Source organism: Nicotiana tabacum, chromosome 4 (assembly GCF_000715075.1).
Source record: "Nicotiana tabacum cultivar K326 chromosome 4, ASM71507v2, whole genome shotgun sequence".
NCBI classification, from domain to species: domain Eukaryota; kingdom Viridiplantae; phylum Streptophyta; class Magnoliopsida; order Solanales; family Solanaceae; genus Nicotiana; species Nicotiana tabacum.
Window position 1 is genome coordinate 15178782 of NC_134083.1, and position 66080 is coordinate 15244861.

The window sequence follows — 66080 nt, forward strand, 5'->3', positions numbered from 1 at the left end:
CGATAATTTATAATTTTCCAAAACTCAAAACCAAAAATTTTATGGTTTTTTTGTACAATGCATATGAAATTTTCATTACAATTTAAAATAAAAAGATTTAAACTTAAAACAACCATAGAAAAACACAAATTATGATATGGTAAACAAAAGAAATTATAAAAAATGGATTTGATCTCAATCCAAAATTCTCATCAAGACCCAAGTTTTTCAGTTTTAAAATAAGAGATTAAGAGCAATACTTTTATTTACCCATACCGAGTGTTCGCACCAAATTGTACTAATTTACAATATTTACATCACCCCTTGAGTGTGGTCCTTCCCGGACCATGCGTCAACGAAGGATGCTTTGTGCACCCGCCTGCCCTTTTTTTACCATGGTTAAGTAATAAATTAGTGTGAGAATATATATTAATTAATTATAGTTTAGTTAATACTATATATTTAAATACATGTATCGTATATTTATTGGATTGATGTAAATACCCGGTACGAGTAAGTATTTACCTTGGAACATGAGCCCTACACACAATCAAACCTTGCAAAATGCCCTTACAACCACACATTTGTCTAGTTTGAGATCGTGGGTGGCAAGATTAACTATTTAACTTTGTTTAAGAAAATTTAGCATATGTATATAAAAAAATTGTCAACCTAGCGGGTGTCATGCCACCCTCACGTAGAAGGGTGGATCAGCCATTGATCACTCTCCACTCCGGCCTATGCGAATATTACTCTTTCATCATTTTTGTATTGCGTTTTCAAATCTAGTGGTGGATTAATATAAATACTATGGGTTCTAAGTTGAGAAAATGAGTTTTAAAATTTACTCTCTCCATTTCAATTTAATTGTGGTGTTCATATTTCAAGAGTTAAAAGAGTTTTTCTTTTAGTGCGATTTCCTTTAAATATTTTTAATTATTTATCATTGTGACTTATGGTAGTTTTACGTAATTTTCAAATATGTAAATTTTATTTTTAAAAACTTAAAGATTATATTTCCGATTTACGATCAAAACTAAAATGTCTGACTCTCGCAATTCAAATTATGACACATAAATTGGGACATATTTTTATATGTACTTATTTTTCTCACATATATCTAGGTTTCGACCATGAATTTGTTTTCAAAAATCATTCTAAAGAGACAATCATGATTTTGCCTCTAAGAAACCACGATGATTTAGTCGCTGAGATTAGTGGCGGAGCCACCTTATGCTAAGGGATGTTAATTGACACTCGTTTGTTGAAAAATTATATTGTTTAGCTTGATCAATATTTTATTTTGTACGTATATACATTATATGTTGATTTCATTTATTTTCTTTGTATATTTGTTCTTTTATATTTTGATATCGCATAATAAAATTTTTGGCTCCACACTGGTCGAGACAAATTGCCACTAAAATCATCTTTTTCTTTTTCTTAAAACTTATTAATGGTGTCATTTGGATCTCCATGCCAATGCCAATACAGAATGAATAGACTCCGTTGGTTTCCACGCGGACAGTACAAATTTCGCAAATCTTAAGGAAGCACAAAGCTAAACTTGTCATTGAAAATTGGATTGCTTTTACTATCCGCCACTACCCTCACTACTTCTCATGTATTCATTCTGAGAACCAGAAAAGAAAAGAAAAGAAAAGAAAAAAATCCAAAATAACATGTCATGTGCCAAATAGCCTGAATCTTGTCCTACCACACGTGGATTCCCCCAAGTCTCAGCTCCCCTTTTGTCTCTTCGATAAAACTCCCCATGTGATCCTCCCATTCTCAAACTCGAATCAAAAAAAAAAAAAAAAAAAAAAAGGAGAAAAAAATAGAAATCATTGCTGGCAAAAAAGAAAGAATTTTAAATATAAGTTTTTCGTCCTAAATAAGAATAATGAGTTTTTAAGTACAAAGATCACACTTTAACTTTTAGTGGATTCAAATATTGAATTTTTTGAATCTTTGAACGGAAATTACCTATTTAACGAACTACCTTAGATGTAATATTATAAATTACTTGTTATAGTAAAAAGTAGTTGGAAAGATTGTTGGGAAAAAAAAAGTGTTCGATTGCTTAGAACAAGAGTGTCAAATATTATATACTATTACTTTTCTACTTATCCAGGTTTTCAACTTTGAGTTATGAATTTAGAACTATAACTTTAATTACTAATAACTGGGGTTTTAACGTGATATTTGTATATTTTTGAGAAAATTTTTAGCATAAACACATAGTTTAAGCAAAAGCTATTGAGTTAGATCAAACCCGCATCCGGACTTGTAGCTCCGCACCTGCTACTTACCATGCACAACCAAATAAAGCTCAATAGATAAATGGATCCCCTCCATTCACTTCTTGATCAGTTAGCTGTTGCCAGTATGTTTTTGAACTCTGTTCCCCCATTCTGATCATATGCTAGCTGTAACCTTTGATGAAATATAATACTACTACTGGCCTACAAATATTTTAAAAACTACTAGTGTTGTACATTATTCTCCCAAAATAAGACTTCAGCAGTTGAGCTCTCATTAGGCCATTTTCATCTGAAATCAATGGATCCTCCACCTCTTCCATCCCAAATCAATGTCATTCCTACAACTAATGCCATCACTCAAATTGCCATTGCCCAACAAAACTATCCAGATTCCACCAGCTCCTCCCCGCGCTCACGCCAAAATGATACGTGGGATCAGGAGTCTCTGGCACAAGTCCCTGGTGCCAAACTCCGCCTCATATGCAGCTACGGGGGTCATATTATTCCCCGTCCCCACGATAAGTCCCTGTGCTATGTTGGTGGTGACACCCGCATTGTTGTAGTGGACCGTCAATCCTCCCTCTCCGATCTTCATATTCGCCTTTCCCACACGCTCCTCAATGGCCGTGGATTTTCCCTGAAGTATCAGCTCCCGAATGAAGAACTTGATTCCCTTGTATCTGTCACAACTAATGAGGACTTAGATAACATGATTGAAGAGTACGATCGTGCAATGTCTGCTTCGCCTTTGAAACCTTCTCGTCTTCGCTTGTTCCTTTTTCTTGCAAAACCTGAGACAGCAGCCTCTATGGGTTGCCTCCTTGCTGATTCTAAATCCGAAACGTGGTTTGTTGATGCTCTTAATAATGCTAGCTTGCTTTCTAGAGGGCTTTCTGATTCAGCTGCGGGGGATAATTTTCTGGAACTTGAAACCATTCCCAAAAGTGATTCTGGTATAAACCTAGAGGCTCAGAATGAGTCATTGGCTGCTAATAATAGGCAAATGGCAAAGAATGCAATCCAAGAAGTGCAATCCACTATGTCTGATTCACCAATGGTTGAAACAACCTCATCATTTGAGTCCACTGTTTCATCCCCATCTATGCCAAATTTGCCTCCAATTAGAGTTAGAGCTGAAGATACAGGTTACGCAAATGCAAGATTCCAGGATCAGATGCTTGGGATAGATGAACAGTTCTCACAGATGAATGTAGCTTCAAATGCACAAAAGGTGGAGGATGGTTATCTTCATTTGGCTGCAACAGCGGCAACACCACCTCTTCCTACTGTAATCGGTGGCGCAGCCGTTATGTCATCGGCTACATTGGTGAACACTGCACCGGCTACAGGGGAACATCAGGGTCGGGTTATCTCTGATGATGAAAGATCAGATCATGGTGCGCCTACTGGGCGCCGAAAACCCCCATTGCCGTTACAGCCAATTCAGAGAAAAGTTGGAGATGGCTATAGCTTGCCATCACCTGATTCAAAACATGCTGCTGGGGGTTACAACTTGCAATCACCTGATTCTGTAGCAAGGTACTATTATTTTTACTTCTGTTCATTTGGTTGATAACTAATGTCATATCACTATGTTCAAGATCAACTAGCAATAGCAGGCTATCTAAGTAAAAATCACTACAATAACCTTTTTTGTCGTTTCGAAAGTGAAACATCAGTAATTCCTTAATGCATCATACAACTCGTCAATCGTTCAAACTCAAAATTTTATTGTAGGACATATGTTCTTATTTAGAATCTTGGCAGGTAAATGAATAGCTAGCTTTAGATATAGCACATAAGTTTGAAGTTCGTCCACCAAGTCACTTAGAAAGTTAGATCTAAACAACAAAAAGAACTAGTAATAAATTTTGTGACAACAAGACTTGAAATATTTTTGTTGCTCTTTACTTTTGGCATGTTTTAGTGTAATTGGGATTAAAAAACATGAAAAGCTTTTACTTTCGTCAAATAATAAGACAGTTTTGGATCTTTTTCAGTGATAGCAGCATTGCATCAGCAACATCCTTCTCAAAACACACGATTTACCAAGATGCACCTCCAGCAGCGAGTCGTGAAACCAGAGTGCCTTATGCAGCAACTGACCACAAAAATAATATTGTGGACCAGAACTCTCAAATTCAGGTGCAGCAAGTTCAGGATTCTATGGTTATACAAGTTCCACAGCAAAGTCAGCAGCAGCAGCAGTTCATTCCTACCAGCACACATTACATCCAACATACTGCAACCGGTCCAGTGGCAATCCCATCTTACTATCAAATGTATGCACCCCCAACCCAGCAACCAATTCATCAACAAATGGATCAGCAATATCCCATGTATTACATGCCAGTACCTCAGACTCAGCCGTATAACATGGCAGTGCAATCTAATATAGCTGATGCTACTGCTGTAGCTTCAAGCCAGCAGCTAACACCACCAAATCAAACAATGGTTTCATCCTCAGCAGCCTTTAAAGAAGCTCTCCCGCCTATTTATCCGTCAAGGACTGTCCAGTCCTCTAACCCTGAAATGGCTGCGAATGTATATAGAACACCTACCCCAGCGACTCAAACAGTAGTTCAAATTCCTCAAAGTCAATATCATCAACAGTATTATGGTCTTTCCCAAGTTCCTCCTCCATCACAGCAAATGACTGCTGTTTCTAATGGCGCTGCTAATTTCGGCTATGAGTATTCTCATCCTGTGCATGAACAGGTGTACTACACTCAAAACACAGCTCCATCACATCCTTCTCAGTACCAAACTATGACTCCTACTACTGCAGTTTTACTATCACATGCTTCAGCACAGATAGCTGCAGAGAATACCACAGCTCAGAACAGAACTTCATAGCCTCTATAAATAGAACATCCGTTCAAGGAATTGATTTCATCTGTATTTTTCTTTTAAAGTAAGGAGTATATTATGGCAGAGAATAAGTCTGGTATCGTGTTATTCTTCATCCTACAGCATGCTGCTGTTTTGATGGGGTAAACAAGATAAATACTTACTTGTGGTGTCCTAAGGTGGAACTAAGAACAGTGTTGTAATTGCTTCCTATGTATTTATTGCTCCCTTTTTGCTCATATATTGTCTTAATAACTGGTACTGAATAATAAACAACCTATTAGACTTATTCTTTTGTCAACAATGTTCCTTCCATTTATGCTTCTCTGGCCTTAGCCTATGTCAAAAAAGAGAAGAACTGGTTTCCTCAGATTACTCATGCTTGATATTTGTCATGTTGTTAAGCTCAATAATTTGACGCCTACTCCCGTGGTCTGATAGTGCCTTGTTATTCAGCATTGTGGATTTGTTGGCTACGAAAATCAAGAAGCGCGCTGTAGTCCAGTAGGGAGGGCACAATGAACTCTAGTTCAATCAAGTTAAAGTTCAACTCTTCTGGATATATAATACAAGACAAACAAGAATTGCTCTAGGCACTTTGATTCAAAAATAATGTGCAGTGCAATTAACAAGACATAAGAAAAAAGGAATATGCTGATCTCAATAGGTTGCAGCACGAAATAATAAATCCTTAACATGGCAAAGATTAAAAAAGCAGTAAAGCCTAAAACAAGCTGAATTTCCTATTGCCTTTTACAAAACACTAATCATTCTTTCATGATTAATTTCTGACTTCATGCATCAAATGTGCCAAATCTAACATTACTGCCGCACCAACACTATCAGGTAAGTCAACAGCACATGTTCTGTGAATGCTCAATTAGTAAGAGGATTTTGAGTTATAATTGGACAATCAAGTTGAGAATTGTATAATATGTGGGTTGCTTACTGATGCCTGCTAGATATTGAAATTGAAATATAGGAGGGAGAAGGGATTAGCTTGTAAAAAATAGTCGTGTCTGAGAAAATGCAGCTGGCTTAATTATCTCATACTATAGTTTCTATTCGTTTGTAACATGACCTGTCTGACTCCTTCCTTAAAAAAGGGAAAACCCTCTGAAAAATTGTCAGAAATGGAACTCACATGAATATAGGAATTAGAGTTCTTATAATTGCTCATTGTTTTCATGCTGCATACTGCTTTCGTAGCACGTAGTTTTCTACTTGAAATCCACATACGGTCAAAACGAAGGACGAGTTGACTGACACATCAAATGTTGAAAATGCTGACACAGTGACATGTATGTCAATGGTATCGATTTAGGATTCTAAGTTCCTACATGCTACGTCCTAGTATACAATAATAACTCGATTCATGTCATCAAATATTTATATATATTTATGGAATTTCTTAATAGAGAGAGTCTAGGCAAAAGTTACTGGTTCCCAAAAACACATATATTATGCTCTAGATCCGCCACTCCACGAAGAGCATGTGCAAATTCATTTGCTAGAAAATAGACAGAATATGGTTTCGAACAAATCAGTGTAATTAGCGTCATAAACGGATGGTGAGGAAATTTTTTTATCAGTCAATACATGTGTTTACCCGAAAAACAGATAGAGTTGAATTTATACGTAGTTCTAAGTATACGTGATACAACTTGGCACAAATCGGAAAGTAAGTAGAAATATATTGGGTATTGACTGTATGAAGAATGAAATACCAACCAAATTGAAATAGAAAGTTATTTTATGAACAAGCAAGATGAATCAATGTATATAGCTAACAAGAGGATAATCTCAATATAAATATCAGTATGTTTTTCTCTATGAATATCAATAATGTGTGAATGTATCAATGCCTTAATGTTGGATGCCTTACAGAAATAACAGACATCCCTCTTATAGTGGAGGGATCCTACTTTGGATATATTTAAAAATACATAGTGGGAAAACCATGATAGAATAGTTTTTCCCTAATTTCCGTTGAGATTCTCTCTCCTTAGTGCGGCTGTAACGGCTCTTGTCTCTTGGCTCGATCTCGGTCGGATTTGGTATTGGTTGATTTCCAGATTTAGAGCTCGATATTAACTCGAGGCTCGGTATCGAATTGGACTTGATATTGGTCGGTCTTTACTTCATAGTTCGATTTGGACTCGAGCTCGGTAATGACTTTGAGCTCGATATTTGATCGGTCCCAGAAATTTAAACTTGGTAACCTGGATTCAGATCTCATCTCGATATTATGAAGATGACCTTCGGTCCATTATGTTCCAATCTTGACTAATCATACGAAGGTCGAAATCGATTTTGACCGTATACAGATAGTCCCCTCGTTTCTCGGGAAGAATGTGGCGAGAAACAACATAATTTTCCAACGGTATAACTAGATAAATACTGACGTTTGCATCGAGCCGACCATGACGTACGTGATAGATGTCCCGTCGGTTTAGTTTACCAAGGCATTAAATACGTGTCAGACGATGATCGGCCATTGTCGATACTGAACTGTCATTGCCAACCCTATAAATAGCCCCTGTTTTTACTATTTTTTACTTTTACATCTCCAAATCTTCTAAGTTCCCTTTCGCATCTTCTGAGTTCTTCATCTGTAAATTTGTGGTTTTTACTACAAAATCCATCTTTTAGAACACCAAATCTTGTCATCTTCCTATATCTTCAATCTTCAGATCCTAATGGCGAAAACATCAAAAATCGTTCCTCAGAAAGAAAAAACTTCTTCTTCGCGGCCCGCCGGCGACAAAACACCGGTGGAGCCACGACCTGAGGAGTGTGTTCCCGGGGGGTATGTTCTTACCTCCGATTTTAAGATCAACAAATCCTCGTCGGTCCCTGGTCGATGCGAGCCAGTATCGAGATATATGTGCTCGATAACCGAGGTCCATCTTAAACAGTTAAGGAAAGATTGCAACTGGGAGAAAATAGAAGTGATAATCCCGGCTCCCGAAGAAGATATTACTACTCATGTGAAAGGGTTTCTAAGTGTGTACACTTACCCTTTCACGTTGGGCCCCCTCGACCTTGTTATCATCGATTTTTGCCGCCAATACCAAGTAACTCTAGGCCAAATCCACCCTTCTTTTTGGCAGATCGCTATTCTGATCCGCTTATTCGTGAACAAAGTCGAGGGGATGCCTTTCACCCTCGACCACCTCATTAGATTGTACAGCCCCCGCCTCTATCGAGGTGGGTTAATAAAACTCCAGCGCCGGGATACCAAAGTGATGTTCTCGAGCATAGATGAGGACAAGAACCGGGGATGGATGGGCAGGTTCGTTCGAGTGAAGACTTCGGACCAAATCCCGATCGAGAAGATGTCATTTCCCGAGGAATGGAGCATGAAGCGTAAGTATAATTCTACTGTTAGCTCCTATTGTTTTTCTCTTTTGTTTCTTATCGATATCCTTTCCCATGATGTAGCGGTTGCTTGGATGTTCGGTGCTATTCCTAACCTGAAGAGCTGGGTACGGGACCTGGTTTCTACCTCCACATATGCCGAGCGTTCGTGGCGCGACTTATCAAAGGGCCGATGGGAGGCTAAAAATCATGGTAAGCCTCTTCCCCATGCCTTCGAAGATTCGAACGAAATGACTTTCTTATACTTAACTAATTCTCTTGTGTGTAGGCCTGGGCAAAGATGCAGTCCTGAGGCCCTCGTCTGGCGAGGAAGAGACTTTGGCCCCGGTTCCAAAACCGGTGAAGGATAACAAAAGAAAAAGGGCCTCTACCTCCGAGAATCTAACATTTAAGACAAAGACGCTCGTAAGCCGAGGAAGAACACCATCCTTTTGACTGAAGAATCAGTTCGGCGTCTAAGGGATGAAGATGAAGAGGATAAAGAAAATGACGGGACCATACTGCTGGCCCGAGTAAAGAAAACTATCGATGCCCTAAAGGCAGCGGGATCTATGGCGTTTGATGAGGCTCCATCTCGGACTGAGGGGATGTCGGTAAAGGACTCGGGCAAAGTCCCAGAGTCGTTGGAGATCGAGGATGCCTCCCACCGAAGTCAACAAACGATGGGTATATCTGAAGGGGCCGACCCTAAAGCTCTTCGAACTGAGGAGAACACCCCAAGCGACTCGCTTGGGGCAATAGTAATCGGAGAATCGCCTACTCTCCCCGCTTTTTCCGAAGGGGCGATTCGGAAAGCCCGAGCTTTGGGGACCCTCGAGGTAGACAGGGCCCATGAGGGAGAGGACCCCTTTCGTGATTTGTTTACCGGAATTGAAGATGTTACCAGCCCGAGTGAAGCATCGGGTCTTTTCTTCGAGGTTTAATGAACCCTGAATCGGGTAAGTCTCGATTCCCTTCGTTGATGTCATATTTTTCTATTTTCTGTCTAACTTTTTCTCTTTTAGTATAGGCTTTAGCTCTTCATCAAGAGGAGTTTTCTAAGTCTCGAACAGAACTGAGACGACGTAAGGTGACTTCCGAGGGCTTTCGGGAGAGAGAAATGCCCTCAAACTTCTTAATGGGCAGAAAGAGGAAGAGATCAAAGATCTCCGAGCCGAGTTAGCCAAGGCATACCAAGATCAGACCGACCTCACCGAGCAGGTAATGATAATCTTAAAAAATCATGGGCTCGATTCGGGAACAGTGGATAATATTTCGATCTCACAGCTGCAGCAGAAGCTTGAGGTGATCGGGCTGCTTCGTGAGGAGGTTGATACGATAAGGGCGGAGACCTTGGGGTGGAAAGAAGGCATGGACCGCCTCGCTGCAGAAAAAGAGACTGCTCGAGCCTAATTATCATCGGCCGAAAGTCAACTTCAAGGCATGAAGGAGAAGAGCTCGGTTCAAGCAAGAAAAATAGAGGAGCTCGAGGCTCGATTGGCTTCCGAACTTGCCAAGGCCAAATCTGAAACCGAAAAAGCAAAGCCGAGGCGGATGCAATCGTGGCTGCTTATCGGGTTGATGCTGAAGCCGTTCAAATACAAGCGAAAAAGGCAGCCGAGACCGCTCAAACTCGAGCATATTAGGTTGCTGAACTCGCCAAATGGCAATCTCGGAGGGAAATCCTCGAGGAGATCCATGCTCGAGGTTTTGATCTTACCGAAGAGATAAAAAAGGCTAAAGAGCTTGAAGCCGATGCCGGAGCCTTGGCTTCTAATGATGATGATGGGAACGGGAGTGAGTCTGAGAGCGGGGAGAAGCCCGATAAAGAAGAGACTGCCCTCGGAGATAACCAAGAAACTTAGGTTTTTTCCATATTGATTTTTTTGTGTAGGGTCCTGATCGGACGTTGTAAATACTCTTATATATATATAAAGATCTTTTCCTTTCCCGACTTGTCTCTGTTTTATTCTCTGCCTTGTGAAGATTTTGTTTCATTCATGCCTTATGAAAGTTTTCATAAGTTCGATGCCTTAGGCAATTTGATCGAAGTTGGACCTTGTAGCCTTTATAACTGAGCGAGCGTTTGTTCGAACTTGAAATAAAAATAACCCTTAGGCTTAATAGTCGAGTGTATTTGGTTTCTCAAACTCGAAGTAAAAGTAGCCTTTAGGCTTAATAGTCGAGTGAGTGTTTGCTCGAACTCGAAGTGATGTAGCCTGTAGGCTTAGTAGTCGAGTGAGTGATTGCTCGAACTCGAAGTAATATATCACGTAGGCTTAATAGTTGAGTGAGTGCTTGCTCGAACTCGAAGTAATGTAGCCCGTAGTCTTAATAGTCAAGTGAGTGTTTGCTCGAACTCGAAGTGATGTAACCCATAGGCTTAATAGTCGAGTGAGTGTTTGCTCAAACTCGAAGTGATGTAGCCCGTAGGCTTAGTAGTCGAGTGAGTGATTGCTCGAACTCGAAGTAATGTAGCTCGTAGGCTAAATAAACGAGTGAGTGATTGCTCGAACTCGAAGTAATATAGCCTTTAGGCTTATGTGGGGTTTGATCTCGTCGATTTTTCGGTTGGCACTTGGTAGTCCCCGGTTTATGGATAATAGATCGCGAAATAGAGGATGGATTCTGAGATATAAGATATCGGTAAAGAAGAAAATTCTCTTTATGTCATTATACATGTGTTTATGTTCTGTATCAGGGATCGAGCAAACTACATGAGCATGGTTCGTTTTGACCATTTGGCTCTTATAAATTTTCCTATCAAAACCATGTTGTCATGAAGTAACTTTCTTGCATTGAACTTGATATATTCGAGGGTGATGCCCCCCAGTATTCGAGGTTGATTGTAAAGAGGCCTCGGATACTGTTGAATTATTCTGAGTTAGCACGATCAATAGTTGCCTCATTAAAAACCTTGCTGAAAAAACCCATTTGGGACAATACCGGTCTAAGGGAAAAAGAGTGCAATACGTGCTTTCAGGCCTAAGGCTTCGAGTTGAATAATCCATCCTTGTTTCTGATCGAACACATATAAGGGTTACTTTCGAAGTATAAATAAACATAGGAGGGTCGTACCTTAACAGTAGTATCGTTTTAGGTGCGATACGTTCCAATTGCTTGGTAGTTGTTTGCCATTTGTCACACCGAGCTTGTAGGATCCTTTTTCGACGATTTCGAGAACCTAATACGGTCCTTCCCAGTTCGGAACAAGTTTTCCTTCATTTGAATTTCGAGTGTTGAGGGTAACTTTCCTTAGCACTAAATCCCCGATTTTAAAATATCAAAGATTGGTTCTTCGATTATAATACCTTTTGATCCGTTGTTTTTGGGCGACTAATCGGACGAGAGTTGCTTCTCATTTTTCGTCCAATAATTCTAGGCTCGTGTTCATCATCTTTTTATTTGACTCATTTGTTGCATATCGAAACTTGATGCTAGGTTCCCCTACCTCAACCGGGATAAGAGCTTCGGTGCCATAAACCAACGAGAATGGTATCGCCCCGGTACTCGATTTCGATGTTGTGCGGTAAGCCTATAGGACTTCGGGTAGTATTTCTCTCCATTTTTCTTTAGCGTCAGTTAATATTTTCTTAAGATTTTGGATGATAGTTTTGTTGGTCGATTCGGCATGTCCGTTTCCGCTGGGATGATAAGGTGTTGATAGGATCCTTTTGATTTTATAGTCTTCGAGAAATTTGGTTACTTTGCTTCCGATGAATTGCTTTTCATTGTCACATACAATCTCGGATGGCATCCCGAATCGACATATGATGTGGTCCCAAATGAAGTCTATCACCTCCTTTTCTCTGACTTTCTCGAAAGTCTATGCTTCAACCCATTTAGATAAATAATCAGTCATAAACAAAATAAACTAAGCCTTACCTGGGGCCGATGGGAGGGGGCCGACGATGTCCATTCCCCATTTGATGAAAGGCCAAGGAGCTAGGACCGAGTGGAGAATCTCCTCGGGTTGATGAATCATGGGCGCATGTCTTTGACATTTATCGCATTTTCGAACGAACTCCCTTGAATCTTTATCCATACTGATCCAATAATATCCTGCTCTGATTATTTTGTGGACTAATGAATCGGCACCGGAATGATTCCCACAAGTGCCCTCGTGAATCTCATACAGGATGTAGTCGGTATCTCTTGGTCCCAAACATATTGCCAGTGGACCATTGAACGTCCTTCTAAACAACGTTCCATCATTGGATATGGTGAACCATGCACCTTTTGTGAGTAGAGTTCTCGATTCCTTTGGATCCGATGGAAGTTTCCTATTCTTGAAGTACTCTATATATTTGTTTATCCAATCCCAGGTTAGACTTGTAGAGGTTATCTCGGCATGACCTTCCTCGATTACCGATTTCATGAGTTGCACGACAATCCCCGAGTTGAGTTCGTCATCCTCGACCGACGACCTTAAGTTTGCAAGAGCGTCGACCTCACTGTTCTGCTCTCGAAGTACATGTTGCAAAGTCCATTCCTTAAATCGATGTAGAGTCACTTGCAATTTATCCAAGTACATCTGCATTCGATCTTCCCGGACTTCAAAAGTCCCGTTGACTTGATTTATCACGAGGAGGGAATCACATTTAGCCTCCACGACCTCGGCTTCCAAACGTCTAGCTAGTTCGAGACCTGCAATCACGGCCTCATACTCGGCCTCATTGTTAGTCAATTTTATAGTTTTAATAGACTGTCTAACTATATTACCTGTGGGCGATTTTAGTACGATACCTAGTCCAGACCTTTTTGCGTTCGAGGCACCGTCCATAAAGAGAGTCCAGATTCCCAAAGAGGTACCCGATTTTATCAATAATTCCTTTTCGATCTCGGGTACGAAGGCCGGCGTAAAGTTAGCCACGAAATCCGCTAAGATTTGAGATTTGGTAGCGGTTCGAGGTCGATACTCGATGTCGTACCCGCCGATCTCTATGACCTATTTGGCCAATCGACCTGAAAGCTCAGGTTTGTGTAAAATATTTCGTAGAGGATAAGTTGTTACAACATGTATCAGATGGCACTAGAAATATGATTTTAATTTCCTAGAGGCACTTATTAAAGCAAGCGCTAATTTTTCTAAGTGTGGGTATCTAGTTCCGGCCTCGCCTAGAGTTTGACTGACATAATAAATAGGAAATTGCATACCTCGTTCTTCTCGAATTAGGACTCCACTTACCGCTACTGTCACACCTTTTTTTTCGCAACCTTTATTACGAGGCTGAGTTAGAAGAGTTTTTCCAATTAAAGTGACGTTTTGAAAAGGGATTATTTATTATTCAGAGTCGCCACTTGGAATTGAGTTTTGGTATTCCAAGTCACCTTTTATTGAATCCCTTATCAAAAGGAAGATTTGACTCCTAATTTATGGTCGACGAAAATAGAAGACTGAGTAAGGAATTCTGTTGACTGAGGCGAAGGTGTAAGGCACCCCTCGAGTCCCGTGGTTCTAGCACGGTCGCTTTATTGACTAATGTAAGGCTTAAATCAATTTTTAGCTATTCTTGTATTTTATTGATTATGGCTTATTTATTACCGCTTAATTAATAATTATATTTTATTAATTGTGTTCACCAAGATGCGGTACGCACACAAGGTACTTCTTTAAAATTAAATGTTAAACCAAGGTACGGAATGTACACATAGTTATAACATAATTATTTTAAATTTAAAGGCATCAAGGCGCGGAATGCGCACATGATCCTTTTATTATTTAAACATATCAATCCAAGGTTCGAGTATGAACACATAGGCTAATATTTAAAGTGCGTCTAAACTTTTTCTAGTGTATTTAGAAGTATTCTATTTATTTATTTATTTTAGATCCAAAATATTTATTTATACTAATATTTTACTTATTACCAAGAGTCTTGAATTAGTTCCTAACTCATCTCGCTCCCTCACAATTTTTTTTACCACTATTTTTTTTTTCTTGCAACGATTTTGACGAACACGACATAAACCAACCATAAAGGATTTCCACGGCAAAACAGTGAGCATTCTTCATTCTTCCATTTTAGGATTCAAAATCAGAATTAAGTACTTACATTCTTAAGAACAAAGTTAACAGAAAACGAAAATATTTCACCATACAAAGCAACAAAAATTTCTAACACTGAAAACCGAGCAAAACAGTAAAAAAGAATGAAACTTTAAAATCTTTCAATAAAAAAAAAACTCCAAGCAAGTTACATAACATGAAAAATGGACACAACTTACGGACTATATATCTTAAGCACATAATCTTTCCTCGGCACATAATCTTTCTTTCCTCTTTTTTTTTTAAAAAAAAAATATTTCTACTAAATTAACACTTGAAAGTTTTCAGTTTTCATGGCTAAGTAGTTAACAACTGAAACGTATACTCAAGTAAGAAAAATAAAATTTCTTTATATAAAAACAACTTAGTACAATCTTATAAAGAAAAAAAATTATTATATTTCATGGCCTATTCACAAGAATGATTAGAAAAAGTTAACCCATTTATGACTTAGGAATAATATAGCATAATTTTGTCCAAACTTAACTGGCCTAGGAAACCAGGCCCAAAACTTTCATATATATCTTCATCACCATTTTTAACCTTAATGCCATATGAGTTTTCTTTTTCTTAGAAATCTTTCACTGAACAAACTCAAAGATAGTAACAATAACTCAAAGACACATGCTCAAAAAGAAAAACAGTAGATTAAGGCGAAAGAAAAAAAAACTAATAAAGGGAACCAATCATCATGCTTTGAATTTATGGAAGAAATATAAAAAATAACAATGAAGGAGGATAGAATTGGGACCTTAGTAAAAGAGCTCCAGTAATACAAGAAAGTAAATCCCCTACAGCTCAAATCCAATATCGCTAAATATGACCGTACAAAGTAACCGCAACCTCGAACCAAAAGCCACGAAAGGAGAACTCATTTTCTTAATCTCATCAGAATTTTTCTTTTTAAAACAATCTTTTCTCTTTCTTTTGAAAAGTCTTTTCTTTCCTCTTTTTCAACGTTATTTTCCTTCTTTCCTGTCAATTTCCTCCCCTTCTTTTTTCTTGTCAAGTGTGTTATATAGATGTGTATGTTGTATAACTGATGTGAGAAAGTGGCGAGAAGAGTGAGTGAGAGAAGTGGGAAGTGATGGGTGGATATGTGGGGGATACGTGAGGGATATGGAGAAAATGGGGATTGTGATGTTTTGTTTTAAAAGTAAATTCAACGTGATTTTACTTCATTTTGATTTTTTTTGTCTTTTATTTTAAAAGCTAATTAAATTAGGAAGATAAGAAGAATAACCAACATTTCTTACAATATAGGAAAATTAAATATTTACATGTACTTTAAATAATACTAAGAAAACTTCTATAGCTTGTTTATTAAAATACTAATTAAAAGAAAGCAAATATTTTTTTTGTAAAATTTCTTTTTCTCTTTATAAATAAAAATGATATTTGTACTATAAGTATGTGAATATTTTTGTAGTTTTTATTTTTTAATTTGTTTTCAAATAAAACCTATTAAGAGTAAAATAAAAGTTTAAAATATTAACATTAGACCTAAAAAAAATATTTGTACTAAAATAGTATCGAATTTGGGTGCGGTCAAAAATTAGGTGTTCACAGCATGCCCCTCTTTGCTTGAAAATATGAAGAGTTTTCAAGCAAAGAAAATGAACAAGGCGACTGATTTTTGACCTCACTATTATTTAAAAAGGAAAAGAAGATGAAAGAAAAAAAGTACGACCGAGCCTTGGTTGTAGGCAGCCTACATATCCCGGGTTATAAGGGAATCAGGTCACGTGTAGTTCAAGTAAAAAATGACTGATAGATTATGCTTAGATGGAGAGTCGAGCGAAGTTCCGTCGAGGTTCCGATCCGCGGTTCCTAGCTATTACATCAAATGAAAAGAAAATTACATACTCTTGAAATTTAGGAGTTACAAAATTTCTATCTAAATGCCATCTGGAATCTTGTCTTGATTCTTGACCTGCTTCCCCCATTGACTTTAGACTGAAACTTGATGCTCTCAATGTAAAAGACTATGAAATATTCTCACAGGCCTGCTTATTGATCAGGTGATAAAAAGATGGATGTTGAAATCCTATGTCTCAGCATGCATTACGTCAAAGCTGGTTCGGCTGGTATTGAGATCAAACGTTCCACTTTCTCTGACGAGAGATGAAATCTTATTTTTGCACATCCAATCCGTACTTTGCAAAAACAACCTGCAAACCATCAGAAACAAATAAAACGAACAAAAATTTTCTGCCCCAGTTTGCTCTAGAAAATTTTTGTGAGTTATTGAAAATTCATTAAACTATATTTGCTATTGCAGAATAAAGAATTGAAAAAAGACACGTTTTTTTTCTTTTTTTTTTCGAATAATAGGGGATGTGGTACCCTATGTTAATAAGAAGGAAGGCAACTATGGGATGTAGTACCCTATGTTGACAATAAGATGAGGCCCATGGCACTTTGAGATGCTACTAGGGAATATCGTACCCTATGTTGGCAAAAAGTAAGGCAGCCAGGGGATGTAGTACCCTGTATTGGCAATAAGGTGAGGCTCTTGGCACTCTGGGATGCTACTAGGGAATGTCGTACCCTATGTTGGCAGAAAGTAATGCAGACAGGGGATGTAGTACCATGTGTTGAAAATAAGATGAGGCTCATGGCGTTCTGAGATGCTACTAGGGAATGTCGTACCCTATGTTGGCAGTAAAAATGAGGCTCGCGGCACTCTGGGATGCTACTAGGGAATATTTTACCCTATGTTGGCAGAAAGTAATGCAGCCAGGGAATGTAGCACCCTGTGTTGGTGATAAGATGAGGCTCATGGCATTTTGAGATGCTACTAGGGAATGTCGTACCCTATGTTGGCAATAAAAATGAGGCTCGTGGCACTCTAGGATGCTACTAGGGAATGTCGTACCCTATGTTGGCAAAAAGATGAGGCATGTGGCTCTCTGAGATGCTACTAGGGAATGTCGTACCCTATGTTAGCAATAAGAAATGCAACCAGGGGATGTAGTACCCTGAGGTGAAGATAGGGTATTGATTCCCTATAATAAAACTGAAAATAACATGATTACATGTATATTGGAAGGAAATCAAGTATTTGAGAACTTCACTTGGTGGTGTTTGTCTTTTCACGAACTGTTTCCTAAAATTGTTATGTTCCTGTTCTGAACAAAGAAAGATTCGTTAGTTTTAAAATGGTGGTCAGTTTGTGGCCTTGATTTCTTGGGTGACTTGACCTCGAGTCCATTACACTTGTTAGAAAAGTTGACTCTGTCGATGGTCGTACAAATCGCCGGGAGATTCTGTCTTTACTTTCTGGAGATCTTCTTTCTCAACATCAAAACCAGACTATTTTGTGCCTATCACCACTTGTGTTTATGATGCAAACAACCTTGCTCCCAAAACAACTTTTAACTGAGTAACTTTTGTTGAACCTTGAAGCATTGTTCAGTCCTTCCAACCTTTTGCTCGTCAAGGAAAATCACAGATGGCTTTATGCCTTTGCCTATGCGGTTTATGCCCAGCAATCTTTGCTTTATATAACGGGGAAACTGTAACCAATTTTGCGGCCTTTTCTTTGCTTTGCTTTGACAAGATTATACTGAAAGGGACTCAAAAAAGTAATGCGAAAGAAAACAAGAAGGTGAACTAATAAGTATTACAACTTAATCAAGAAGTGTCCCTTTCAGAAGAAAAAAAATAAGAAAGGACTTATCTGAAGGAGATATGCTGACTTCAATGAACATGACATGCACTTTAGACTGGATGCCCGATCCGTTTGAACTGTCTAATTCTCGAAATCTATCGTAAACTTAACTTTGAAACTGAGTTCTTTTTCTTGACCATGCTTGTGTCGGGATGTACGAAGCCTTAAATCGATCAATGATACCCTTTGTGGGTTTTCACCAATTGACCTCTCTCATTTGCCTTTCTCTCAACTCACTATTGCCGTATAGTGCCCGTGAAGGTTTTTCACTAATAAGACTCTCTCATTTAATTTTTTCTCTCTTCAATGGCTGAAGCATTACCCGTAGTATACTGACTTAGCATTCTCAAAAGTTGATCAGAAGGTCTTAGCAGGGAAAGGTAAAAAGAACTATTCAACTAAATTACAACTTTTGGAACCATTTTGATGGAACAACCATTGAAAATAAAATAAAATCATGCCCCAGTTTTTTTGAATACTGGAAAAATGTGGATTTTTATATTGGTGTGACCGAACCCCAGAGTGAGGCTGCCTACGTATCCTTTCAGAATCAGGTCGAACGTAGTTCAATTAACATGAACTTGTTTTGATGATTTTTTTTTTTTGAGTTTTCTTTCCTTTTTTTTTTTATGTACATTGGTTCCAAAAGAGGGGAAAACAAAGAAATATAAACAAGGCTTCAAAGGGATAACTAGGGTTGACCAGTGTTTGGGTAGCAAGAATGATAGCCTTTCGTTATCCTAACCTGAAAATGCTAAATATAAGAATGCCCCAACATAGCCATGTCATACATAGTATCTCTTGACCGCATCTGCGTTGACGGATATATCAGTCACCTTTCCTTCTATATCTGCCAAGTGTAGAGCTCATTTTGACAATACTTTCTTGACGAGGTAAGGACCTTGCCAATTTGGGGGGAACTTTCCTTTTGCTTCTTCCTGGTGCGGAAAGATACATTTCAAAAACAAGTTGTCCTACCTCGAATTGTCTTGGGCGCACTTTTCTATTGTAAGCGCGTGCCATTCTTTGTTGGTATAACTGACCAAAACAAACTGCCGCCAAACGCTTTTCATGAATCAAATTCAACTGTTCCAATCGGGACTTCACCCATTCAATGTCCTAAATCCCGGCTTCAACAATGATTCGGAGAGAGGAAATCTCAATTTCAGCAGGTATGACAGCTTCAGTTCTATAAACCAATAAGTAAGGCGCTGCGCCAACTGATGTACGGACAGTTGTCCGGTATCCCAAAAGAGCAAAAGGCAGTTTCTCGTGCCATCGTCTAGACCCTTGGAGAATCTTCCTAAAAATCTTCTTGATGTTTTTATTCGCAGCTTCAACAACTCCATTAGCTTTGGGACGGTAAGGAGTAGAATTGTGATGCTCAATTTTAAATTGTTCACATACCTCCTTCATCAGATGACTATTCAAATTAGCAGCATTATCTATAATAATGGTTTTTGGAATACCGAAACGACAGATGATGTTGGAGTGAACAAAGTCTACTACTGCTTTCTTGGTAACTGCTTTCAATGTAATAGCTTCCACCTATTTGGTGAAGTAATCAATTGCAACCAAGATGAATTTGTGCCCATTTGAAGCTTTTGGCTCGATTGGGCCAATGACGTCCATTCCCCAAGCAACAAAAGGCCAAGGAGCCGACATAGGATACAACTCTGAAGGAGGCGAGTGAATCAAATCACTGTGAATCTGACACTGGTGGCACTTGCGAACAAAACGAAAGCAATCTCGTTCCATAGTAAGCCAATAATATCCTGCCCGAAGGATTTTCTTTGCTAGAACATATCCATTCATGTGCGGACCACAAACTCCCGAATGCACCTCATTCATAATTATTTCAGCTTCTTTGGCATCCACACATCTCAACAAATTCAAATCCAGAGTTCTTTTGTCTAGGATTTCCCCACTCAAAAAGAAACCATTAGAGAGTCGCCTAATAGTTCTCTTTTGATCCATGTTAGCATGTTCCGGATATTCTCTTGTTTTCAGAAACTGTTTAATATCACGATACCATGGTTCACCATATGGTTCTGCTTCAATTGTATTGCAATAACCATATTGATACCGAATTTGAATTTCTAATGGGTCAATGTGAGTATTACCCGGATATGGAAGCATTGAGGCTAGGGTGGCCAAGGCATCAGCTAATTCATTGTGAAACCTGGGAATGTACCTGAATTCGATGGACTTGAACCTTTTGCTAAGATCCTCCACACATTGTCTATATGGAATGAGCTTGATGTCTCGAGTCTCTCAATCACCTTGAGCATGCCGAATAAGCAAATCTGAATCTCCCATCACCAACAATTCATGCACATTTAGATTTATTGCCATGTTCAGACCCATGATGCAAGCTTCATATTCTGCTGTATTGTTTGTACAGAAAAAATGAAGTCGCGCCGTAGCAGGGTAATGTTGCCCAGTGGGTGATACCAGAATTGTCCCAATCCCTATGCCTTTGATGTTGGCAGCCCTATCAAAGTATAGTTTCCAAATTTGACTGTCATCTTGGACTACTTATTCAACTAAATTAACCTCTTCATCTGGGAAATATGTGTTCAAAGATTCATACTCATCATCAACTGGGTTTTCTGCCAGATAATCAGCCAAAGCTTGTGCCTTCATGGCAGTGCGAGTGACATAAACAATATCAAACTCTGTGAGCAAGATTTGCCACTTTGCCAATTTGCCTATTGGCATCGGCTTCTGAAAGATGTACTTCAGGGGATCCATTCGGGATATGAGGTAAGTTGTATAGGCCAAAAGATAATGCCTAAGCTTTTGGGCGACCCAGGTTAAGGCGCAACCTGTCCTTTCCAAAAGAGTGTATTTGGCCTCATAAGTGGTGAACTTTTTGCTCAAATAATATATTGCTTGTTCCTTTTTGCCTGTGGCATCATGTTGACCCAGAACACAACCAAAGGAACTACCCATTACTGACAGATATAAAAATAGAGGCCTATCAGGTTCCGGAGGGACCATAACAGGGGGATTTGACAAATATTCCTTGATCTTATCAAAAGCTTCTTGGCACTCATCTGTCCACTTGATAGCGGCGTTCTTTTTCAATAACTTAAAAATAGGCTCACATGTGGTTGTAAGCTGCGAGATGAACCTGCTAATGTAATTCAACCTCTCGAGTAAACTCATGACTTCTGTTTTGTTCTTCGGGGGAGGCAGCTCTCGAATGGTCTTTATCTTGGAGGGATCCAACTCAATGCCTCTTCGACTAACTATAAAATCCAAAAGCTTCCCAGAAGGAACTCCAAATGCACATTTGGCTGGATTGAGTTTGAGATTGTACCTTCGTAGCCTTTCAAAGAACTTTTTCAAGTCTTGCACATGGTAAGCTTGTGTTCTCGACTTAATGATCACATCATCAACGTACACTTCAATCTCTTTATGCATCATGTCATGGAATATGGTAGTCATGGCTCTCATGTAAGTTGCCCCTGCATTCTTCAAACCGAATGGCATGACCCTATAACAATAAGTTCCCCATGGAGTTGTGAAGGCGGTCTTTTCTGCATCTTCTTTATCCATCAGAATTTGGTGATATCCGGCATAACAATCCACAAAAGATTGGATTTCATGTTTAGCACAATTATCAACAAGGATATGAATGTTGGGTAAGGGAAAGTTGTCCTTTGGAATTGCTTTGTTTAAATCCCTATAGTCAACACAAACTCTGATTTTCCCATCCTTCTTTGGCACTGACACAACATTTGCTAACCGAGTAGTGTATCGGACGACCCTGATCACATTTGCACTTAGTTGCTTCGTGATTTCTTCTTTAATCTTATCACTCATGTCTGTCTTAAACTTCCTTTGTTTTTGCTGGATTGGTGGAAAATTAGGATGTGTGGAAAGCTTATGGACCACTAAATCGGCACTCAAACCCGGCATGTCATCATACGACCAAGCAAATACATCTCTGTACTCGAACAAAACTTGAATTATGGCATCTCTAGTCTTTTGTTCAGTATGAATGCTTATTTTTGTTTCTCTGGTTTCTTCAGGACTTCCCAGGTTAATTGCCTCAGTTTCATTTAAGTTAGGCTTAGGCTTATTCTCAAATTGATCCAATTCCCTTTTTATTTCTCTAAAAGCCTCATCTTCGTCATACTCAACTTCTTGATTCATTATTTCGAGATTAGACAGCTTTTTAAGATTTGGGCATGAATTCCACATGCATGTCATATTTTTAAAGCCAGCATTATCGAAACTGAAAATGATAAGAAATTAACAAAAATTAGGGAAATAAAAAGATAGAATTTTACTACGAAAATGGAACTTCATTTCATTGAATTTGAAAGGATAGAAGGGTTAACATCACAGCAAAGCAATTAAACTAAAATATCTGGATTACAACCCTTAAAATAATCCAAATACAGAAAAAATAACAAAACAGGCTACCAAGACTCCTTCCTGATGGGAAGAGGAGTCGCTTCCCAGTTGCTGAGCGAGGTATCTGGACCAATCAGTTGAACACTTGCACGGCTAGGGCCCTCCCCAACTTGAACCATATTGATCTCATAGAACATCTCCCTGAGACCCTGGTAAACTCCGTCAATGTCATCTTGAGTAGAAGGATTTTGGACTTCTTCAAATTGTGGCTTGACAAAAGAGTAGGCAATGTGAGGGATTGGTTTGGATAGATTCCAACCATTCTTTTTGCGGGCCTTGGCTCTGTCTATATCAGCTGATGTTGGTTTAAAGCCCAAGCCAAAGGTATTTTTCTTCGAAAATAGAGCAATGGGGTTCACAATTCCTTGCAGAGAGGATCCCAATCCTTTTCTTGGTTCATAGCCGTTCCTCAACATCAGCGAAGCTACCATCATAGATGTGGCTGAAAGACGGGGATACAGAATTGGTTTTCCTTCTTCCACTTGGTCCAACTCAATCACCTCAAATGCTTGATATATGATAGATTCACATCCTTCCTTGGCCTCGATATATGGAATGGACGGGTCTTTATAGACGGATGAGTCGTCCTCCCCATGAACAATAATTTCTTGCCCGTCACACTCGAATTTGACCATTTGATGTAGGGTGGATGGTACAGCTCTGGCCATATGGATCCACGGCCTTCCCAAAAGAAAATTATAGGAAGTTTCCATATCTAACACTTGAAAGACAATGTTAAAATCAACCGGGCCGATTGTCATGGTGAGTTCGATTTCCCCAATAGTGTCTCTTTTTGAACCATCAAAAGCTCTGATGCTGACATTACTAGTTCGAATTCTGTTAGTGTCAATGTTCAGCTGTTGTAGAGTAGAAAGAGGACACACATCTACACCTGAGCCTCCGTCAATCATGACTCCTTTTACGTAGTGCCCTTCACATTTGACTATAAGATGCAAAGCTCTATTGTGGCTAGCCCCTTCCTAAGGCAAATCATAATTGCTGAAAGTAATTCTATTTACTTCAAAGAATCTTTCAGCCATTTTTTCTAGCTGATTCACCGTTGTCTTTTCTGAGACATATGCCTCGTTCAGAGTTTTGATCAACACACGATGATGCTCTTCTGAATGCAAAAGCAGAGATAACAAAGATATCTGAGCAGGAGTTTTCCTTAGTTGGTCAATGATTGAGTAGTCTTGCATTTTCATCTTCTTAAGGAATTCCTCCGCTTCTTTTTCTGCTACGGGTTCTTTCACTGGCAAGTGACTTTCCCAGGCTTGCTTAGCTTTTCTCTATTCCTCTGGTGAATAACACCTTCCAGAGCGGGTCAAGCCCCCCATTTCACCTGGTTCTTCAACTATCTCTTTTCCTTTGTATGTCATGATAGTCTTGTTATAATTCCTGGGAATAGCTTTTGTGTTTGTCACTAGGAGTTGGGCAACAGGTCGGATCACGACTGGCTCTGTTATATTCCTCAAACCATTATTCGGAATGATCTTTTGAATACCCCTGGGGATGTAAAGTTTTGGCCCACCCAATTGAACCTCAACCTTTTTTGTGCTTCCAGGAACATAGAGAATCGTTTTTTCAGAACATGTCAAGTTCAAACTAGAACTCGCATCTTTCACAATCAACGGTGCCAATTGCGGCGGGCTCACTATCACTTTTGGTTCTGGCGATGAGTGTGGTCCTGGTCCGAGAAGATAAAGGTACGCAATCTCCCGTCTATTACATTAGCAAAACCTTAGTCGACGCTGAGACAAAGACCCCCACCTCAAAAAATTGGTCCTTGCCTTGGTTGTAGCTTCACGAAAGCTTAGACCCTACTTCCAGTGCCACCCCATCTCAGTAGTCACAACTTTCCCCTTGAGAAGTATTTTGCATAAGCCCGAGCTATCGGGAAGGTTAGCCAAATGGGCCATAGAATTAAGCGAGCATGATATCACATATCAACCGCGAACGGCGATAAAATCACAAGTCTCTGTCGCTGACTTCAGCATAAAAATAATACCCGAAGTCGAAAAAGAAGCGGCTTACGCTTCTCCACAAATACAAAATCTATGGATTTTGTACACCAACGACGTTTCTAATGCGTCAGGGTCCGGATTAGGACCCTATACTCGAAGTCCCAATAGGAGAAGTGATTCGCCAGTCCATAAGGTGCCCGGGCATAACTAATAACGAGGCCGAGTATGAGGCCGTGATTGCAGGATTAAGGCTAGAACTCAAGTACGGGGAGAGACGGGTCATACCATGCTGCGACTCTCAAATCATTGTCAACCAAGTCGCAAGAACTTTCCAGATCAAAGAGCAAAGGTTACAGAAATACCAGGCCGAGATCTGTAAACTACTGCCCGAGTTCGATGAATGCCAGCTCGACCAGATTTCTTGAGCACAAAACATCGAAGCAGACGGCCTTGCCAAATTAGCAGCAGCCACTAAAAGCATAACCGAGAAAGAAACGTGGTAACCCTCTTCCACTCATCAATAGATCAATTCGAGATAAGGACCATAAATCTAATTTGGGACTGGCGCAATCGTATTGTTACATACTTGCAGGATGGCGTACTCCCAGATGATAAAAAAGAAGCCAAGAAGCTTCGGATGCAAGCAGCCAGGTACATCATCATTCATTACGACCTATACAATAGGACGTATGGCTCCCCCCTAGCGAAATGCTTAGGCCCGAATCAAACGCGGTGCGTCCTAGAAGAAGTCCACGAAGGCCACTGTCCCGGCAGTCGAGCTCTGGTTAGATGTCTCATACGGGCAGGTTACTACTGGCACACTATGAAAAAAGAGGTCGCGAACTTCGTGAAAAAATGCGAGCAATGCCAAAAATACGCCCCAATGATCCATCAAGCGGGCGAGAACCTCCACTCGGTCACTTCCCCTTGGCCATTCATCAAGTGGGGAATGGACATCGTCGGCCCCCTCCCTGCGGGGCGAGGTAACATACGATTTCTTTTGGTTTTAACTGACTATTTTTCTAAATGGGTAGAAGCAGGAGCATTCGCCCAGATACGCGAACAAGAAGTGATCGCCTTCATATGGAAAAACATTGTGTGCCGCTTCGGCCTCCCCAACGAGATCAATTGCGACAACAGACCCCAATTTACTGGAAAAAAGGTGCCGAATTGTTTTAGAAGTGGCATATCAAAAGAAAACTCTCAATACCGTACCACCCAGCGGGCAACGGGCAAGCAGAATCCTCCAATAAATTAATACTGAACATCATGAAGAAAAAGCTTAAGGAAGCCAAGGGACTATGGCCGGAGTTATTACCAGAAGTGCTTTGGGCCTACCGTACAACGCCGAAGACGAGCACGGGAGAGACGCCATACTCATTAGTCTATGGGACTGATGCGGTAATACCAGTCGGAGAGCCCAGTTTGAGATATTCCCATGAGAGCGGGCCTAGGAACGATGAAAGCAGAAGGCAAGAGCTCGACGAAGCCGAAGAACAGAGAGATATGGCCTACATAAGGATGATCACCCAAAAACAACAGGCAGAACGCTATTATAACAAAAAGGCCAAGATCATACCACTCAAAGTCGGGGACTATGTGCTCAAAGCCAAAACACAAGCAAACAAAGACTCGAGGGAAAGCAAACTGGGAACAAATTAGGACGGTCTATACAAAATCACGGCAACAACAAACAAAAGGTCTTTCCAACTAGAAACAATGGAAGGAAAACTACTACCAAATAACTGGAACATCACACACCACAAGTACTTCAACTTTTAAGAAAAAACGTTCTCCAAGTCGTACTCTTTTTTTCCTCACTTGAGTTTTATCCCAGTCGGGTTTCTCAAGGAGGTTTTTAACGAGGCGACAAGGGGGACACTTCAAGTTGAAATACAAATGGAAGAAGGCACCGGACGGTTAGTTCATTGCCCAACCTCTCAACACGCTTCCAGGTCGCCCAATGAAGGGACTAGATAGACTGGGACTAGAATACCAGCCCGAAAAGCATGTAAATTTCTCCAAGTATATGAGCAAAACACAAATGTATGGAGTTCGCCCATACTTTCGCCAGAGAAACATTGCCTCAATATCTACTCGGCCCCTGGCCACAATTAAGTACGGGTTACATTCGACCTCGTTCGAATCAACACCCGCTCGGCCCCCGGCCACAATTAAGTAAGTTATATTCGACCTCGCTCGAATTAACTCACATTCGACCTTGCTCGAATTAACTAAGTACGGGTTACATTCGACCTCATTCGAATCAACACCCGCTCGGCCCCCGACCACAATTAAGTAAGTTATATTCGACCTCGCTCGAATTAACTCACATTCGACCTTGCTCGAATTAACTAAGTACGGGTTACATTCGACCTCATTCGAATCAACACCCGCTCGGCCCCCGGCCACAATTAAGTAAGTTATATTCGGCCTCGCTTGAATTAACTCATATTCGACCTTGCTCGAAGTAACTAAGTACGTGCTACATTTGACCTCGTTCGAATCAACACCCGCTCGGCCCACGGCCATAATTAAATAAAAGTTACATTCGATCTCACTCGAATTAACTCACACTCGACCTTGTTCGAATTAACACCTACTGGCCCCCGACCGCGATCGAAACTTAGTTCTGTTTCGACCTCGTTCAACACACATAAACTAAGTTTTTACGACTAAAGCGACCAAACAGAAAAACAAAAGAAAGAGGCATACAATCCCGAACAAGAGGAAAATAGTCAGGTACGAGCAGCGAAAATGACATTTCATAAAATATATTCTTTACAAAGGCTAGAACATATGCCCACAAAAATATGTACAAAACTTACAAGCAAAAAGAAAGAAAAACAACTACTCGCCACCTAACCCAACAACATCATCTATCTTACTGCCTAGGTCATCTCCACTCGCCTCTCCGCGAGTACCGTCGCCACCGCCTTCAGAATACTCATCCTCATATCAAGCATCTTGTTCGATCCTGTCCTCGCCTATGTCCTCCTCGCCATCACCAGCCTCCGGCGTAGCGGGATCATAGCCAAAAGCAGTCCGAGCTAAGCGTGCCTTAGTACGAGCATCCTCGAAGTCGGCCTCAGAAACCTTTCCTACCGCCATCAAGTCCCTAAATATATCCCTTTGGGCCTCGACGTGGATCTAGATCTCATACAGATCCCACAGAATGTCAGGAAAAGCAGAAGAGCGAGAAGAGGACGGTTGAGCCAATAACTGGGACTTCTCGGCTTCAAGGGAGACAACTTGTTCATTAAGGCCCGAAGCTTCTTTCTCCAACTCCCCTATACGCTCGTCGAGTCGCTCCTCTCTGAGCCTCACCGTCTCTAAATCACTCGCCCGCTCTGAACGAAGAACGCGGATTATAACCTCCGATGCCTCTACTGGCCTCAGAGACGCCAACCGATCCGATTCTGACTTCTCTAAGTCCGTTATCCTCTCGGCGAGCTCACCACCCAGAGCATCCGCCCTGATTAGAATTTCTTCGAGCTTAGGCCGCAACGAGATCACTTGATCTTGAAGGTCGGCGCATTGGGCCTCGACTCCCCTACTCACCTTGAGCTCCTCTTCTTTGTCCTTCAATGCCCCCTCGAACTCACTACATTTTTCGATGACCTTCACCAATTCGTCATCCTTCTCCTTTAGCTCGTATCGGAGAGCCCGAAAGTTGCTACTCCCACCAAGCCGCCTGCAAAGCTCACGGTGATTATCACGATACTCGCGATATTTCCACTCCATCTTTTGGAAAATGGCCTTCCGCCTCTCCTCTCGGCGGGAGCTTTCGGTCAAGATCATGGTCTGAAAAGAAAATCAGAAGCGAGTAAGAATAAAATCGGATTCGACATGAACATACAATAAAATACCCAACTTACCCTAAGAGCAAGGCCGACTATGCTCCTCGGCAATGTGGAGTCCTTCAGTTTCTCGAGGGTCTTACCCTCCACGTCGGAACAGAGGGGACCAAGAGAAGGGACCACGTCCTCCACATCAACTAGAAGATCCCAATCCAGAGGGATCACAATGTTCCGCGTGGTTCCCTCCAATCTCACCTCGAGCCGGGTGAGTCCTTCTCCCTTTATCCTAACCTCTTCAGGGTCCATATCGGAGCCCGTCTCGTAACCATCCTCAGCAACCCCTTTACCTCTCTCATTGGTAAACGAGGTGGGAATATTAACAGGCTGCGAGGACGATGGCACATGTCGCCGCACAGTACCCAGAACCTCCACGGACACTCCACCGGTTTCGACGTTGGCATCAGGAAGAGACACGCTCTCTGCAGCTTCCGCTGATGGCAGGACCTCAGACGAAAAATTTACACCGTCTTCAGGCACAACAGAGGCCGGTTCGCGTTCGTTCCTTGTAGAATCTATGGCTCAGATTGTCCCATCGCCGACGTCCACCGACCTCCTTTTACGAGGGACCAAATCCTCCTCGTTTGGTGAAGACTCTTCATCTATTAAATAAAGCAAGGGAGAGGTCGGAGCCTCTGGTATTAAAGCCGTAGATGATCGAGCCAATCTAGCCGAAACCGGAGGCCGAATAGAAGTGAATGGCGGGCAAGCTCGGCCACAGTCACAACAGGGGTGGACCCCGTTGTGGTGTTCATCTGGCGAAACGCATGAGTAGGGGCCTTCGACCTCCTCGAAGATCCTCGGGCTAAAAACAAAAGAGAAGAAAAAGAAGATTAAGAGGTCGATCCCCACAAAATAATAAGAAGCAAGCGACCAGAAGGCTACGACAATAAAGATTTAAAACGGGTAAACTCACCGGTCGCTGAAAGCTTAGGTCCGAACTTCTTGATAAAGGTCGACCATTCGCGAATCCTCACTGTGTGAGGCAAGACCTGGCTAACCCAGTCATGAATATTCGCAACCAAAGGAGGGGGCGAAGTATCAGCTGAACGAGGAAAAGGTAGAGTGTTAGGCTACAATCAAAATGAGCAAAATAAGCGCTTAGTAAAAAATACTTACGGGCATAATTCCATGCCTTAGGAAATTCATTCGCATTTGTCACCACGTCCTCGGTCTTAACGTAGAAGTAGCTAAGCCAGAACCGATGATTTGCCTTATCGTCCATCTTCACTACCAAACTCTTACTTCCTCGGTGACCAAGATGCAACATCGCCCCCTATAGAAACTGGGCGCGAAGAGGTGCATCAGGTGGTGAAGAGAGATCCTGCGGCCGTCTAATTTCGCGTACTTTGTCAACATGCGGATGAGTTTGTAGATGTAAGGTGAAAGTTGGGCCGGTTAGACGCCGTAGTAGCGGCAAAATTCCTCCGCCAATGGGAGAAAGGAAAATGAGTAGCTCACATAGAACAGATACGTGTAGAATGCGCAGTATCCGGGGCGATGAATCTGCACCACGTCACGACCAGCCGGGACCAGATGGACGTGGGCTAAAATTTTGAACTTCGCCGTGAAATTAGCAAGGGCAACAACATCCATCACCGATTTCGTGGCCTCAATGTCGTCCTCGGGCTGTTTTGAAAAGTCAGATCTAACCTTCTCGTTACAGAGAATTATTTTCTCCACCATAGGAAAGCTTTCATCCTCAACAACAATGGCAACCCTATCGTCATGGGAAGGCATGTGCACTGCCAAGGGAATAGGATCAGGTACCCCTCCCCTCCCCCCAAGAACTAGGAGACACTTTAACCATCTTTGTTTATGAATAAAGGAGGTGTAAACACAGAAGAGTCAAGAGTAGCAGGAGCCATCAGAATCACTGAAAGCAAGAATATGGAAGTAAGATCAAAAGAGCAAGGATTCTGAATAAGGAAGGAAGAAGAAAGTATGAATGTCCAATATTTATATTGCCAAGAGTAAGGCAAAGGATCTTGTATCCCTATTTATAAGAGTTCAGGCATCAATATCGAGAAAGCAAACTATCGTTATCCAGCTCAGGAATCGAAGCGGCAGAGGCACGGGAAACGATGCAAGGTATCGAGAAAACACGTAATAATGACGTATGATGACATGACGTCACTATGAAATGACGTGACCCTGGGTAGCGGCTCACGAAAGGCCACGTTTCCAACCCGTCTGCAACGCTACTACTCGACCTGAACTTCTTAACCATAACTAACAGAGTTCGCTCATCGAGGTCGCCCATGGTAGAAAACAATAAGCGACATGAATAGGCGGAGGGACTAACTGTATAGGTCAAAATCTGCCTCAATGAGATTTAGTATGGAGTGATATTATGGAAAGTGATGTGATCGAGGTCGACTAGTGGACAGCGGGGCTCGTAGCGGGGCGGTCAATAACGGTCAAGGTCAAGTATCAAGGACGGTACTAACGGCTAATTTTTGTAATAGGATATTTAAGGAAATATTCCACTGAATATTCTATGTAATTGTACTTTTAAGGTTGACTGGGGATATGTTCCATATAAATAGAAAAAGAGATAAGGGGAAAGGGCATGTAATATTTTTGAATAAGAACACTTTTTGAGAAGAAGACTCCCTCTAGAACAGATACAAACATTACCTTTGTAATAAAGATTTTATCATCCATTATTCTAGACTTTTCCATCAGATACGAGAATAGTTTCAATATTCTAGGATTTGTCTATCCCTCATCACTGTCAGAAAGAAGAATCATCCACCTCATTCATTATTGGGTGAATCATTCTCCTTATTTACGTTGATGTCATTTATTGTTATTTATTGCTTGATATTCTTCCATCATTGCTCCTCTTGTAATATTAAATACACACTGCATCTAATCCCCCACCAACACTACCCTGCGTTATTTGTGTTAGCTAGTTGTAAATCCAGGAATATTATTATCAATTAGGCTTAATTTCTCATTACATAAAATTAATTAGTTTAACCGAAGATTTATACTTTTTTGTCAAACAATAGTATTAATTACTCATTTCAAATCATTTTTTCAAATTAATTAAAAATATGTATCAATTAATATGAGTATCATGATAAATTATGCATTTTATTTATCATTTTTTAAGGGGTGTTTAAAGTTCATAATGGATAAATAAAAGTGAACGAATATAATAATAACTTAAATTACAGCATCACTTTTAACCACACACGAAAAAAAATTTAACTGACAAGGAGATGAGTCAGCAAAAGAGACAGACAACTTGGTATTAATTTGACACTTTAAGGGAAGCAATCATGAGCTTATGCAATTCTCGTCGAGTACAATTACCAACCGATCCAAATACTTGAAGCTTTAATCAGATCTGGATTGGTATACTGTACGATATAACAAGATCAAAATTGAGATTTAAACTCACCTGTTGAAATTGAAGGTTGTTGACGAGAATCCTTGTTTGACCATTTTATAACAGCAATGGAAGGAAAATAACCCCCAGGAAAGGACAAGACGTCTTAAATCAGATGATGCAGAAGTTAAAGGAAATAGAAAGAAACACAAGAACCTGCAAAAAGTTGTAAACATAAAGATCCATTCAAATTTATAATTGAAAGAACCTTGGCTTAGACCTTTAGCACAATAATTAAATAGAATGGAGGAGGTTGGGAGTTGTGAAAACATTTACTATTGAACAAAAAGCATGAGTTCAAATTTCTATTTATCTACCTGCCTAAGGCAGTATCTAGTAAAGATCTAATGTTTGAGCAGACAGATGTATACCCTGAATCTTGATTCTGTCTTCTTCATATTCCTTCTCAATCATGTTTACTGCCATCAATTTACACTCGCAACTTCCACTGAACCGCCGCTTCTTTCGAACCCAAATATCCGTTCAACTTCAATCTAGGCAGGCTCTATTTCTCCTCTCCATAAATATAGTTGTTACGTATATGCTTTTGTTTGTATCTATTGTGCGTAATTTATTTCAATTTTTTGCTTTGACTTCAGGAATCTCAACATCAGTAGCTGTCTCTCTCTAAACAAACCCAACGATCAAACCACCAATGCATCAACAGCAGCTGCTGGAAGTGGAACTGACACTCTTCGAATCATATTGGCCGCAGGGGGCACAGGTGGCCATATATACCCAGCTATTGCCATTGCTGATGATCTCAAAACCCTTGACCCAAATGCCCAGATACTCTTTGTTGGGCTCCCAACTGGAATGGAAAGCACTGCAGTGCCAACAGCAGGATATTCTTTTACGCCGATTCGAGCCGCACCATTGGGCCGGCCCTTCATCTCTCTGTACAATTTATTCGTCCTCCCTTATGTTCTCATTAAATCCCTAATCAAAAGTTTCCTAATACTTCAAGAGTTCAAACCCCATATAGTAATTGGAACTGGTGGGTTTGTTTCGTTTCCGATTTGCCTAGCTGCTGGACTCAGAGGGATTAAACTAGCAATCCAAGAACAAAATTCAGTACCCGGTGTAGCAAATCGGGTGCTTTCATTATTTGCTGACAAAGTGTTTGCTGCATTTAATTCTACTGTTGATTGTTTCTGGCAAAAGAATAAATGCGTGGTGTGCGGAAATCCAGTGAGATTGTCGTTGAGGCAATATGCATCCAAGGCTGTGGCGAGGCGTCATTTCTTTTCAAAGGCTGTTGTAGGGAAGGGGGATGGTAAAGTGGTGTTGATTCTTGGTGGCTCTTTGGGTGCCAATGCACTTAATGTTGCCATCTTGCATTTGTATTCTGAAATGTTAGACGAACGGAAAGACTTGTTTTTAATATGGCAGACGGGTGTTCTAGCATTTGATGAGATGGAAAGCCTTGTAAAATTCCATCCCCGATTATACATAACCCCGTGAGTGTTGTTTCGTTTCAACATAAATGCCTATTTGTCATTAGTGCTAAAGATGTTTTATTTCCCGATTTAAACTCGATAATTGTGGGTTACTATATTGCAAATTTTGCATTTCAGGCAAATTTCTTTAATATAAGAGATGTCCTTTTATCCGTTTTAATTTGATTTTATCCTATCTTGGCGAAGGTTCTTGCATTCTATGGATTTGGCATACTCAGCTGCAGACCTTATTGTATCTAGAGCTGGAGCAATGATCTGCTCCGAGATCTTGGCTGCTGGGAAACCTTGTATTCTGGTAATAATCATATATTCTGACTGACATTTGTAGATCCATGGTGCAAATGGCCTTGTGGCTCACGATTTGATTTTACCAATTTTGGGAGGAAATTTGATGTGAGGACAACTCTATTCGTGTGTAATGTTTATTGGACACAAAAACATGCATCAAATAGCAGCCGCTCTGAATGATCAAAATTAGATAGGTGGAAACTATTCGAGAGAGATTAGGTAGAGGACCATAGCAGTTGTCCAAAATTTTGGTTAACTTACAATTCATAGCTGAAGTATGGCTTCTCGTTTCTTCTTATTATAAATGAAAAGAAATCCATTGCCTCCACGGTTTTAAAACTCTGGTGTTTCAGATTCCTTGAGAGATTAGTTCATTAATCTTGGCAAAACACTTCTTTATAGCTTTCTCTTGAAATTTTTGCAGATACCTTCACCGAATGTGGCTGAAGGACATCAATTTCACAATGCTTGTCTAATGGCTGATGTAGCTGGTTCAAGGGTTATAACTGAAGATGAACTTGACTCTCTGACTCTTAAAAGTGCTATTGAAGAAATTTTAGGTATGGTGTTCTGTCTTGTATGTGTAGTATTATTCTGATTATTGCAGTTAATCAAAAACAATCCATACATCATCTTGCTGTCATGGTTTTGTTTAATAAACTTCAGTTTTTCCCTTCATCTGAAAATCTATGATTTTGATTGTGAATATGTAACTCTGCTAAATCCATGCTGGACATTGACGTGACTAATAATATGTAAAACTGGGGCGGTGGGAGTTGGAGCATGGTACCAACAACAACAACAAACCCAGTTTGATCCCATAAATGGGGTCAGGGAGGGTAGAGTGTACGCAGACCTTACCCCTACCTCATAGAGATAGAGAGGTTGTTTCCGATAGACCCTCGGCTCAAGAAACAGTGGAGATAAAGCAACCAAGTAGCAAAGAATATTAGCAACAATGTAACATGTTAACGGGCGTGAATGACACGGCATGCTTAATAAAGAACCATAAAAAGGAAATTACAAAAATAGTCCTAGTACTACTGGTCGGCCTAGGAGGAACACACTACTATGTGTTAACCTACAACCCTAATCCTCGACCTCCACACCTTCCTATCGTGGGTCATACCCTCGGTAAGTTGAAGCAATGACATGTGCTGCCTAATTACCTCTCCACAATACTTCTTAGGCTTACCCCTTCCCTTCCTCAGACCCGCCATGTACAACCTCTCACACCTTCTCACCGGAGCATCTATGTCTCTCCTCTTCACTTGCCCGAACCATCTCAGCCTCAATTCCCACAACTTGTCCTCCACAGATGCCACTCCTACGTTATCCCTAATAACTTCATTTCTAATCCTGTCTTTCCTTGTATGCTCATACATCCTTCTCAACATCCTCATTTCAGCTACTTTCATCTTTTGGACATGGGATTTCTTGACGGGCTAGCACTCAGCAACATACAATATAGTGGGTCTAACCACCACTCTATAGAACTTGCCCTTAAGTCCAGGTGGCATATTCTTATCACACAAAACCCCCGAGGCGAGCCTCTATCTCATGCACCCCGCTCCAATACGATGAATAACATCTTCGTCAATCTCCCTGTTGCCTTGAATAAGAGACCCAAGATACTTAAAACTATCTCTTTTAGGGATGACTTGAGTACCAATCCTCACTTCCACTTCTTCTTCATGCATCCCATCACTAAACTTACACTCCAAGTACTCAGTTTTTGACTTACTCAACTTGAAACCTTTAGACTCCAATGTTTGTCTCCAAACTTCCAACTTAGCATTAACTCTGCTTCGCGTCTCATCAATCAGGACTATGTCATCAGCAAATAACATACACCATGGCACCTCCCCTTGTATGTGACGCGTCAGCACATCTAACGCTAAGGCAACAAAAACGGGCTAAGAGTCGATCCTTGATGTAACCCCATCTCCACTGGGAAATGATCTGAGTCTCCTCTCGCAGTCCTCACCCAAGTTTTCGCTCCTTCGTACATGTCCTTAATCGCCCTAATGTACGCCACCGGGACACCGCTAGCCTCCATACATTTCCATAGGACCTCTCACGGGACTTTATCATAGGCCTTCTCTAGGTCGATGAATACCAAATGCAAGTCTTTCTTCCTCTCCCTATACTGCCCCACCAATCTCGTCACAAGGTGAATGACTTATGTAGTAGACTGTCCCGACATAAATCCGAACTGGTTCTCGTAAATAGTAACACTACGTCACCCTCATCTCCACCACCCTCTCCAAACTTTCATAGTATGACTCAGCAGCTTGATACCCCTATAGTTGTTACAGTCCTAGATATCACCTTTGTTTTTATACAACGGGATCATCAAACTCCGTCGCCAATCTTCGGGCATCTTCTTCGTCCTGAAAATGACATTAAACAAACCAGTAAGTCACTTCAAGCTTGGCTGACCCACTTTCTTCCAAAATTCCACTGGGATCTCGTCTGGCCCAGTAGCCTTACCCTTGCTCATCTTCCGCATCGCCCCCTCCACCTCTACGCTCCTAATACGCCTACAAAACCCAAAATCCCTCTGACTCCCTGAATTCTCCAACTCACCTAGCACAATATTCTTGTCCCCTCCCTCGTTCAAGAGCCTATGGAAGTACTCCCGCCATCTACGCCTGATACACGCCTCTTCCACCAGAACCTTACTATCTTCGTCCTTAATGCACCGTACTTGGTCCAGGTCCCGAGCCTTCCTCTCCCTAATCTTGGCTAACCTGAAAAGCTTCTTGTCGCCTCCTTTGCCCCCAAGATCCTCGTACAATCGCTCAAAAGCTGCAGTCTTAGCCGCCGTGACTACCAATTTTGCCTCTTTCCTTGCCTTCTTGTAACACTTCCTACACATCCTCTTCTCCTCCTCGTCCGTGCTCTCCGAGTTGGAGCATGGTACCAAAGCTACAAATTTACCTGGTTTACTGTTGAGTTTGGTAATTGGTTAGACTGCAGCTCTATTCATGTTTGACGAGCTTCAAACAAGAATATGGCACTTTAGACCTATCTTTAAATCTATTCTCACATTTTAGATATCTGCTGAAAGAGCATGCAGATACATTTACCAGGCCTTAGCAAATTTGAGAAATACGCCTCTCCTGATGTCCTCGCTCGTCACAAATCAGTTATCACAGAATCGTTGACACACTTGAGAGATAAGAAGAGAGAGGGAAGGTTACCATCATTAAAGATGCTTATTTGATTGACTTTAATTTGGTTGACATAAGACTTTATACGTGCCTGTGTTTAGTATCTATATATAGAGCAAGAATTCTCAGAAAGGCAAAATAAACAACAGACCTAGGACGCCTTAGCTCCATAAAGAAGTGTCACTAAAAATGAATAAGAGAGTAAGATTGCTATAGTTCCTACAATGCTGAAGATTAGGTATAAGTGGCTTTTCTCATGAGAAGTGATCCGTCAATCATCTTCTTATGGAATTCATGAATTCATTTCATAAAAAACATCATACCAATTGGATACTGAAAGTGAAAGTGTATGTTTTAGATGGCTTCCAAAAAAACATAAATACATAAAAAAAAACAGCCCATTGCATCGAATGGCACCTAGGAGGCGTTATATCAAACACCACATCGAATGGCAGATAGAATGGACCAGGAATCTTGCTATAGATTTGTTCTACTCGTTCTAGCTTTATTTTTCTTCAAATGGAGAACCCTTTGACCATAGTCTTGTCATAGCATAGATTATCAGCATTGTGTTTCTTTTAGTGTTTCTTGTGTTACCTATTTTGTCTTCTTTCTTTTGGCTAAACTTTTCTACTGATTTAATTTTGAGCAGGGAGTAGAGGTTTTGGGGTTTATGAACATCACTTTCCTTTGTCTTTTATCAGTTTTGCACTTAAGCGTGCTCTGCTTTGGACCCTTTTGGTTGCTCTAGATGCATATTTAAAGTGTTTTTACATGTTATTGTTCCGATCAAAATCTTTCTGCTAATTATGTAAGAATTATTGAACTGGCCCTCCTAACACACCTCTGGATTCTAATGTTATCCTTCGCGCAACGGGGTTTTTGCAGATAATGAGGGATTGATGACAGAGATGTCTGAGAGAGCTCTCAAAGCTGCGAAGCCAGATGCATCTGTTGAGATTGCTAAACACCTTCTTTCTCTTGTAAACTTTTCGTCACCTCAAGGATGACATTCTGAATCATGCTTGCATTTATTCATTAATAAAGGATAAAAATCTTAGTTGAAACTTCATTTGGGACTTGTTTGCTTATCAACTACTACTACTACTACACCATTCAAAGAAAAATCTCAATTGTTTTCTAGATGTGTAGATATTTACTAAACTGAATGGACATAATTTTCCAGTGCTTTCAGATAGCAGTTTTGATTTTGTAATTTTGCAATGGACTTTTGTGGCAATATTGAAGGCTCGTCTGTATCCTCCACTTAAATATCCAAGCAATGATATTTTAATTGGACAGAGCTAATGTATGTGTACTTGTTGTCATTGACTTTCTTTTTCCATGCAATGAGATTTTACAATACTGAGAAGATTTTTGTGTTGTTGATGTTACTCAATAGCGTCCCTTTCACTAATATAATCGTATAAGAAATCAAATATCTCAATACGTAATCTGGAATCAGGCTGTGGCCAAAAGGGGCAGTTCTCTCTTTCACGTATCTTCATCTTTCCTCTTCTACTCTTTTTTGGGAATTGCGTTCCATCACTGTCTTTTTCCTCCACATGCCATTTTATCTAAGATAATATTACTACAATTTTTGTAATTTTTAAATTTATGTGATATTTTTTTCCCTTATGTAACCTTTCTAACCATTTCTTAATTACTATTTATGTCACGTTACTATTTACTACCTTGCGTTAATATTTTAAACTCTATATTTAATAAATACTGAAATTAAAATTGGGACAGAGGAATTACTGTTATCCCGTGGAGTAGGCGGAGCATTAGCACCGGACACGTGCACATGTTGCATGCATTTAAGATACTATCACACTCAGGAAAATTGAAAGCAACAAATATGAATAAAACGAGAATTTGGAAATTACGCATCAAATATTAATGCGTCTCATTCTGGGCTACAAAGATTAAGAACTTGTTCCTTTGTTCCTAAATACAACTAGTGTAATAAAATGATTGCTTTTGCTCCATCGGATTTCCGTTGGGCGATTCACGCGCCGGCTGGCCTTCCGTCTTTCTCCGCCGTAGAACCCGCCGCTGCCGTTGGTAGTCCACCGCAGAGGCTGCGGCCACTCTGCATCAGTAGTAGCGCAGGTGGTAGAACCAGCCCTAAGCCCTCTGTTTGTACGGCCGATGAGCTTCATTACGTTCCCCTTCCCAACAATGAATGGAAACTCGCCCTATGGCGCTACTTACCTTCACCACAGGTGCTCTACATTGAAATTGAACTCTATAATATGTTAATAGATAATCCAAAAAAATATTACTACACATTATTATACATATATATTAAGCTTGGAAAGCACCGTTCCCCTTTAATTATCTTCTGAATACTATTAAAATATATAGATATAATGTGAAAATGTGTGTGCAGCGGAGCCGCAGGAATCATCCTCTGTTATTGTTGTCTGGAGTAGGCACTAATGCCATTGGCTATGATCTTGCTCCTGGTGTAAGTCTCTGCTTTTTTATTCCTCCTCAACATGCCCCACTGGGCTGAGTACCTTGTGTGTTAAGTCCATGGTTCATAACAGCGGATAGACGATTTGCCTTTAACCTATTCTCTTAATAACAGATATGTTAACATCAGTAAATATCCTCCTGTCTTTCATCTCGAATCATCAGTGGCATATCCAGCCTTATGGTAGTGGGTTCATCTGAACCCTGTGCTTTTGACATGTATCATAATTTATGTGTAAAAATTCATTAAAATTGCAACAAATAGTATATATGAACATGGGATGGTTGCTTCATGTTTAACATCTATTTGTTTAAATGTCCAAACTTTATAACAGCCTGTGAAAATTAACATACCATCTTTGCTTCCGTAGATAGTTTCTCACACTTTATTATCGTAAACGTACACTATAATGTACACTCTGTACCTGTCTAATTACATAGTGCAGTCATCTCATCATACCTGAGGGTGTGGTGATTTTTCTGCTTTCTTAGATTGATCTTGCGGCTTTCATCGATATGTAGTGCAAGGTACAAGCAAAAGATATCTGTGTGAGCTGATGTGGTCATTGTTAAACTTTATTCTGATTTCCCAGTTTTTGGTTTGTCTTTGATTTTAGCTAGATGTCAGTTTGATGGTTTAACCTTCAAATCAAAAATATGGTTACTTGCAGTCATCTTTTGCACGATATATGTCTCACCAAGGATTTGATACTTGGATTCTTGAAGTTCGAGGTGCTGGCTTGAGCGCAAAAATTAGTCAAGATGAAGGTAAGTGTTAATGGATTAATTATCCCTTAGCATACAAATCAATCAGGAAGCAATTGGAAAAAAATGTAAAACCCTGTTAAAAAGGCGGTTTCATTGCAATCACATTCATATTTGGGTAAAAATTTCAGGATTACAAGATGCAACACAAGTGTCTGCTATTACAAGCCAACTCACTGAATTTGGTCATGGACTTGGAAATATTATTGAGGAAAATCAACAACCAATCTCTCAGTTTACTGGTTTGCAAAACCGCTTTTCTATTACAGTAGAAGATTTCTTGAAACAGCTTCATCTGATTGGGAAGTATAACTGGGACTTCGATCATTACTTGGAAGAAGATGTGCCTACAGCGGTGAGGTGACATCTCGTGGCATGGATTTTGAATAGATTGGTCTTTATCTCCTCGTGTAATGTATTACAGGAGCTTTTCTAAGATTATTATATTTATGCGCTTGACGTGCATTAGTTACTAGTTAGTGCTTCTGTTTTTGTTTATGTAGATGGACTACATAAGGAACCAATGCAGACCGAAGGATGGAAAGTTGCTCGCTATTGGCCATTCTATGGGAGGTATCTTGCTGTATGCCATGCTCTCACAAAATGGTATAACGCCTTCTAATCCACCAGTACTCTTGTATTTCCTAGTCTTAGTTTTGGGGAAAATGGTAGCCAAAGTTAGTCAGATAGTCCTTTGGCTTGTGCTTTGGTTGTTTATTCAGAAAAAAGAACTATAACTAGCAATATATTTATAATTAAACAATAATGCTCTCGAGAGTCAGTTTGACTAAATCTCAGAGCTAAAATCAGGGTAGACTAATTCATCTCAAAATTTAGATATTCATGGGTTGGGAACGGGAATTGAACTCTATGAGATCGAAACTAAGCAATAAGTACTATAAATTGCAATTCTCCTCATATCAAAATGGTGAAATTAGGTCTAAGTTTACTTAGTCTGTATCTTGGGAAGAGAAAAGTGCCGCCAAACATTTTGGGATAGAGGGACGATATGTGTAACTTCATGTAGTATATATTTACATGCGTCTGAATTAATGTCTTTGATTTACCAGGTTCCAGAGGAAAGTGCACTGAGTTGGCATCAGTCATCACTTTGGGTTCATCACTGGACTACACTACTTCACGGTCATCCCTGAAAATGCTTTTACCCTTAGTAAGTAAAATGGAAGACATCACATGCTGCACTTTAGGGTTTCAAATAGACTGCAACCTTTGTTTATCTCTAATGTGATGAAAAGGGGATTTTAATTGTTGGTGGATGCACAGGTAGATCCTGCAAAGGCTGTGAATCTTCCAGTTGTTCCACTCGGAGCATTACTCGCAGCCATCTATCCTCTTGCATCTCGTCCTCCGTATCTCTTATCATGGTTAAATCCTCAGGTATCTGCGCAAAATATGATGCATCCGGAAATGTTTGAGAGGCTTGTCTTGAAAAACTTTTGTAAGTATGAGCTGGCTTTCTTTCTTCATCAAAGATCATAACCATCAGTGAGAAGAGATGCAAAACATGATTGACTTGTGCTGTTTTCTTTGTCAGCTCCATTTATTGAATCTTGCTTTTATGGTTAGTCGCGTCTTGCTAGTAAAAGCCTTAAAGGGAAATGATATACTGTAATTGGTTTGGTTCCACCTTAGGTGAATTGTTGACTTGATGGAAGGGGATAACAAGCGCAAGCTCTCCAAAACAAGATTGGTATTATTGTTTGGCGTTACACAATAACAGCAATATCCGACATGCAATCAAGTTTTTGTTCACAGTTCAAGCTAATATAGAAGCATTTGCCTGTGATAGGTGTCGTTATACGAGAAATCTTGTTTCACTTTCTTAGATTTCCACAGTTGTCGATTATCATGGACTGCTATGTCATTGCACAACTGAATCTAACTTTTTACTTCTCCAACCATTTGGGTGTCATAACATATTTCTACCTGAGGACATTACCTCAGTTGAACTCATAGTTTATATATATATTTTTTATTTTTTTTGGTTACTGTGTACTGTACTCCATTAGAACTATTAACAAGCTTTAGCTTAAACAAACTCGCATTTCTTGTAGGTAAAATGACTTCGTAGTAATTTTTATTTCTGAAATTACTTTAGTTTCTCAAGCAAACTAACTCTCTGTTAAGCAGATCGCTGTCCAAGCAGTATATGATGTATAAATTGACTGTGTTTGTCATCTGTTGTGTTGCATCAACCGTCTTTGAGATCATTAGACCATTGCTAACATGATACTATGCACACCTAACATCTGTCTTAAATCCTTCAATAGATTAGGACTCTGCATCCTCCAAACTGCCCAGTACCTCCCCTCTGAAATAATAAAATAAGATATTAAAAGATAGAAGAAACTCTGAGAGTACTTTTATGGCTATTATTTATGGAATATCACATGGTTACATTTATGCAGGTACTATTCCTGCGAAACTTCTGTCACAGCTATCAACAGTCTTCCAAAAGGGTGGTCTAAGGAATAGAAGTGGGACTTTCTTTTATAAGGACCATCTTCACAAAAGCAATGTGCCTCTTTTAGCTCTTGCAGGGGACAGAGACCTTATTTGTCCTCCTGAAGCTGTGTATGGTAGAATACCATTTTGTGATCTGTTATCATGTTTACTCACATATTTACCTTCTCCCAGCCATTTCTTTAATCTAACTGCTAACTTGTTACTGCCATATTAATGTACTAGAAACTGTCAAGCTGATTCCTGAGAACTTGGTCACGTATAAAGTTTTTGGTGAACCTCAGGGTCCAAACTATGCCCATTATGATCTAGTCGGTGGACGAATGGTATGTGTTTTATAAAATCAGTTATTCAATATTTTCCGAATCTACTACTAATAAGTTAGTGATGAACATGATGCAATGTTCTCTTCTACCTCTGGAAATTTATTAACCTATATGAACCAATTATTAAGCAGATGAAGTTCTAAATGCAGGCATTCTATCAAGTATATCCATATATAATTGAATTCCTCAGTCGACATGATAGAGTGTAACATCCTCTGCAACCAGTGCCGTGTGAAGTTGTAGCAGATTACTAACTCATTTATCAATGAATTAGCTCTGCCACGGTGAAAATATTGTGCCACAGTGGGAGAAACTTAACCTTTAATCCTACATCGGATGCATGGGATATGAGATGGGTGTAAAGACAGGAGCCCACACAATCCAACTCTAGCGATAAGTATGTACATTGAGTTCCATTTGAAAGATAACTAGGGACCATTGACCATTGTGGGTAAGAGATGTGCAGTTTATGAAGCATGCAAAATACAATTCATAGAACAGTTGCATCTATGGCCATTTTGATTTTGCTCTCATTTCATTGTTTTAGCAATAGAGATATTGAGGTTGACATCGTGCCCACTCCCAGTCCACAAATCTTGATCACAAAATGAAGGAATCAAGGTCCACTTATTTTGGCGAAAGTTATTGCCTGGTACTGACCCACTATTAAGAAAAGCTCAATGCACTTCACTTAATATGACTATATGAGATGGCCCACTCCTTAAATGGTAACATGACGGTGTCAAGTTTTCCATTATCTAGACCAAAATACCCACCTCAATAAAGATACATATATCAACTGCAGCACTCGTCAATTTGAGGCTCACAACTAGTTTCATGCAATGATTTCCCCTCTAGCAATGAAGTTGGGGTTTGGGGGTTGGGGTGTAAATATAAACAAAGGAACTAAACTGCCATGAAAAATCGAATTGTATTATGAAGCACCAAATCAACCTTGACATAGAATGACAGAAACTTATCTGCAATACATGTAAAATTAGTAATGGTAAATTTTGTACCATTCAACCACTGTACTCAAACAAGAATAGTAATACTTTGTGTACCATTCGTCTCAGTCCATATTGGATTGCCACTCAAACAACAGAACCATCATTTTCAGTAATCAAATAGGGTAGAAACGCCCTGTAAAGAATTTTCTAGCTTGTAGTGACGACAGAAGCTATACAGAAAGAACGACAGGTTCATGCGGGGTGGAAATGTTTTTTACGTCTAGCTATTAGACATAGCTGCAGATTTACAAACGGGACAACTATTTTTTTGCATCAGCCACTGCTTTATGCAACGAATGTGATAGAAGTGTCCACAATCCAGCTTTCCCATCTCATCCTCAGCCTCATATTCCTCCTGTATTGGGAGAAGCAGAAAGGACAAAGTGTCAACTGTTGGAACAACCAAAAAAAGCTTTCAAGAAGTGCAAGTAACAAAAAATAATGTCTAATAAAATTTCTCTCAGAAAAAACCTGACAGATGCTGCACTTCCTCTCCAATTCTGTGCGGATAAGAGAGAAATTATTCAAAAAGAAGGGCTTGGTTCTTCTAACACATCGACATATATCATCTTCTCTCAATCCCGTGTTGACATATCCAATTTTATCACCAAGTTCCAGCAATTCCTGTTTATTTAAAGGGTGATCATTGATAAAGAGAACGTGAGATATATTAAAAAAGGATGGCTAGATTGACAAGGGAATGACTTGCCTCATATGACATGTTATCCACGTCAAGTCTCAAGTCCCGATATCGATCAAGACCAACTGTCCTTCCTCCCATAAGACTATTTTGAAGCATCACAATCTGCAATCACACCCCCACAAAGATCATGCATATTATCTCCCTAAGATTGGTTCCAGTTGATCCATCGCAGTCAGGCACAATACAGGAGATAACAGTGACGAAGTATTGCAGACTATCACATTTCAGAACCTTAAGCAAACATTATACCCCAGAGTCCATGCACATTATCCCATTGTGCTCCTTAACTCTTAAACAAGGATACTCCATGAAATTAGTTCCGCACACGGCTTTACCATTATTAAGATCATAAAGCAATTTAAGGCATGGCAATTGGAAGGACAGAAATCAGATTAAGTTTATGATATTTTCCAAAAGAGAAAATGCTTTTGTTTACTATGTCTCTTATACAATAGCATCAAACTTTGCCAGCATTGAGCCAATGATGCTCAATTCCTGTGATAAAAGGAGCACGAGCATTTCCTTGTGGGGCTAAGCATGACCTCTCATTTAATTTTATTTGGCATTCACAACTAATTTAAACAAGTCAATAAACGATATGCTGGTATCTTCCAAGCTAACCAGACATATTTAAAACACTAAGGCAAAAATCGTTGCAGGATGCATCAGCATGTAAAGCCTCTATACCAAGCTGCTAAGATTGCTTGTAATAATCTGGACAAAAAGTTGTGCAAAAACCTATTTCCCTAATACCGTTTCCTTCTAAAGAAAATGATAATTGTAGAATGAAAAGATATTCTAAAGAGTCGAGATCATTGTTCAGCAAGGTACTGTGGGATCATAGCTAGATGCTCCTGAGCACCGGAAAACTAACTTTTACTTGGACATTCACGCACGAATGACAACTTCGCAATTTACATGACAAAAGGCAGTGAAGCAGCAAGATATAACTAAATCTGTGTGGCAGTAAAGTATGTATAAACTCACCTCTGCAAGCCCTTCTGGGTAACCGTGGCGAGAATGTCGATGATGCCTAGATGCAAATAATTCTACTTGGGATCGCGGTACACTAAGGCTACTTTCTATATCCAAAAAAGGGTTGTCTTCTGGGCTCACCATTCTTCGCACAGGACATGTAGATCGCTGTACAGAAACAAAAGGAATAATTGTTAGATTTGCAAGAATTAGCTTATGTAAACCTTATAATGAACTTTAGCAAAAAGAAAACGTAAACCATATATTCAACATTCACCTACGACTCCATTAAGCTGAAGTTACAACTTAAATTCAAAAGTGAAACTGGTGAGAAAATGAATTTATGACACTTCACAGCGAGGCAAAGAAGTACAAGAGCGGGAAAAACAAGCAGAACTAACAATGAGAGATCGAGCGAAAGGATCACCAAGCATGAGTATTTTTCTTCTTATTAAGTAGGATCAGCAAGCATGACTAACCAAATAACTTTGAGAATCAACAACTTCAATTCTTTGAGGGAAAGATGGTAAAATGCAAGATTGGAAATAGCAGCAATGACAAGTCTAAAAGACATACTAGTCCTGATCTATTGAGAGCAACTTTCCCCCTTTCCTCATCAGCTAACTTTAAACATAAACCAGCAAATGAATCATTTTAAAGATAAAGTTACCATTCAAAACCTAATTTCAGAATACTAACAAATAACAATGAGAGAAGTTGTCTTGACCCTGAAATTCAACCTGGAGAAAGAAGCTTCACCAAAAGTCCAAGAGCAAATCCAAAGCTTAAGACTCAAAGATATTTATGACATATGAAACCAAGAACAATAAGTAAAAATCCAACAGTCAACAAACTTGGCCTATCAATTCTCATGTTGAAGCAATCTACAATCAAGAAAAACAAAACATAACAGTACCTCTCTAGGGGTAACCTTGTCATTTTCAATTCTTCCCCTACCAGAGACGGGTCTTCTTGAAACAACACAATCAACAGAAGCAGCATCAGTAGTTAGTCCAATTCCAGGACCACACCAAACATCAGGAACACCCACACAGCTCGATGATGATGACGTGTTATTCTGGATACCATTATTATTATTGCACCCAATCCCTCCTCCGTTAACATTAACAGAAGAATTAACGGATTTGTTCTTGTTGCTGTTCTGTTTTTTCTTCTTGACTCTCTTGGAATCCCAGTCAGCAGAAGTTCTTATTACAGCAGGAACCGACACTTGAGATGAAGCCGTACAACCCAGTCCTCTAAATGTTGTAAAGTTTTTCTTTTTAGTGGAAATAGCTGTAGAGGTACTAGTGGTTGTAGTTGGATTTTCATGGGTTGGACTTGTAGGCGAAAATGGTGCTAAAAGTAGAGAGGAAATTGTGGGCTTTGAGCGAGTAGAAGAAGATAATATTGGAATTGGATCTATATCTTGTTGTTGGTTTTGGGTTCTGGATTTTCTGTATCTAATTTGGTCTGAAATTGCTGAGCTTTCTGAAAATACTACAGGCATGGTTGTGAGCTGTAGAGGAAAATAACTATGGAAAATTCAAGAATTTTGGTATTTTTGTAAAGAATAGATTTTGGTTATAGAGAGTAGTGACAATATTTTAGGTGGAAGATAAAGGAGAAAGGATGATATTCAGAAGGAGAGAATGAGGATGTCAGAGAAGCAGCATTTCAGAGGAAAAAGGAGAGAAACAGAGGAAGAGGAAAGATAATATATTTCCTCCTTAGTAGGACTACTTTTTAAATTAAAATATCATTTTATGAAAAATAAACCTTTTTTTATATTTTCATAATCATATTAGTATGGAAGTAGATAACTTAATCCATTTTCCTTTGTTAAGATTCTATCTTATCTGAGATTCTGCTAATCTTTACTTTTGATGTATAAAATTTTACAAGTAACTTTTATTTTTTTTATCGAGTATTTCCCGTATGCCAATTCACAGTTGTTTTCCTTTTCATTTGTTAGTGTTTTTGGAGGAAAAAGGAGAACCAGAAAATAAAGTGGGGTTTTGGGGGAAAGGAATATGAAAAGATGGGGTGGAGGAATTTTTAGCAATTAGGGTCCTTTGACAGGATGTATTAGGGACAATAATGAACTCACTCCGTTCACTTTTAATTTTCTTTTATACTAAAAATATATTACCATTTTACTATATAAAAAAAAGATAATTTTTTTTGATTTTACCCTTATCATTAACTACTTATTCCTCAATTTATTTCTCAATACTTTTTAAAATACTATCATCATTAGAGATTATATGATAAAATATATACTACAATTATTCTTTCTTAAAGGGCATGAAAAGTTCAAAGTGGACAAATAAAAGTGAACATATAGAGTATATATTAACTTTAATATTATTAATTTCTTATTTGGTAGTATTTTTCAACATGCGTATAATTAATACTTGTATTAGTTATATACCTAATTCATTAGTATTCTTATACATAATAAATTATGGCATTAGCAATATCATATCAATCTTAATATATGGATAAACATGTACAAAGACAAAACAACCCTTTCAAATCCTTTTCCAAGTTGTCGGAGGATATTTTTATAAACAAATAACTCTTTAAAAAAATTATACAATACATGTTATTTTTAATATATCAAACTAAACAGTTTATAAAAAATAATCTCAACATTACTAATTATTCTTATATACCCCACCAAACGAAACCTTAGAGCTTTACTGTTAGTATTATCCACCTTTTTAGTCTCTTTTGTTTTTCCTGTAGAGCATAGTAGAATTAAGGTAGAAAATTTCAGTTCTTTTTCTTCTTTTTTTTGTTTTCTATCCGGTGTCCGGTATCCGTATTGGGACCCGACTAAATTCGAATTTGTGCCGGTAAGTCCCACATTGGGGTAAAGCGCTCCCTAACAAAGGCGACTTCATATTAAGGGCTCGAACCCGAGACCTCTGCTTAAGAATGAAGGAGTACATTACCACAAATGAATGTACAAGACGTGCATATTTTTTTAAATTTTTTTTTACAGTTAACTATTCTTATTTATTTTATTTTGTGTATGTGCTAGTATTGGTTACGTGTGGTGCAAATGATTAGAATCATTTTTGGTTTGGTGGGGATGCATTAATTTTGTCTTCTTTGTTAGCTGCGTGACTGACTAATCAGCTGCGTTGCAATGAAAATGTTTCGAGTGTCATCTTTGGAGTTCTCTAAATTACCTTTTGCTTTACTTTCTTTATTGACAAAGTGAAATGGAAGGAATTCCAAAACAATTAGTGCCAACCAAAAGCAGAAAATCAAAAGAAGAAAAAAAAACAATTTGTTTTTGCCATTTTATTAGTGCGCTTAGTGCGAAAAGAACATTTAACAAATGGTCAAAGGGAATTCAACTCAAAGTAATTAGAGGAATCAGACCTAAATCATATTCAAGGCTTTACCCGAAAGCATAGACATTTATTCTGAAGCTGCTGCCCTATCTAATTTTCTAATTTTCTTGAAGACTATTTTGTTTCACACTTGCATATGAATTCAGGCCCAAATTAGATATACTTTACCCTAACTTTCTTTAATTAAGCCAAAACATTACTCCCTCTATCTCATATTAACAGTCGTAATTACTAAAAATAGTTGTCTCAAATTATTTGTTATTTTAGAAATTCAAAACAAAATTGATTATTTTTTTTCTTTTTTTACCCTTAGTAATAATTGTTCATGAAGATGGAAATAACACATAAATAGAATATTTTCACTGAAGAGAGATTATATTTTAAGACATAAATAAGGGTAGAATAGTCCAATCTCTTTTCTAATTAATATTTCTTAATAGATGTATAAAAGAGAAACACGACATATAATATGAGATAGAGGGAGTAGCTGCAACAATAGTCCTATCATAGTTATACTCATCTAGTTTAAGAGCGTGAGATCGAAAATGGTATGCTTAATATTGAATCAAGTGAAAAGTTTCGTTAATCGGGTGCAAAATCAGAAACAGACAATTAAAATGTCATATTCATGAGAAGAGGTGTCGCACTTCTGAGTAATTAGACTTGTTTCTAAACGATAGGCAACCAATCTTACACGTTAAAAACTGTAAATGCTGCAAGGTGGGAGGTTAAGGTGGAACCAATGCTGTAGTCGCGATTTTTAATCAATAGGTGTCAAAATATAAAAAATTATGCATACAAAAAATCTAAGAGAATTCAACGATATAGTGTGATACAATAAATAATTTTTACGTCCCTTAGTTATATGTGGCGGAGGAATTGGAACCAGAAATTTTAAAATGAGAATGGAAAAATATAACCAGAGTGGTGTGAAAGTGAAACCAGTACAAACACATAGTACAGTGTTGCTAAATTTTTAAATGGGGTCCAGAAATCAAGAATCTTAAGGTCAAACAATAGCCGGTGCAAATAACACCATAATATCTATTTCTGGCGTCAAGTTTACACTTCCTTAAGTGGGAAAACAGATTTAAATCACATCATATGATAAGATAAAAGCTGTACTCTATTTTTGACCTATAAAAGATATCTTCACTGTAAAGCATGAAAAATCTTGGGGAGAGTGGAGGCCCCATATTCTTCCCCGTGAATTACTATGTCTTTTCTACTCTATACTGACTTTCACAATTCAAAGTACAAAATCCAAATTATACTCTTGGTCTAAATTTTTAAAAATAATTATCTTAAATTATTTGACATTTTTAAAGTTTAAAACATAATTATCTTTTTCTCATTTTACCTTTAGTAATAATTGTTCTTGGACATGAAGACGACACATAAATAAAATAAATATTTAATGAAGAGAAATCATATCTTAAGATATAAATAAGAATAAAATAGTTAAAAATCTCTCCTAATTAAGTGTGCGTTTGGACATAAGAATTGTAAAATTCCGAAAAAAGTGAAATTATTTTTCAAATGAAAGTGACATTTGAAAACTAGAGTTGTGTTTGGACATGAATGTAATTTTGGGTTGTTTTTTAAGTTTTGTGAGTGATCTGAGTGAAAAATTTTGAAAAACAGTTTTTTGGAGTTTTTCAAATTTTTAAAAAAATTTAAAATTCAACTTCAAGTGAAAATTTGAAAATTTATGGCCAAATACTGATTTCGAAAAAAAAGTAATTTTTTTTAAAAAAAAATTAAATTTTCTTATGTCCAAACGGGCCCTAAGGTTTTCTTAATGAGCAGGTAAAAACACGACAGATAATTAGATACGGGGTGTAAGCAACAGGGTGAGCCTCAATGCACACAGTTTCTGATGAAACATTACAGTTACTATTACAGACTAGCACTCTCATGACTATATTTCGATTTTTTGCATCGAATATTTATTATTTTTCATAAATATAGTAATTAAATAACTTATTTATTAAAGCTTAGGCATATGAAATTAAATTACTTAATGATTTTTTATCATTACTGAAATTTAAATTCTACTCTCTAAAATTTGTATTCACTTTATGCTCAGGTGATACCAAAGTCGAACTTCAAACTTTCTCGTCTTCTCCCTCCTCTTATATGTGAAGCTATTCTTTGGTAAGATGTACTCCCTCCGCTCACTTTTAGTTATCAAGTATTTTAAAATTAATTTTTTATTTTTACGTGTCACTTTTTACATATCAAGAGAAAAATAATTTATTTTTTTTTGTTTTGTCGTTAACATTAATTATTTATTCCCCTTTTGGGATAAGGATAATGTCTACTTACACACTACCCTCCTCAGACCCCATTAGAAGGATTTCACTGGATCGTTGTTGTTGTTGAAATTATTTTTCAAATTTATTAAAACTATACATCAATTAATATGGGTATCATGATAAATTATGCAATTTATTTATTATTTCTTAAATGGCGTGTAAAGTCAATAGTTGACAAGTAAAAGTGAACGGGTAAAAATAAAGAAATACTCCCTCCGTTCACTTTTACTTGGCACGTTTTGACTTTTCACGCCCATTAAGAAATAATAAATGAAGTGCATAATTTACCATGATATTCATATTAATTAATGCATATTTTATTGAATTTGAGAAAATGATTTGAAATAAGTAATAAATATTATGGTATAATAGGAAAAAAAATTATATTCTTTGTAAAGTAACAAATAAAAATAAAAATTTATTTTAATATATATACCAATTAAAAGTAAACAGCAAACGGAGGGACAAGAATCTAGTACCCCTACATATGATGAATGCTAGTGTTACTTTTCGAGGCAGAATGAATTAATGAAGATAGCGACAGTATTAATTATAGTACCATATCTTGTTTCTACACAGCCTACAGGTATACTTTTACAGCTAATTATCACTCTCAATTTGCCACCAAATGTTTGCTTTTATTTTAAATTCTTTATAATTTTTAGATTGCTAAACTTTAAAAAAAAAAAAAAAAAAAAGAGGAAAAAACCTCCACTGGAGTTAGCAAAACAATAAGCTCCCGTTTGGTCATATAATTTGAAAGTTTTTAAAAAAAATTTACTTTTAAATATCTATTTCTTTATAGATTTTAATTATTTTTTTACAGATTTTAAAAACAAAATCTTCAAATTCCAAAAACAATTCTAGAGTAGTTTATTAGTTTTTGAAATTTTCTACTAACAAAATTTCAAATTCTTTTCAAGTAAAATGCATGTCCAAATATAATTTTAACTTTCAAAAACTCATTTTTTTCAAATTTCAACCAAATCTATGTCCAAACGCTAGCTAACTCCACCAAAGTTCGCAAGATACTTCCTCCATTCTATTTTAGTTACGTTCACACCCATTAAATAATAAATACAAGATTTAGTTTCTAGAGTTACTCTTATTAAAAAAAATTGAGAGTTGAATAGTATTAAAAAGAACTATTATTGCTTTAATATTAAGGTCATTAATTGAAAATAATTAACAAATTTAGTCTTGAATTCCTAAAGCGATAATTATTTTGGGATAATTTTTTTGAGCTAAAGTGACGTTAATTGGGACGAAAAAGTACTAAGTGACTCCCTCCGATCAACTTTATTTGATTTTTTTTGTTGTTTTCGCACATATTAAAGAATCTAACTTTTACCAATAATTAACAATAGAATTGACCATATTAATCTTTATTTGTTTATTAAAAATATAACAAACACTCCTATTAATCTTCAGTGCAGTCCAGTTGTACGTGCACGTATTCACGATGTTGTATTCATGAATATAACAGCAAAAATCGCCTGAACTCATGGCAATCTGACGAGGTCAATGTGTATAAGATTTTGCTACCCGTACTCTATCAAATACTAGTATAGTTTATGATATCGTCCCACAGATATTGAAGAATCTAGCTACAAACTTATAATAAACTTATGATATTCTTACTACTATTTGAGAGAATCAAATTGATGAAGTTTTGTTTGTTGAAAATTTAAATTGCTTAAGTTGAAACAAAATAATTTTTGGAAGATTTATATTTTAAAAGAGTAGGTGTAATGACTCGGCCGGTCGTTTCGAGAGTTGTAGCCCTGTTCCCTCATTTACTGCTTAATTTGTGCTTTATAGCTGTTATATGACTTATCGGGTTAGTTGGTTTGGGTCCAGAGAGATTTCGAAATGAATTGAGACACTTAGTCTCATAATGGAAAGCTTAAGTTGAAAAAATCGACTGGATATTGACTTATGTATAAACGACCGCGGATTTAATTTTTGATGGTTCTGTTAGCTCCGTTGGAGAATTTTGGACTTAGAAGCGTATCTGGATCGTGATTTGGAGGTCCGTGGTAGAATTAGGCTTGAAATGGCGAAAGTTGAAATTTTGAAAAGTTTGACCGGGTGTGGACTTTTTGATATCGGGGTCGGATTAGATTTCCGGAAGTGGGAGTAAGTTCGTGGTATCATTTGTGACTTGTGTGCAAAGTTTGAAGTCAATCGGACGTGATTTGATAGGTTTCGACGTTGTTTGTAGAATTTGGAAGTTTCAAAGTTCATTAGGCTTAAAATGGGGTGCGATTCATATTTTTGATGTGGTTTGAGGTGACTTAAAGACTCGACTAAGTTCGTATAATGTTTTAAGACTTGTTGGTATGTTTGGTCGAAGTCCTGGGGGCCTCGGATTGATTTCGGATGGTTAATGGACCAAAGTTTGAAGTTGAAGAATGGATGAAGATTTACAATTGCTGGTGTAAATCGCACCTGCGGATTGGGAACCGCAGATGCGAGCTCGTAGAAGCGAGGAAGGGGCCGCAGAAGCGGTCAAGAAGGAAGCTGGCAGAGGTCGCAAGTGCGAGGTCCTTTCCGCACTTGCATGTCCGCAGATGCGGGTGTTGGATCATAGAAGTGCATGGGCACTTGGTGGCAGCTTCGCAGAAGCGGGCGGCCCTTCGCAGAAGCATGTCCGCAGAAGCAGACTGGGCGTCGCAGAAACGAAGGCACGTTGGGCAAGTGAATTCTACAAATGCGGAGATTTCACCGCAAGCGCGGGACCACAGAAGTGAATTTTGGACCGCAGTTGTGGTTTGACTGGGCAGAACATATAAACATAAGGGTTTACGATTTTCTTCATTTTCTAATATTTTGAGCTCGGATTTTGGATATTTGTAAGAGGATTTTCAAGGGGATTGTTGAGGTAAGTTCCTTGTGTTCATCTTTCTTCAATAATTATGTGTAACGACCCGTCCTGTCATTTTGAGAGTAATAGTCTCGATCCCCTATTAACTGCTTCCCACGTATCTTTTTCTGCTTATGTGACTTGCGGGGAGGTTTTGTTGTTGGTTTCGGAGTATTTTTGGGACACTTAGTCCCTAAACGGAAGCTTAAGCCTTAGAATTTTGACCGTAGTCAGAACTGTATGAAGACGACCCCGGAATGGAGTTTTGTCGGTTCCGTTAACTCCGTTGGGTGATTTTGGACTTAGGGGCGTGTCCGGTCTGTATTTTGGAGGTATGTAGCTGATTTAGGTTTGAATTGGCATAAGTCGAATTTTTGGAGATTTTGACCGGTAGTGAAATTTTTGATATCGGGGTCGGATTCTGATTCTAGAGGTTAGAGTAGATCTGTAATGTCAATTATGACTTGTGTGCAAAATTTGAGGTCAATCGGACGTGATTTGAAAGGTTTCAGCATCGGTTTTAGAAGTTTCAAGTTCACTAAGTTCGAATCGGATGGTGATTCGTGTTTTTAGTATTGTTTGATGTGATTCGAGGGCTTGACTAAGTTCGTATGGTATTTTACGACTGGTTGGTATGTTTGATTGAGGTCTCGGGAGCCTCAGGTGTGTTTCGGATGCTTAACGGATTGAATTTGGACTTAGGCTAGTTGCTGAAGATTTTTTGTGAATTTAATTATATTCACTATCATGGTTAAAAAATGATATACGTTTGGGACCAATTCTAAGTCCAAATTCAATCCGTTAGAAATGCATTGAGCACTAATTGGGACCGCCAAAATAGTTTTTGAAAAGTTTAGAAAACTGGGAAATGAGTAAAGTTTGGACTTAGAAAGTGACCACAGTGCTCTAAAGCAGACTGATAATAATAAAGAGAAAAGAAACTGATTGGCCTTTTCTTTTTGGTTCATTTTCTGACATAGTGACATTTGCCTTTTGACTTTCCTCTTTTGCTTGCTCTCTTTCCGCATCCAATCCCTCTCTGCATTTAGAGACCAATTCTAATCCAGTTTAGTTGTGAATTTAATTATATTCACTATCACGGTTAAAAAATGATATACGTTTGGGACCAATTTTAAGTCCAAACAATCCGTTAGAATATCTCACAATCAAAGATCCACTTATTTTCGGGGGCCTCGGGTGTGTTTCGGATACTTAACGGATAGTGAATATAATTTGATTTTCTTGTGTCATCACCTTGATGAAGGGTTGAAGATAGAATATCTCACAATCAAAGATCCACTTATTTTGTGGAATGGATTAAAGGAAAGATATGACAACTTAAAGTTGGTCACTCTTCCACAAGCACGATATGATTGGGCTCATCTGAGGCTCCAAGACTTTAAGTATGTTTCTGAATATAATTCTGCGATGTTCAGAATTACTTCTAAATTGAAACTCTGTGGAGATACTATCACTGATTATGATATGCTTGAAAAAAACGTTCACAACGTTTCATACCTCCAATATGGTCTTGCAACAGCAGTACCAAGAGAAAGGTTTCAAGAAGTATTCTGAGTTGATTTCTCTTCTCCTTGTGGCTGAACGAAACAATGACTTGCTCATGAGAAATCACGAAAATTGACCCACTGGGTCTACACCATTGCCTGAAGTCAATGAGGTGTATTCCCATTATTCTAAGCGTGAAAAAGGTCGTGGCCCTGTTCGTGGTCGTGGTCGTGGCCGTGGCCAAGGAAGAAATTTTTCTAGTGTTAATCACCCCCCAAAGAAAAATAACCACTAAAAGTGGAAAGGGCCAAGGGCAAATGGTTCAGAAACTGAATATTATTGTTGCGGTGAAAAAGGGCATTGGGCAAATATTTATCGCATACCAAAACATTTAGTTGAGCTTTATCAAGCATCCCTAAAGGATAAAGCTCTTGAAGCTAATTTGTCTATGACAATGAATTTGACATCACCCACTTGGACGTGGCAGATTTGTTTGAGCACCCTGATGGAAAAATAAATCACTCGATCGGTGATGGATCTATGGTTTGATTTTTATGATTTCCTATTCGTAGTATCTAATGAATAAACATCTTGTAATATTTATTGCACTTAAAAATACTTCTTATGTAGTTTTTTAAAATATATGTATTTCCTAAATTTCATAATTTTCACAAACAAAGAGTAATATCTTAGTAATTAGTATCCTAGTCTCATTGATCTTTTAATTCCTTTTGATTTTCCTCTACGTTACTTTAATTCTCTTTAAGAAGAGGTTTACAAGCACCCTGGAACAACTTTTGTTACTTCACCCTTAATGTTTTTTTCATGTACTTATAATTGTATTATTTTTGCTGCGTAATTATTTGTATAATAATTAGAATTTGCTAGAAAATGCATTAAAAGGTCACTATTGAATTATTGGTTTAACTTTATTTCTTTTTCTTTTTCTTTTTCTCTAAAAATACTAATATTTATTCATATACTTCTTTTGTATGTCAAACCATGGGAAGTAAATATGGATATCTTTCAAAGCAAACTTGGATCAAAGTTCAATTGTAAAAATATTTGCTTAATTGATTTATGTACAACACATACAATATTCAAATAGAAGAAATATTTCTCTCATTTAAGTATGTGTAAGGCAGATGCTACTACAATTTCTGGTAGTAATAATCTAATTGAAGGCTCTGGAAGAGCTAATATAACTCTGCCTAAGGGAACAATACTTATCATAGAGAATGCAATGTTCTCCTCCAAGTCCAAGAGGAACTTGTTGAGTTTTAAAGATACCCGTCGAAATGGATTTCATATTGAGAAAATAGATGAGAATAATCTCGAATATCTCATCGTTACCAAGAATGTTTCTGACCAGAAAAGATTTATTGAGAAGTTCTCATCGTTATCTTGTGGCCTGGATTGGACAAGAATTAGTGCAATTGAGGTACATTCTATCGTAAACCAAAAGGTTTCTAGTTCTAATACTTTTGTACTTTGGCATGATCGGTTGGGATATCCTGGATCAATTACGATGAGACGAATTATAGAGAACTCAAATGGGCATCCATTAAAGAATTTAAAGATTCTTTTAAATAATGAGTTTTCTTGCACTTCTTGTTATCAAGGCAAGTTGATTATTAGACCATCACCAACAAAGGTTGGGATTGAGTCCCATGCATTTTTGGAACGTATACAAGGGGATATTTGTGGACCTATTCACCCACCTAGTGGGTCGTTTAGATATTTTATGGTCCTAATAGATGCATCTTCTATATGGTCTCATGTGTGCCTATTGTCATCTCGCAACCTGGCGTTTGCAAAATTAATGGCACAAATAATTCGATTACGGGCACAGTTTTTCGATAATCCAATTAAGTCTATTCGACTTGATAATGCTCTGAGTTTTCATCCCAAGCATTTAATGATTATTGCTTATTAATTGGGATAAAATTGGAACATCCTATAGCTCATGTTCACACTCAAAATGGCCTTGCAGAGTCTTTGATTAAACGTCAGCAATTGATAGCAAGACTGTTACTCATGAAAATGAAATTACCCACTTCTGTTTGGGGTCATGCCATTTTGCATGCAACAATGCTAATTCGTCCCAGACCGACATATTATCATAAATATTCTCCGTTGCAATTAGTTTTGGGTCATGAACCTAATATATCCCATCTAATAATTTTTGGATGTGCTGTATATAAGGGTGGCAAGTGGGTCGGTCCAGGCCCGGAACTGGCCCGGGACTGGCCCGGGACCGCGGGCAAAACGGGCTAAACGGGCCAGGACAGTTTGGCCCGGTTTTAGCGGGCCTGGGCCGGTCTCGTGGGCCGGTCCCATGATTTGGGCTTGGGACCGGCCCAGTCCCTTAGCGGGCAAAACGGTCCCAACGACTATTTTTTTTATTTTAAAAAATAGCCATTTAACCCCCCCCAACTTTGTTTTAATCCCAAACTTTTTATAATTATACTTTTTCCCTATTTTCAACTATAAATACCCCATAATTCTTTCATTTTTTCTTATAAAATTATCAATCTATCACAATCTCTTTCTAATTTTCTTCTATAATTGCTACTATTGCTTACTTTATTGTTACAATTTGTGAAACAATTGTGAAGTTGGTGAATTGAAGTCTTCAACGATAATCAATTTCCAACAAGTTGTTCGTCAATTCGGTAAATTCGTTCCAACTCTTAAGTTTTAATATTATAATTTTTTTTATTTTATTTATTTTCTACTACTTTATTAATTAAGATGGCTTCCTTAAAAAAAAATTTGGTAAAAATAAGAAAAAATCCAAGAGTGACGAATGTAGTGCTCAATCTGTTCCTCCTCCACTGCCCCGGGCTCCCCGAACCAAACTTCATATACGTCCTACACGTGCTATTCTCGATAGCGATAATAGTTTATTACAATTTACTGAAAGTCAATTTTGCTATAATATTAGATCTGGTGAACAATTAGACCATGAATTAATGAATGCTCTTTATTCTAATCCAACTATTGATGAAAATGATGACGAGAAAATAGATTTTGATAAAACTCAACCGGATGATGATACACCAACTAGTCTTGCTCCTGATGTTAACCCAAGTAGTGGTAACCCTGCTAATCCAGATGATGCCCCATTTGATACTCCTGTTACTACCCCTACTTTTTCTAGACAACCTAGCAAACGGACGGAAACATCTCCCGTTTGGCATTTTTTACTCAACTAATTCCAGAAAATAATGAAATACCCTCAAGATAAAGTGAGATATCTTCGTCTGAAAGCTTTGGCCGAGGGGAAAAGTCTACCTACTCCTAGTCAGGTTGACCCTAGTACCGGTTCAAATTAATTTTAACCGGGAATTAGCACCGTTACCAGTGGTATTTTATATTATGATCCAAAAAAAGATCGAAAAGAATTGGCAAAAATGGTAACTATTATGTGTTTACCCTGTAGTTTTTCTTCTGATCCTAACTTTGTGCATTATATTAGAAATTTTTTTAATCCTACTTATAAAGGTTTTTCTCGCACAACCGTAAAGAGCGATATTTATAAATATAAACATGAATATGAATAATATTTGCGCTATTTATTTACTCATATAAATTGTCGTGTTGCTATTACAACTGATATTGGTATAAGTGGTAACGACTGTGATTACCTTACTGTTACCAGTCATTGGATTGATGAGGATTGGATAATGCAAAAGCGCATTATTTCTTATAGAATAATTAATTCACGTCACACATGGCAGTTTATTGCTAGCACAGTTATAGACATTTGTAGATATTTTTGCATTAGTAATAAAATAATATCAATTTCAATTGATAATGCTACTAGTAACACAAATGCTATAGCCTTGCTTACCACTACGCTAAATCCTACATTTAGTGATATTTTTCATGTTAGATGTATTTGTCATATTTACCATTTAATTGTGGGTGATGGTATGAGAATTTTAAATATTGAAATTGAAAAGGTTAAAATGGCTCTTAACTGGCTTTTTTATTCAAACCGTAGAAGTAGGCTTAGAGAATATTTTAAAAGATGCGATGAATTTGGCCTAAGAGAAAGAAAGGTTCCTAAACCTTGTCCAACTAGATGGAATTACATGTATGAAAGTTTGGTTATTGCATATGAATATAGAAACCCCATAAACTCAATATTTAATGCACATGTAAGTGATGATGATGAACACCTTACAAATGGGGATTGGGCTAATGTTAAAATACTTGTAGAATTTTTAAAAAAATTTTATATTGCTACAAATAAATTTTCTGGGCAATATTATTCTACTATTTCTAACTGTTTAGTTTATATTGCAGAACTTGCAAAATTGTTTACTCATTTTTCAGAGGGTGGGAAAATTTATAAACTTGCTATTGATTCTATGAGAAAAAAGTTTAAAAAATATTTTTTTTCCCTATTCCCCTTATTTATGGTGTTTCTGCTTTGTTAAATCCTTGTATGAAATTAGGAGGTCCTCATTTTTGGTATGAAACTGTTTATAATGGTTTAGCACTTAAAAATGAGGAATTGTCTCAACTTCCGGAAACAATAGCCTCAATTAGAATAAATGCTCAAACTATTTTTAATACTTATTAAGTTGCATTAAATCATGCTAGACCAAATGTTCCAACTCATTCTTCTTCTGATTCTCAATCATCTAAAAGAACTGCGGGAGTAAGAGCACTTAGTGCTTGGACGGGGTTTAGGGATTCTCAAGGTTGTAGTAGTAGTGATTTTTCATAACTAAATGAGCTTGAAGTTTATTTGTCGTAGGGAATTGAGGAAGTAAATCCCGACGGTTCCTTTAATCTTTTGGAATGGTGGAAGGACAAAGAAAAATACTTTCCGGTTCTTTCAAGGATGGCCCGAGACATTTAACTATTTAAGCTTTAACAATGGCATCGGAGAGCGCTTTCAGTCAAGCAAGACTTTAACTCGGTGATTATAGAGCGTCTATGGGGGAGAGTTTGGAAAAATCAATACTTTTCAGAGATTGGATCCGGTCGGAAAGAAGAAATTTTGGACTTGCTGAATCACAACCAGATGAAGACGAAGCTTACGAAGAAATGCTAGCTGAACTTGCGGAGGATGTTGCTTCGCCCGGAAGTGGCGATGACCAAGCAACTTTTCCGCCACCACCAACGAAAATTCCTCCTGACCTTGATAGATTTATGAAGTTTGTAAGAGATACCATGTAACTTGTATGAACAAAAATTAGTATGTATTATGTAACTTATATTTTGGCACATCTTGATTAGTTTCTTTTTCTTCTCAATAGTGGTATTAGCACCTTGTTGTGCTCATTCCATAGGGGGATGAAGACTAAGAAAAATATTGTCATATTGTTTAATGCTATAATAAAATTACAAGGCATACCTCTTTACAATATTTTTGTCTTTAAACTAATATATATATATATATATATATATATATATATATATATATATATATAGTATATAAGATGTATATATAACTTATCGAATATAGCTTATATATATACTATATATACATTTAATATATATACTATACTATATATACATCTTATATATAGTATATAAGATGTATATATAGCTTATCGAATATAGCTTTTATATATATATATATATATTCGATATTAAATATTGAATATTATAATTTAGGATGTTAAATATGTTAATAACGTAGCTGAAAAGGAACGTGGGGTTTTATCAAACCCTTTTGTAATAAGCTATCAATCTCTTGCTTACCCTTTCAACAGGTTTATCACCTATTTTAATAGAAATTATGTATAGAGATGTAGTACGATTTCTAGCTGGTCCGATCTCTGAATAGGAGTAATCTTTCAATCCCTTGTTGGAGTTGCATTTTTATTTAAAAGACAGTTATTAATCTCCAGTAAAGAATAAGGCGTGGAATATTCAAATTCTTTTTCAAAAGGTTTTGCAAAACTAGAACTTGAACTATCAGCTAAATTAATAATTTTTTTACGAAGTTTTTCATTAGTAACTTTATATTATATATACATTTAATATATATACTATACTATATATACATCTTATATACTATATATATTCGATATTAAATATTGAATATTAAAATTTAGGATGTTAAATAAAATTTAGGTCACAATTCTATAATAAAATTTACAAAGCATTGCCTTAGATATTTTTTTAACATCCTTTTGTCTCTAATATCTATTTAATTTAAAAAAAAAATATATGTTGGGCCCACTTAGCCCGGGACCAAACAGTCCCGGTCAAGATGAAGCTTACGAAGAAATGCTAGCTGAACTTGCGGAGGATGTTGCTTCGCCCGGAAGTGGCGCTGACCAAGCTACTTTTCCGCCACCACCAACGGAAATTCCTCCGGACCTTGATAGATTTATGAAGTTTGTAAGAGATACCATGTAACTTGTATGAACAAAAATTAGTATGTATTATGTAACTTATATTTTGGCACATCTTGATTAGTTTCTTTTTCTTCTCAATGGTGGTATTAGCACCTTGTTGTGCTCATTTCATAGGGGGATGAAGACTAAGAAAGATATTGCCATATTTTTTAATGCTATAATAAAATTACAAGGCATATCTCTTTACAATATTTTTGTCTTTAGACTTAGATATTATTTTTAACATCCTTTTGTCTTTAGACTAATATATATACTATACTATACTATATATACATCTTATATAAGCAATATAGCTTTTATATATATATATATATATATATATATATATATATATATATATATATATATATATATATATATATATATATATATATGTGTGTGTGTGTGTGTGTGTGTGTGTGTGTGTGTGTGTGTGTGTGTGTGTGTGTGTGTGTGTGTGTGTGTGTGTGTGTGTGTGTGTGTGTGTAATAAGCTATCAATCTCTTGCTTACCCTTTCAACAGGTTTATCACCTATTTTAGTAGAAATTATGTGTAGAGATGCAGTACGATTTCTAGCTGGTCCGATCTCTGAATAGGAGTAATCTTTCAATCCCTTGTTGGAGTTGCATTTTTATTTAAAAGACGGTCATTAACCTCCAGTAAAGAATAAGGCGGGGAATATTCAAATTCTTTTTCAAAAAGTTTTGCAAAACTAGAACTTGAACTATCAGCTAAATTAATAATTTTTTTACGAAGTTTTTCATTAGTAACTTTATATTATATATACATTTAATATATATACTATAGCTTATTACTTATATATATACTACATATATTCGATATTAAATATTGAATATTAAAATTTAGGATGTTAAATAAAATTTAGGTCACAATTCTATAATAAAATTTACAAAGTATTGCCTTAGATATTTTTTTTAACATCCTTTTGTCTCTAATATCTATTTAATTTAAAAAAAATAAATGTTGGGCCCACTTAGCCCGTTTAGCCCGGGACCAAACAGTCCCGGTCCCGAGTCGGTCCATACAAAAAGCCCATTTAGGCCCGTTTAATTTGGGACCGGGACCGTTTGGACAGGCCCACTTGGCCCGTTTAGGCCCGGGACCGACCCACTTGCCAGCCCTATATGTGCCTGTAGCACCGCCATATCGCACCAAGATGGGTCCCCAAAGAAGGTTAGGAATATATGTTGGGTTTGCATCGCCCTCCATTATTCGCTACCTCGAAACATTAACGAGAGATTTGTTCACTGCTCGATTTGCAGATTGTCGATTCGATGAGGCATTTTTTCCAAAATTAGGGAGAGAAATTGGTGAAATCAAACGTAAAATTTCGTGAAAAAATCCATCATTATCTCATCTTGATCCACGTGCCTCTATTTGTGAAAAATATGTGCAAAAGATTATCCATTTGTAAAAAATAGCAAATCAAATGCCAGATGCATTTACGGATCTGAAAGGATAATGAAATCACATATCCCTGCAGAAAATGTTCCAATCCGTATTGATGTCCCTGTTGGAAAATCTTCTAGTGTCATAGCTAATGAGTCAAAAGCACGCCTAAAGCGTGGCAGACCATTGGGTTCTAAGGATCGAAATCCTAGAAAAAGGAAAATAAATGATCAAGATGACACTACGAAAGAGTCTCGTAAAGAAACCCATGATTTAACCAATCCTGAAATTTATGAGGATATCGATGAGCCCGAGACTCAAGAAAATAAGAAACTATCAATAAATCCAATCGATATTGAGACAAATTTGAATCGATTGAATATAATGGTGGATTATGTATTTTCATACAATGTTGCATCTAGCATTATACAAGATAATGAGAATCTTGAACCTCAATCTGTTGGAGAATGTCGACAAAGACGTGATTGGCCAAAATGGCAAGAAGCAATCCAATCTGAGTTGGATTCACTTGCGAAACGTGAATTTTTTGGGTCCATAGTCCAAACACCTAATAGTGTTAAATCTGTTGGCTATAAATGGGTCTTTGTACGTGAAAGAAGTGAGAAAAATGAGGTACAATGATATAAGGCACGCCTTGTTGCACAAGGATTTTCACAAAGGCCTGGTGTCGATTATGAAGAGACGTATTCTCCTGTTATGGATGCTATAACATTCCGTTATCTTATTAGTCTTGTTATCCATAAAAAGCTTGACATGCATTTAATGGATGTGGTTATAGCCTACCTATACGGCTCACTTGATAATGAGATATACATGAAAATTTTCGAGGGATTTAAAATGCCTGACGTACATAATTCAAAGTCCAGGAAAATATTTTCTATCAAATTGCAAAGATCTTTGTATGGTCTAAAGCAATCAGGAAGAATGTGGTATAACCGCCTTTGTGAATATTTATTAAAGGAAGGTTATATAAATTATTCCATTTGTCCATGTGTTTTTATAAAGAAAACAACATCGGAGTTTGTTGTACTTGCCGTATATGTTGATGACATAAACCTTATTGGAACTCCTACAGAACTCTAAAAGGCAATTGATTATTTAAAGAAGGAATTCGAGATGAAAGATCTCGAAAATATAAAATTATGCCTCGGTTTGCAAATTGAATATTTGGCAAATGGAATTTTTGTTCATCAATCTGTCTACATAGAAAAAGGTATTGAAATGGTTTTACATGGATGAAGCACATCCATTAAGTACTCCGATGGTTGTTCGATCACTTGATGTGAATAAGGACCCGCTCCGACTTCAAGAAAAGAATGAAGAGCTTCTTGGTCCTGAAGTACTATATCTTAGTGCAATTGGTGCACTAATGTATCTTTCTAACACTACAAGGCCTGACATAACTTTTTCAGTTAATGTCTTAGCAAGATATAGTTCTACTCCTACAAGGAGACATTGGAATGGAATCAAACACATATTGCAGTATCTAAAAGGGACTACCGATATGGGCTTATTTTATGGCAATGATTGCAGTCCCACACAAGGCTCGATCTCAAATTGGTTATGTGTTTACATGTGGAGGCGCTGCAATATCTTGGCGATCGACTAAGCAATCAATCGTGGCTACTTCATCTAATCATGTTGAGATAAGTGTTATTCATGAAGCAAGTCTAGAATGTATATGGTTGAGGTCTGTAATACACCTAATTCGAGACAAATGTGATTTGAAGTGTGACAAACTACCCACAATTTTGTATGAAGACAATGCAGCATGCATAGCTCAATTGAAGGGATGATTCATAAAAGGAGATATAACAAAATACATTTCACCAAAGTTATTTTTCATACATGATCTTCAAAAGAATGGTGATATCAATGTGCAACAGATCCGTTCAAGTGATAATATGGCTGATTTGTTCACCAAATCTCTACCGACATCAACCTTCAAGAAACTAGTGTACAAGATTGGGATGCGAAGGCTCAAGAATGTGAATTGATGCTCTCATCAGGGGGAATTAATACGCGGTGTACTCTTTTTTCCTTACAAGATTTTGTCCCACTGGGTTTTCCTTGCAAGATTTTTAATGAGGCAACCAAAAAGAGTATTCCTAGATATGTGTACTCTTTTTCCTTCACTAGGATTTTTTTTTCTAATAAGGTTTTAACGAGACACATTATCTATGGACATCCAAGGAGAAGTGTTATAAGAAATATCAAATTATGGTGGATGTCTACTCTTCCTCCATGATCTTCATCTCAAATGCTTAATGACATATTCAATAACATATTTTCTATGTTTAATGACATATTCAATGACATATTTTCTTCACTTTTCATGCATATATATAAGCTTTGTAATAGATAGAAAAATACACACAATTGAAGAAGAAATAAGAATCTCTCATCTCTTTCTCTATATATCTCTTAGCTTGTTTTTCCTTTTTACATATTGTTACTTTGAGTTATATTTTATAACAGTACTAATTTAGTTAGTTATGTTTCTTTCCATTTTTATTTGGCTTGTAATAAGTATTGTGATTTCTTAGGATTATTTGTTGCCTTTTAATATATGACATGCCTTTATCGATTAATCTTTCAAAATTAATTGGAATTTAACTCACGTAATTGTACGTTGAGTATGTTTAACACCTTTCTCTCTATCAGCACAACCTCCTAAGAATTTTAATTAATTTGTCCGTAGGATTCAAACAAATTCAAAAAGGTTTTCTTTCA

At 37.9% G+C, this 66080-nt stretch overlaps 4 protein-coding genes across 5 annotated transcripts; 3 read left to right on the top strand and 1 right to left on the bottom strand.

Moving 5' to 3' along the window:
• Positions 1-2377: 2377 nt before the first annotated feature.
• LOC107784491 (uncharacterized) lies at positions 2378-5332 on the top strand. Its single transcript, XM_016605636.2, has 2 exons — positions 2378-3782; positions 4244-5332. The coding sequence occupies exons 1-2, from the start codon at positions 2542-2544 to the stop codon at positions 5097-5099; spliced, it is 2097 nt and encodes a 698-aa protein (XP_016461122.1). The 5' UTR covers positions 2378-2541; the 3' UTR covers positions 5100-5332.
• Positions 5333-32020: 26688 nt separating this feature from the next.
• Positions 32021-37936, top strand: LOC107825791 (uncharacterized). The gene is made up of 5 exons (XM_016652706.2): positions 32021-32322; positions 32424-33284; positions 33471-33579; positions 33997-34132; positions 37637-37936. The coding sequence occupies exons 1-5, from the start codon at positions 32237-32239 to the stop codon at positions 37756-37758; spliced, it is 1314 nt and encodes a 437-aa protein (XP_016508192.1). The 5' UTR covers positions 32021-32236; the 3' UTR covers positions 37759-37936.
• Positions 37937-38509: 573 nt separating this feature from the next.
• LOC107825790 (uncharacterized) lies at positions 38510-43334 on the top strand. 2 transcript variants are annotated; one of them, XR_001657152.2, is made up of 10 exons: positions 38510-38976; positions 39144-39221; positions 39901-39997; positions 40126-40349; positions 40498-40600; positions 41065-41165; positions 41279-41453; positions 42424-42589; positions 42704-42804; positions 42954-43334. XR_001657152.2 is itself a non-coding variant. In XM_016652704.2 (10 exons), exons 1-10 carry the CDS (start codon positions 38722-38724, stop codon positions 43011-43013), a joined length of 1365 nt encoding a protein of 454 aa, XP_016508190.1. In that variant the 5' UTR covers positions 38516-38721; the 3' UTR covers positions 43014-43334. The 2 variants fall into 2 exon arrangements, 1 of the variants encoding a protein (XP_016508190.1); XM_016652704.2 differs by having other exon boundaries at positions 38516-38976; positions 42424-42594.
• Positions 43335-43716: 382 nt separating this feature from the next.
• On the bottom strand, positions 43717-47381 carry LOC107825792 (uncharacterized). Its single transcript, XM_016652707.2, has 5 exons — positions 46409-47381; positions 45505-45660; positions 44524-44619; positions 44286-44438; positions 43717-44169 (listed from the first exon to the last, which is right to left on the bottom strand). Exons 1-5 carry the CDS (start codon positions 47000-47002, stop codon positions 44035-44037), a joined length of 1134 nt encoding a protein of 377 aa, XP_016508193.1. The 5' UTR covers positions 47003-47381; the 3' UTR covers positions 43717-44034.
• Positions 47382-66080: the final 18699 nt, after the last annotated feature.

What these genes read in the sequence shown, in the direction of transcription:
- LOC107784491 (XM_016605636.2), top strand. Translation starts at nt 2,542, where the DNA reads ATGGATCCTCCACCTCTTCCATCCCAAATCAATGTCATTCCTACAACT. An exon ending in TCACCTGATTCTGTAGCAAG is followed by an intron (nt 3,783 to 4,243) that starts GTACTATTATTT and finishes GATCTTTTTCAG; the next exon opens with TGATAGCAGCATTGCATCAG.
- LOC107825792 (XM_016652707.2), bottom strand. Translation starts at nt 47,002, where the DNA reads ATGCCTGTAGTATTTTCAGAAAGCTCAGCAATTTCAGACCAAATTAGA. An exon ending in TGGATAACATGTCATATGAG is followed by an intron (nt 44,439 to 44,523) that starts GCAAGTCATTCC and finishes TTAAATAAACAG; the next exon opens with GAATTGCTGGAACTTGGTGA. An exon ending in GGAAGTGCAGCATCTGTCAG is followed by an intron (nt 44,170 to 44,285) that starts GTTTTTTCTGAG and finishes CTCCCAATACAG; the next exon opens with GAGGAATATGAGGCTGAGGA.
- LOC107825790 (XM_016652704.2), top strand. Translation starts at nt 38,722, where the DNA reads ATGATTGCTTTTGCTCCATCGGATTTCCGTTGGGCGATTCACGCGCCG. An exon ending in GCTTGTCTTGAAAAACTTTT is followed by an intron (nt 41,454 to 42,423) that starts GTAAGTATGAGC and finishes ACATTTATGCAG; the next exon opens with GTACTATTCCTGCGAAACTT. An exon ending in TCCTCCTGAAGCTGTGTATG is followed by an intron (nt 42,595 to 42,703) that starts GTAGAATACCAT and finishes TTAATGTACTAG; the next exon opens with AAACTGTCAAGCTGATTCCT.
- LOC107825791 (XM_016652706.2), top strand. Translation starts at nt 32,237, where the DNA reads ATGTTTACTGCCATCAATTTACACTCGCAACTTCCACTGAACCGCCGC. An exon ending in CCCCGATTATACATAACCCC is followed by an intron (nt 33,285 to 33,470) that starts GTGAGTGTTGTT and finishes ATCTTGGCGAAG; the next exon opens with GTTCTTGCATTCTATGGATT. An exon ending in CTGGGAAACCTTGTATTCTG is followed by an intron (nt 33,580 to 33,996) that starts GTAATAATCATA and finishes AAATTTTTGCAG; the next exon opens with ATACCTTCACCGAATGTGGC.